The sequence below is a fragment of the Phragmites australis genome, chromosome 3, assembly GCF_958298935.1.
Source record: "Phragmites australis chromosome 3, lpPhrAust1.1, whole genome shotgun sequence".
In the NCBI taxonomy this organism is placed as follows: Eukaryota; Viridiplantae; Streptophyta; class Magnoliopsida; order Poales; family Poaceae; genus Phragmites; species Phragmites australis.
The window spans coordinates 48,521,784-48,582,731 of record NC_084923.1 but is presented as its reverse complement, the minus strand read 5'-3'; the positions used below and the strand labels follow the sequence as shown (position 1 = coordinate 48,582,731).

At 45.8% G+C, this 60,948-nt stretch overlaps 6 protein-coding genes and 1 non-coding gene across 7 annotated transcripts; 5 read left to right on the top strand and 2 right to left on the bottom strand.

Moving 5' to 3' along the window:
* The first annotated feature begins 1,989 nt into the window (after positions 1-1,989).
* On the top strand, positions 1,990-2,587 carry LOC133911290 (zinc finger protein ZAT12-like). Its single transcript, XM_062353488.1, has one exon. The coding sequence runs from the start codon at positions 2,008-2,010 to the stop codon at positions 2,461-2,463; it is 456 nt and encodes a 151-aa protein (XP_062209472.1). The 5' UTR covers positions 1,990-2,007; the 3' UTR covers positions 2,464-2,587.
* A 771-nt stretch (positions 2,588-3,358) lies between these two features.
* LOC133913651 (ras-related protein RABE1c-like) lies at positions 3,359-6,265 on the bottom strand. The gene is made up of 9 exons (XM_062356857.1): positions 6,074-6,265; positions 5,897-5,989; positions 4,574-4,646; positions 4,368-4,468; positions 4,217-4,282; positions 4,038-4,135; positions 3,876-3,938; positions 3,658-3,750; positions 3,359-3,583 (listed from the first exon to the last, which is right to left on the bottom strand). Exons 2-9 carry the CDS (start codon positions 5,967-5,969, stop codon positions 3,506-3,508), a joined length of 645 nt encoding a protein of 214 aa, XP_062212841.1. The 5' UTR covers positions 5,970-5,989; positions 6,074-6,265; the 3' UTR covers positions 3,359-3,505.
* A 4,848-nt stretch (positions 6,266-11,113) lies between these two features.
* On the top strand, positions 11,114-15,068 carry LOC133913650 (uncharacterized). Its single transcript, XM_062356856.1, has 5 exons — positions 11,114-11,572; positions 12,388-12,476; positions 12,636-13,472; positions 13,751-13,901; positions 14,004-15,068. Exons 1-5 carry the CDS (start codon positions 11,428-11,430, stop codon positions 14,657-14,659), a joined length of 1,878 nt encoding a protein of 625 aa, XP_062212840.1. The 5' UTR covers positions 11,114-11,427; the 3' UTR covers positions 14,660-15,068.
* Positions 15,069-15,900: 832 nt separating this feature from the next.
* On the top strand, positions 15,901-17,234 carry LOC133913649 (chalcone--flavanone isomerase-like). Its single transcript, XM_062356855.1, has 4 exons — positions 15,901-16,141; positions 16,230-16,388; positions 16,499-16,722; positions 16,814-17,234. Exons 1-4 carry the CDS (start codon positions 16,048-16,050, stop codon positions 16,997-16,999), a joined length of 663 nt encoding a protein of 220 aa, XP_062212839.1. The 5' UTR covers positions 15,901-16,047; the 3' UTR covers positions 17,000-17,234.
* Positions 17,235-23,075: 5,841 nt separating this feature from the next.
* On the top strand, positions 23,076-24,910 carry LOC133913648 (protein SODIUM POTASSIUM ROOT DEFECTIVE 2-like). Its single transcript, XM_062356854.1, has 3 exons — positions 23,076-23,705; positions 24,209-24,284; positions 24,401-24,910. The coding sequence occupies exons 1-3, from the start codon at positions 23,322-23,324 to the stop codon at positions 24,538-24,540; spliced, it is 600 nt and encodes a 199-aa protein (XP_062212838.1). The 5' UTR covers positions 23,076-23,321; the 3' UTR covers positions 24,541-24,910.
* Positions 24,911-34,684: 9,774 nt separating this feature from the next.
* On the top strand, positions 34,685-34,757 carry TRNAE-CUC (transfer RNA glutamic acid (anticodon CUC)). Its single transcript has one exon. It is a non-coding gene; the product is annotated as a tRNA-Glu (tRNA).
* A 267-nt stretch (positions 34,758-35,024) lies between these two features.
* Positions 35,025-38,938, bottom strand: LOC133913647 (leucine aminopeptidase). The gene is made up of 4 exons (XM_062356853.1): positions 37,867-38,938; positions 37,193-37,426; positions 36,749-37,075; positions 35,025-35,506 (listed from the first exon to the last, which is right to left on the bottom strand). The coding sequence occupies exons 1-4, from the start codon at positions 38,848-38,850 to the stop codon at positions 35,216-35,218; spliced, it is 1,836 nt and encodes a 611-aa protein (XP_062212837.1). The 5' UTR covers positions 38,851-38,938; the 3' UTR covers positions 35,025-35,215.
* Positions 38,939-60,948: the final 22,010 nt, after the last annotated feature.

Below are 60,948 nucleotides of genomic sequence, written 5' to 3'. Positions count from 1 at the left end.
CGATGGGCCGGATTGGAAGGCGGAGCCATGGAGGAGTTGCCTGAGGCGTCGATGACCTTGATTTGGTCGTCGTGGTCGATCTTCGTGGCCGTGGCGACATAATGTGGGGGGACCCCATGGCGTGCAACCATGGTTCCCCCCTGGTTGACTATGTAGCCGGGGTTGGGTGCTGTCGCAGTGGCCGTCGTAGTGCCAGAAGTGGGTGCGCTGCTGTGGAGGCGCACCACCGTGGCGTCAAGGCGGCCTGGGCGGCTTAGGCCAAGCGATGATGGAAGAGCTGGAGTAGGTGTTGGTGAGGGGCACCATTACTCGACGTTAACGGGGACGTCCACCTGCGGAAGCTGTGGTTCGATCGTGCTCACTGTCGGGATAAAGGAGAATGGCACGAGGCCGTGAACTGGGCAAAAATCGACAGCGCGCAGATGCAGCCTCAGGTTGACACCTCCACCAGCGGCAACAGGGGCCGGAGCGGTACTGGGGCCTACACCGAATGTGTTGACACGAGGACAACAAGGTGAGCGGGGACCACGATGGCCGTGTCTATGGGTGAAGTGACAGTCATGACGACCATGACTGTGAAGAAAGTAGTGGCCATGGTGATCGTGGCCCTAGGGAGCATGGTAGTCGTAGCGACCACGAGCCTGGGCAAAGTGCTGTCCACAACGACGGTTGAAGACGTGGTGCGAGCAGCGACGTCGAACTTGATGCAGAGCACGGAGGAGGATGGAGACCAGTGCCATCGCAGGTATGTTGATATACGCCATGACGCTCACCCGATGAAGGCCTTTGTGCCTCTGTGGTGTCTTCTTCGCTGTTGTGTGTCCTATTAGAAGTAGAACAAATTGTTGATAACATGTTTAGAGTAAAGGAAGATGGAGAGACTAAACACAATAGATAGTGTAGAATAGAATTTATTGATTCATTGCATTGTGTCTATATATATAAATATATAATAAAAAGATATTCTTGAGGAGGCACCTCTCCCCTACACACATGAATAGAAGAATGCTTGTTGGGAGACATCTCTTCTTAACATGCATGAATTGATTATTTCTCAGCAGATTACGTGAGAGATTGATGATCATTATCTGCAACTCATTAGAATACTGATTTCCGCTTAGCATTTTCCCTTTTCAAGTCGGACAGTTGAGGTAGTTGCAGATGCCTCGTTGATATTGGATTTCCGGGTTTGTTTATTATGTCCGCCCAAAGTCAGGCGTGGCTGTCAATTCAGAAATTATCGTGTCAAAGGACACAGTCACACAGATAACCTTGCAGATCTCCTGCCGATTCGTTAAAAAAATAAACAACTACCGACCAAGAATGGGTTCAGGGAACACTTTCTTCTCATACAAAAATACTCGTACTTGTTCTGCAGTGACGACATAAAACCAATTATTCCAAGTATTCAAGGAACTATAATGGCGTCTGGATAAGATAACAACGTTATTCTACTGGCTAGTACTATCATTAGCGGCAAAATGAAACAAGAGTGGAACAATATAGTCCTACGCAACTTACCCGGAAAAGATAATAAATTCTCCCAAAAAAGGGGAAGGGGACATAATAAATTCTTTATCCCCCATAACATAAACTAGCAAGTCCACTCTTAAGGATTGGATAAATCGAGTATGACAACTGAAAAGAAATCATATATACTGAACACTGTAATCGCTCTCAAGTACCGATGCACGCTTCAGTTTTGAGTCAGTTTTATCTGGTCAAGCCAGTGATATCGCATTTTGAAATGTCTTCTACTTAATCAAACAAACCCCAGTTACCCAAGTGACAAGTCTACTCCTATCATGTTTACTTATTTAATACCAATAATAAGCAGCAAGTCAACTGCTAGCACTAAGTCGGATGTCTCTTAGGAAGCTCGAACAAGGAGCCGAGTCTCGCAGTCACATCCTCCGGTTTGATAGAGCATCCTATAAATAGCTTAAAAACCTCCCGCTAATTCACACATGAACAGTCGCACAGCACGAGAGCATTTCGATCTGCACGATGAAGAGGCTGACTTTTGAACATGAAGAGCCGGAGGTGAGCATCACCAGCGTGGCTCGACAGGTCATGCCGCTGCTTGCGCGCAGCTTCGGCGGCGAGGCTGGTCACGGTCTCGGCAAGCCATCGGCCTCGCCGCGCGTGTTCGAGTGCAAGACGTGCATGCGCCGGTTCCCGTCGTTCCAGGCGCTGGGCGGGCATCGCGCCAGCCACAAGCGCCCGCGCGCTGCCGCGACGGGGGCGGGGGATCCCGCGAGCGGGAAGGCACGCGCGCACGGGTGCGCGGTGTGCGGCGTCGAGTTCGCGCTCGGGCAGGCGCTGGGGGGCCACATGAGGCGACACCGCGCCGTGGGGGACGAGAGCGCCAGCGCCCGCGGGTTGGGCGAGGCCGTGGCCGAGCTGAAGCCCGACGAAGCAAGAGGCCTGCTGGGCTTGGACCTAAACATTGCCCCCACCTGACTGGGATTTCGTGTTTCTTTCGCTTTTGACCTGGCCACCTGGGTTTGTAATTCGGAGTTGTTCCGATACAACACGTCAACACGATCGATTGGTAATTTGGTATACGGTACTGTCCAACGTTTTCTCCAGGATGATGTATGTAACTGAAAAGAAAGTACCTTATACACTTATAAAGATTTTTTTTTTCTTTTTTAACACAAATTATGCGGGATAAAAGGGCACGCTAGATGCCTGGATCTGGCATATTGCTTGGACGCCTACGGCCATGTACAACGCGTCAACGCGGGTTTTCAAGGCAGCTGTCTGTTTTCTTGCCACGGTGGAACTTAGCTTGGGCGCTCGCAACGACTTTTCTGGCGAAGCGAGCACTTCAGCCGAGCGGTTTCCACCGTCATTGGCATAGCAATTACCGTAATTAGTATGGAAAGTGCATTGGGATAAATGGACGCTTTAAATGGGCTCTTACGTTTCTCAAACAGCTAAGTATGACACATCTTTCCATTGCAGCCATTGCAGCTTAAGGCTCTTGTGCAAATGCTTCGTGATGGAGCATTGTTCTCTCTTTAAGCATTGTACATGCCGTACTAACCAGTTGCAAGTTGCAACCCAGCGCGACGCTGTAAGCATCAACCACGAGGACCTCAACGGTTTGCTGCCGCATGGAAAACAAGCGCACGCGGTTAGCCAGTAGACCAAATCAAGAGGCCTCAGCTTCGATACCAACAGAAATTCTGAAAAATTCACACGTTCCGAAGGTACGTTATCCAGTGTTGCAAGCAAAGGGTACCGTTGAACACTGAATGTTATCTTTCTCGGTTGTAGCCTGCACGACATCAAACCAGCCACCCAGTTGTATATGCGCTCGTCATTATCAGGAGCAGAGCTTCCACCAATATAGCAAGTAATTGTTTTGACTTAACACCCATTTGTCCAAATCCCAACAATTGCGATAACTTAAGTAAAACACAAGGAGAGTTGCTGGCAAAGAATAAAATGATAAAAATTACATGTGCTGTAACACCAATCTTGCAGTGAGAACGGTTCAGGAGCCGCAGCAAGCTGATTTCTGTGCCGCTCCTGCCTCAGCTTCCCCCTCGGCTTTGATCTTGATAGTTCGATCCTGCAAACAAGAAAGAGAGCTAAGATGCTATGCAAAAGAAAGCAAATATGTTGAATCTATGAAAAGGGTTGCACCTCAGGCTTTGAATCAGTCTCTGACAGTCTCTGTTTGATATCTCTTGCTATTGAAAAGAAAACCTGTTCGACGTTCAGGTTTGTCTTTGCACTCTGCAGCAAAAAATAAACAAATTATAAATCACAAAGTGGGCATATATGCTTAGAAAAATGCCACATTCGATTAATGGTTATGTCACAAGAAAGGAATGCCGTAACAGAAGTTGACATCCACTAACCGTTTCAAAGAACTTTATGCCATATTCATCAGCAAGGGCTTGGCCCTTTGAAGTGGGCACAGCCTGCAGGGAAGCAATTGAGCATATAGGAGAGTTAAGAGATATTACAAACATACAGTTTGAGAAATCGATTGTGAGTACAGGTAGAAATAAAGTGCATACCCTTTTGCTTTCATCCATATCAGCTTTGTTCCCCACAAGAATTTTGTTCACGTTATCTGAGGCATGCTGTTCAATGTTTCTTATCCAATTTCTTATGTCTGCAAGTCAGTAACAATGACAGAATCAGAAGTGGAAGCTGAAGTTACATATCAAAGAGCATTTAAATATAAGGGCAGTACTATTGAAAGACGACTCGTCTGTGACATCGTACACAAGTAAAATGCCCATTGCTCCCCTGTAGTAGGCTGCAAAAAAGAATTGCACATTCACAAACTTCATCCATACAATTTCTAGAAACGAACTAGCTTTGCTCAAAGGAAATAATCATACCAGTTGTAATAGTGCGGAAACGTTCTTGGCCTGCAGTATCCCAGATCTGCAACTTAATCCGTTTGCCATCCAACTCGACGGTCCTTATCTTGAAGTCAATACTATTTCAAGAACCCAATGGGCAGGATTAATAAGTTCACCACAAGCTTTCACATGTAAAATAATAATTCCTCAATCAGAGAATTTTGTGATTTTACACTACATACCCAATAGTGGTAATGAAGCTAGTGGTGAATGAGCCATCTGAGAACCGTAAGAGGAGACAACTTTTTCCAACACCTATATAAGTACATAAACTTTGTAAATAGAAAGCCTATGCCAGTAGCAATGTAACAATGTACAATTCTCTAGCCCATGCCTCAACAAACAAAAGCGAAAATCTACAAATATTATACTCAATGAATCTAAAATTGGCAACTGAATAAACAATGCCAATATGAGGTCACGGATTCTCTAGGTACACAGAATCAGATTAATGATATGCAACGCTACACATAACTACATGTCACTGTTTAAATAAGAATGTAGAGAACCAGGCCCACAGATAAAGCAAATTGCTTACCAGGTTCCGGTTCCAAAGAAGGCGAAAGAAAATTAAATTTGTGTTCCTACTTGTAAATTTGTGTCGACGGTGGGATATTTTCTCTGACAAGGATAAGAACAACTTATAAAAAATGCAAAACAAGGCACGATAACACAACCCATTAATTATCTTATATGCAGTACAATTTTAGTTTCCAACTTGAGGAATTGCCGAGTTCATATCTTGGAAAGTGCTTGGTGGCTAAGATTATCTAAATGCATTTGAAACCCAACAACTCCCTAGTCTTAGACAAAAACAGCCCTCGATCATGGATAGCTAGATTGCTCTAGTGTCCTATATTTGATGAGATTACTAAATTGTGGCAGTTAAATTGTCAATTTGACAAAGAAAACAAGTAGAAATGTTAACTATGAAAGCCGCATGGGCTAAAGTAAACCATAGAGATATATATGCTCACAGACCACCGATCGTAACAAGCAGATAAAGTCTGAAAGATGCAAACAGATACTCCACTTGCATATGCCAGCTGAGTGCCAAATTGCTGAGAACAGTAAAAAAAGAAATGTAGCCTTGCCAGCGCTCGTAGAATGAACATCCCAAAACCCCCAGGAGCTTGTTCCTGACTTCTAGATGCGGCCATCAATCTAACTACACCCTCAATTTAATCTTTGCATCCACGTTTATAAGTATACCAATATTACTTGTATATTGCGCATAGCAAGCAGGGAGACAATCACGCTTAGAAAGCAAACACCAATCCAAAAATACGGTTACACAAACGATATTCCCAAGTGCCGTCAAGATGGTAGATTCATTCACTCAAATCACTTTTTAGACAACCATCTGCACGGACTGATCTGGGTACCAGATCCCAATCAACACACCAAATCACACGAAACATGAAGCGCGACCCCGAAGCAATCAGATCTCGCGCAGATCGAGAGACGACAGGAAGGAAGGAGGCTGAGAGGTTCGGGGAACTCACCGCTGTCTCCGATGAGGAGTAACTTAATGAGGTAGTCGTAGTCGGCCCGAGCCCTCGCCGGCGGCGCCGCCATGACAACCTACCTCCCAATCCCTAACACCACCACCAACAGCAACCAGATCAGATCGGAAACGGAAACAACCGAACCGAACGGGGCGGCGGAATGACGAGCCGAACCGAGCCGGGAGGAGTACGTGCGGGGGGCAATCTCCGCTTCGTCTCCCCTCGCAAGCAGCGTAGGCGGTGGAGAGGGAGGGAAGGCCGAGGCGTCGCGGTGGCGGAGAGGAGGCACCGGGTTTGCCTGGCTCGATCGGAGGAAGGGGATGGACGCTCACACGGCGGGTGGTGGTGGAAGCGGTCCGCTGCGCCTTTGGACTTCTGGGGGAATACAGGTGTCCTGCGGGCATGGAACTGATTGCGGGCCGGCCCATAATAGCCAGTAGGACCATTCTTATGGACGCTTACGGGTGTGATGAGCAAAGTTTATTACTCATGTTGGGGGGTAATTCATGGGAAATTAGGCCCATTCTTTGGTTGCTAACTCCCGCCGTTCTGATTTATTTGTTGTTTAGGACCATCATCCGTTACCAATGCACAACTTTTATCGATACTAGCTAAGTCATGTTGGCTTACGGAGAAAATATAAATATTAAATATAAATTTAAGATGTGAATGTATCATAGAAGTATCGTTAAAGAATTCGTGAGAAACGATATCGTAATTTGATTTTAGATGAGATTAAAAAAATATTAGGCTTCAGTTATCATTACATCAAATACTTCAGACTTTTCTCTAAACAGTACTAGCGCTGAAGTGATTTAAGATCAATAGTTGCTTCAAATACAAACCGCTCCTTGAATTACAGGGTAATACATATCCGTAGAATTGAAATCGATCAAGTCTTTTTGTTTGATCGTCTAGCGATTGCATAACACTGCAACAAAAAGCCTCATCAGTGCTGACTAAAAAATCGATTTACTGTCGAGTTTTTTAATTGGCATTCTTTACTTAGTACTAATAGTAAGATACTACCGGTATCGGTTGCTTACCTAATACTATTACTATTTTTTAAAAAATTAAAAAAACGAATGGGAGCAGCATGCGAGCCAGCTAGATTTTGGCTCGGAATCGAGTTGGCTCCCGCCGTAGCTCCCCTTCTTCCCAACCGGCCTCCTCCACGCCTCCTTGTTCCCTTTCTCTGCTAGCATCAACATACATCGAGCTCCACATACACAAATCGAAACCAAAAATCAAAACAAATCAAAGGTATAGGTCACTGATACACGTATTGACGAAGAAAGTACATACACATACACCTAATTCTGCTTGCTACTAAACATGATTCAAATTTGCTAGAAGAAAGTATATACAAATATACCTAGAGCTTGTTCCTTTATTTTTCTTCAGCATCGAATCCGATGACACCCGGTGGGAGGCTAATGGGTAGATGAGTGTGCGTGCATGGGCACCAAACTACACCGCCACTATCCCGTCTTGCCTCCGGGCGGATGGGCATGAGCATGGACGTCGGGCCACATCATCGTCGCCGCATTGCTCCACTCCACGATCTTCGCTCCTCCAATGCTAGCGTCATCTCGTGGCTGATTTCCCAAGCACGTCGCCGCCGAGTCCCAGCCCAGCGGCAGACATGTTGGTCGTCGATGCCGAGCCGCATCTAGGGCGTGTTTGGTGTAGATGGCAGCGTGGAAGGTAGAGGCAGAGGGGGTGGTGTGGAGCAGGGAGGAGGAGGAGAATGGCATCGTTATGGGAGGGCAACAGCGGATGAGACGGTGGGAGTCGAATCTGGGTTGCGTGTATGAAATGAAGAGATAAGAGAGAGAGAGCTGGACAAGAGAGAGATCAAGTCAAAATCCGATTGGATTATAAATTTAGGTCCATACAATATTAGTGTCGGTTCGTGGTTAGAACCAATACTGATGTATTAGTATCGGTTTCAGCCATGAAACGATATTGATAGTCTTCTTTAGTGCTGTTTCTTAACGGTTCAACCATTGTTCATAGTCACGATTTTTATATAAATGATACTAATAGAGTGCTATTTAACATGCTACTTATATAATCTCAAAAGAAAAAAAAAACACTATCTGTGCATGCACACAAATTAAAATACGGTCTACGAAGTCCACTTGTCAAGGCAAAACCTGTTCAAACTCGCGGCGCGCGAGTAGTTGCCAAGTCACCGTCCATGGCCGACCTGCTTATTAGCAAAGTACCCCACCTGTTGCGTAAGCCTCACTGTCTTCACCCACTAAACTAGTTGAGCTGAGACATGTCACGATCTCTCCAAGACTCAAGAAATTTCTCGCGCTCCACCTGCATGATTTCGAATTCGGAATTCAAAATTGGATGCCATGCGTTATCCGTCTATTCGTTGTGCAGGCCACCAACAATTAGCCCAAGTTACTACCTCCGTTTTTTTACTTCTCACAATGTTTTACTGTAGCAATTTTGATTTTATGTTTTTTAAAACATTATAAATATTTAGAGTATATAATACTAATAAAGTATATTTTATGACGAATCTAATAATGAAAGTTTTTGATATCTATAATTTTTTTAAAAAATGTAAGGTTAAAATTGCTACAGTTAAAAAGTTGATTACAAATAAATGAAAACTGAAGTAGTAAAAACAAATCCAGTCTTATGTTGTCCCTATGAATTACTGCAAGTACTATTACTGCAAGTTCGCTATGAAACACAAGCAGCAAACTAGCAAGTAGTACTACACAGCTTTTCCTTACGCATCTACAGTCTATCTCAACAACCCATTATTTTTACTTAATACTCATTAATCTATTAATTTTCATAATCTATTAATTTTCATAATCTATATGATTTTTTATATACTTCTTCAATACATAGTTCAACATAAATGAACAATCTTAATGAGTCATATGTCCCTAGTCTACTGGATTTTTCTGTTCCGGACCGGACGAAACCAGCGTCATTTGTTTATCATCAGAGAGTCGTTCATCTCATGCATGCATCCATGCATGGATGGGCATAATCAATGGCCTGCCCAACAACAACCGACGCTGCCGCCTTGCCGGCCAGCTGAAAGGGGACCTGTCGTCGAGTCCAAGTAATCACTCTTTTTTTTAAAAAAAAAGGAGGAACCGGGATGACTTTTATTGATATAATATAAAACTTACGTACCACCGATTACACAAACTAAATTTTTGATACAGTATCTATCGGAACATCCACACATTACGTTGTCTCGCCAGCGGTGAACGAAACACCTCAAAGACGAAGCCAAGAACTGTACCCTTGACCGACAAAGAAGCATAAAATTTTTTCACCATAGAGGATAGCTCGCCACAGACGAACGCTAAACGCACATGCTTCGCACGATGGCCATGGATCGTCATCTCGGTGGACACGAAGAGAACCAACACTTCCAACTTCAACCTCAGAGTAGACTCCACCGTCAACGAGTAATCAGCCATAACCTCCACGGTCACCGATGACCCGAAAACTCTACCCGCCAACAGCAGAGCTCCGGCAAACGCAACTCCTAGAAACACACACTGCATCCCATAAACCAAAAGCACACATGCTGAGACGACCACCACGGCCTTGTCCTTATCCCCAAACGGGTCGACCACCAACACCGCAGCGCTCGGCTGGCACCAAGTACCGCGCGCCGCAACCTCCCACGGAATAGAAAAAGGTGGTGGCCAAAAGCACGAATATACGCCAACTACTAGCTTAAATACAACTTAGGCTAAAGAGATGGATCCCTCCTCCTAATCATGTTGGATTCGGTTTATTTGACGTAAATGTTAAGTGGCAGTTGTCACTGATACGTGAGCCCTTTGCATCAGCAACAACTGTCATCTACGTTACATTGAATAAATCCGTAAAATCACACTTAGACTCACATGTTAACAACAACTACTCTCTGATATTATCAGACAAGTCCTATAGAAACATATCGTGGATAAAGAGGCAGGATTTGCCTCGTCTCTCAAAGTCGCCGCTGAGTCACCTCTTCGAGTCGCACTGGAAGTTTCTCGAAGTTGCGAAGCGTCCAAGTAATCACTCTCGCCATCAGCCACCAGTAAGTTCACAAGCACTCCATCGTAACCGCGCTTGCTGATGCAGATTATTTGATCCAGCTGATCACTCGTGTCAAACCATGGCTGGCGCGCGAGCGAGGCTCTGGCGTGCAAATAATTTGCGGTTGCGGGAGGAAATCATCGTTGCCACATGCGGAGAACATCCCAACCGTTCACGAAGAACAACAGCCGGAGTTTGAGTAGAGTGAGACGGCTTCCTACCACCTTCCGCGATGACCAGACACGAGTTTCTTATTCGCAGGCTACACGACAAGGCTACATACGCAGACAATGGCTTTCGCTTTCAAACAAATCGAACCGTATCCATCCAACATTTGATTTGGTTTGGTTTGATTACCCCACGTTTGCAAATTGTTCACACTCTAATCCGTGTACGAAATCACGAACCCATGGCACTGCCTCGATTTTAAATATGCTTTGTACATTTTAATTGCCTAAAATTTAGGAGTGTGAATTAGACACGACAAACAGTGAGTTTTAGAGTTTAGTAGGACGTTTTTAGTTCACTATTTCACCGGTGTATTTTTTAGAGTTAGAGGGATACCATAGAAAACCTTCTATCCGGTGAAGTAGATAGGTATGGAAGTGAGGCGGTGGGAGTGCTGCCAGCTACAGGAGACCGATGATGGTTGATGGACCAGCGTCGATAGTGAAGAAAATAAGTATGTCGGGTTAGTGTGGAAGATAGTTGAAGGAGGACAGCAGGAGGCAACCACTTCAGAGCAGGAGGCTGTAGCTTCGGAGCGGTTGCGAGAGTGAGACTATGAGCAGAGATTAAAGACAGTTATGAGCTATGTTATGGTCTGAATTTTTTTTCAAAAACATACATATGTTTTTTTTGGCATCGGCAGATTTTAAAACTTCTCGCCATCGCAGGATCACCACCAGCACAGTGCCGAACCACACGAGTTAGCTAGCCGCCTAACCACGGATCACCACAATAAGCACCGCCGCGTTAGCGAGTTAGACCAGTCAAATCGCGGTAAAACCAACGCAGTGATCGTAGGAGCAGCCAAAGAATCCGCTACGAACAAGCAAGACAAAAAAAAAGGGCGTAAACGAAAAAGAAAAAAGAACACGCTGGAAAGGGGACGGGAACGCGAGTGCAATTCCACGGGGGCAAGCGAGTCCACTGTGTCCGTCCGCGGCCACCTGAAAAGGCGGGTGCGGAGCGCCAGGCAACCGCTGCCGCGCAGCGGATGTGCCGCCACCGAACGCGCCCCGCCTCCCCGCGCGCGCTCCCCGGCTTCCCTTCCGCGTCCGGCCCGCCCGCGAATCCAGCCCTTCCCTTCCTCCTCGCGGGTGCGGCGCTCCCTCCCTCAAATACGTCCCCCGCTGGCCAGGGATCACGATCCTGTCGCTATCGGCCTGGCCGCGCGTGCCCGTGGAGCGTGAAGGGCTGTCGAGTTGACTTGGACGCGGTCGTGGATGGGCGGGCCGAGCGCGGGAGGCCGGCGGGTGTGGGCGCGGCGGTCGTGCCGGACGGGGGGAGGAGGAGGCGGGGTCGTGAGGCGGACGGTCGCTGTGCCGGAATCAGCGATCGGGGCGAGCACGGCCTGGCGGCGAAAGGAAGGTCAGAGCGCTGTTCCCGGAATGGAACTCTGCGGCGTCTGTTTTTTTTTTAATTTTTTTGCGATTGATTTCGGTGGTTGGGGATAACATGTGTGATTGTTTCTGGTCGATTTCGCATGGCGGGTAGTGCTTGCTTCCTTGCTTCCATCTTCCAGGATTGGTACTCCAGGTTGTACTGAGGGCGGAGGCGAGGGGGTTGCTTAATTTTTTTGCACTGTTCGGTTACATGTTTGTGTGTTGCTCCAAGCAACATAACTTGTTTGTCCTGGTAGTAGTACAACGAAGGATCTTTCCATTTTTTTTTTCATTTTTGTATTGTTTCCTTGTTTGTCCGAGGAACACAAACTAGGGGAAAGATCATGGAAAAGTTCATATAGCACTATTTCACCAAAAATAATGCTGTAACGTACAATTTCAGACAAATATAGAAGATCAGTGATGTTAGCCTCTTATGGTGTGAAAATTCAGTCATAATTGTGTTCTACAAAGCTACTTAGAATCTTAGATGCACAATAAATTCTTTTTTTATGGAAAGGGCTGGAGTACTTTTTTCATTAATCACAATAAATTCTTGTAACTGGAAGCAAGAATTGTATGGTTTCAACTAAACTTGGTCAATACCTTATGGTCCATCTATTTCCTTTGGTTCTTTGCTTCAGCGACAAGGAGTTGCAACATGCTTTCTTTTACACTTCGTTTTTTAATTGACGCCACAAGTGGATTACATGTTCGAATGGTTCTTGTTGTGCAACTAAAGAAAAATCTAATTGATTTGGAGTTAACCCGTTCTTAAACTGCTCCGTGACTTGTATTCAGGGTTTGCTCATGTGGACAAACAACGACGTGTTCATGGAGTACTATTGGATTTCAGGTGTTGCACTGGATCCACAAGACAAGAAGATAATGTAAGTTGTTCAAATGCTCACTATTGTTTTATTGTAAGTCTTAATAGTCCCCTGACCTGGATTTTTCTCCCCTGCAAAATACTTCTGCAGCTCAAAAGTTTTGTTGTGCTTTAACTGCCCTTTTTGTTCCACTTTCTTTACATAAATCTGTTGTTGCAGCTTTTGTGGGATGTTGTTGGGGAATTTAAGCATAAGAGCTCCCACAGAAGTTCTATAAGATGTCTCCCAGATGCACAGAGAAATGTAACAGAAATCAGCCATATGCAGTCTTCAGTGATTGTGGAAATAAATGGGTGTGATGCGCCAAGTGGAGTCCTAGCAGATTCTCAGAAAATTTCTATTCCATGGACAAGAGAGAATAAAATCTCCACCAATAATGATTTGTGTCATGCAAGCAGCACTGATTCAGGATTGCCCATTCGGCCTAAATATCATCTCTTCAATTCCAGCAACAACGTGAAGAATCCTCCAGCTGTAAAGAGCTGTAGTAATATGAATCGTTTCAGTTATCAACTGGTCAAAAGAGCTGAAAGATCAGCTTCTACAAAGATGGGTTCAACAAGTCCAAATTGTTCCCTTTCTGAGAAAATGTCCTTGCTACATCAACCACGGAATGGTGGCAATCATCAGAATCAAAACCGCATTAGTGCTTTGAATCGAAGACATAAAATTGTGAATCCTAGAGAAGCAATCAACCTGCTAAGTATAGAGAGGGTTCATGACCAGCCTGATTCCTCACTGGGAAGACATTCACAGGCTATGTTCGATAATGCATTAGTTCGACAAAATCAACTGTGCTGTTCAGAACAACTCAATCAAAAAACACCTGAACAATTATGGAGCTCTGTATCCAGTGAATGTGAGAAGGCCGTATGCTTTTCCTCAGGTGACAGTGTTGATGATTTGCAAGTATCGTCTTCAAGTGACACTAGTGATAATTCTAACTTATCATCTCTGGGATTTGCTAATGATCAATGGAAGATGACTTTCAAGAAGGTACATGCTAGAATCTATGCTTACTAGTTTTACTTATGATACTGCATTTCATAGATGCTTAGATGGTTCCTTGCTTTGTCTTCTTTCAACAAAAAACTGCGCCTAGACTCTTGGTAAAAAGGTTGAGCTCAACCTTTTTGTTGAAAGAAGACAAAGCAAGGACCATCTAAGCATCTATGAAAAAGGTTGAGCTCATGTTATCAACCTTTTTAGCAAGAGCTCAACCTTTCCCTCAACCTGATAAAAAGGTTGAGCTCATGTTATCTTTTGTTTTTCAGATATACTGCCCTCTTGCTGCACGCCTAGATTCTGCGCCTGTCATTTACCACAAAGAGATAGGTCAGCCTAGTCCAGTATCTGTTCTTGAACCTCCATCTGAAGATTGCTCCAATTCTGAAAACATCAAGCGAGAGTCAGCAGATCCGTATGGTTAGTGATTATGCCTTCATACATATCTATGTGCCTATTATGGCTGTATTATGTCTCTATCTTGTGTTAATCGTAGTTAATTTTGTTGTCTCCTTAATTTAGATTTCCAACTGGGACTTGAGCTTGTCAAATTTCCACCCATGGAGACTGCCGCAGAGTTCAGTAGTACTGGTGGAACTTGTGACCACTTATCCTCTGAGATGGAGTCAAGTAACGATGAACCTATACAACTGGTTGACGATATTCTTGAAGAATTTGAAGATGAAGAGGAGAGAGACTTTTCTTACTTGCTGGATATACTAATTGCTTCTGGCATTCACGGCACTGCAGAAGATCAGTTGTACAGGGTGTGTCAGTCTCTCGACCACCCTGCAGGTTATGATGTATTTGAGAAGCTTGAAAAGAAGTATGCCAAAGTTGTTCGATGGTCAAAATCAGATAGGAAGCTTTTATTCGATATCGTGAACACCATATTGTCTCAGATCCTTGCTCCATGCTTAGACATGCAACCTTGGGTAAATATTGCTAGGAACTTGGCTCCCATATGGGGTTCAGAGGGTCTCTTGGAAAAAGTCTTGCAGGTTTTAGGTCAGAGACGGGAAGAACTTGCACTGTGTAAACCTAAGCCTGAGAAGAAATCATTTGATCAGAAGTGGCCAGATTTAGCAGATTGCATTGATAGGGCAGGAAGGGATATTGAGAAAATGATAAAAGATGATCTTTTGGAAGAGCTGTTTCTGGAGCTGCTGTTCAGTTAGGTTTCCACAGCCCTAGTAGGTTTTTTACATTGTTGCGGTTCAGGTCATTTGTTTCTGTGTTGGTTAGTTTTAGTAGTCAGTTGCAATTATTCTTGGTCCTTAAGATCAATGTTCCTTTTTGTCAAAGCAGTGGTTGACAGGTTTTTTGGTCTAGTCGCCGTGCTTCCGGTGGTGATAGGAAAGTTGTGAATTCTATTGGATTAGGTGATATGTGTAGTAAAATTCTTTTTTACCACGAAAAAAGTACATGTCAAAACGGAATCTGTAAGAATGGGAGTCTTTTCCTTTTGTCGAATGTTGTCAGCATTGAGATTTGAGAGTTTAAGTCTGTAAATGAGGGCAAATTGTAGTCCCGGACATATGTATTGTTTTTGAAAGGAAGAATAAGTAGACATGTTCTTTTGGACAACTTTGGGATGAACTGTGCTTTATGAATTTGGTCATTCTAGGACCTTTTTTTGAGGAAAATAGAGCTTTATATTACTCAGAAAGGAAAGTACATTCCTGAGCAATTAACTGCTTGACACACAACGGGGCATCCAATCACCACACAGCAGCATGCTTTGATCGTTTTGCCAATTTAACGAGTCATGTGCTACACTATTTTGCTCTCTTTTCACATGACTGACACAAAGAACCGGAAGTTCACGCGCCATATGTACCGCCTCTTTGATGACAAAGCTAATACTTGATCTTTGGGCATCAGGCTTCTTGAGGAAATTGACGATTGTCACGCAATCAGACTCCAAATCTGCAGGTTTCTTAACCCACTCTGCTGCTAAAAGAAGATCCTCCCTGCATGCTATGCTAGAGCTTCAAACTTCTTCTGCACTTGAGGCTTGGATACGCCAGGCCGTCAACTCCACCTCAAGTTCATTCACAGCGGGTCTTTATCGTGAAAAATCCTTCTACAGTTCACTACATGGTTTTCTGTACTTTTCTCCTCTCCTTCAGCAAAAACGATGTTTTATACCGCTTACCAGCTTCAGTTGAATCGAATCGAATGATAGCTTAATCTCTCAGCAAAACCTGCCATTGATTCGCCACGTCATGTCAATTCGCGCCAACTACCCCTATCTATGCCCTTACAAGCACCCAAATATCACAAAGTAGCCACGATGACGTCACATGCAGGTCATGCGTCAAATGTTGCGTTTGATCCCAAAAATATTGACCTTGTTAGAATACTATGGCATTCCTGCAATTCTGGGCCACAGCTGTTGGCATTCTCTAAAACTGTTGGGATGTCGCGTCCCAGCTATCCATCCCGTGCCCGCGCGTCCCGATGTGGCAACAACCCCCGCCCTGCCCCTTAACATACGCAGCTTGGTCGTCTGTTACGTTGCATCTGCACGCAGACTGCATTCGATTCCCTCATCTGCGCAGCTATGGCCGTGTCGGAGGTGGCGGTGGACGGCTTCGTCTTCCCGCCGGTGGCCCGGCCGCCGGGCTCCGGCCGCTCGCACTTCCTCGCCGGCGCAGGTGTGTTATTCTTGAAGCGAACTGTAGTTAGTGCAGAGTATCACGAGCTCAGAACACGCCCACCATGGCACCATGTGTTGGCGCGCAGGCGTGCGAGGGATGGAGATTGGAGGTAACTTCATCAAGTTCACCGCCATCGGCGTGTACGTGGAGGACGCGGCCGTGCCGGCGCTGGCCAGGCGGTGGGCCGGGAAGACCGCCGACGAGCTTGCCTCCGATGCTGCCTTCTTCCGCAACGTTGTCACGGGTAAGAAGATAGATGACCACGTTCTTGCGTATGATGGTTGGCTGCTTCATTCGCCCTGACTCCGTCGCTTGTACGCTGCATGCAACTGGTGGGCCATTCGCGCAACGCAGGCGAGTTCGAGAAGTTCACGAGGGTGACGATGATCCTGCCGCTCACCGGCGAGCAGTACTCGGAGAAAGTCACGGAGAACTGCGTGGCGTACTGGAAGGCCACTGGCGTGTACACGGACGCCGAGGGCGTGGCGGTGGAGAAGTTCAAGGAGGCCTTCAAGCCCGAGACCTTCCTGCCGGGCGCGTCCATCCTCTTCACCCACTCACCCACCGGAGTCCTCACCGTGAGTATCCACACAAATCTAGTATCCCCTTCCCGTGTGAGAATCGGTACGGTGATGCTGGTGCTTACATGCATCCGCTTGGTTCTTCCAGGTCGCGTTCACCAAAGACTCATCGGTGCCGGAGGCCGGCGGTGTGGCGATAGAGAACAGGGCGCTCTGCGAGGCCGTGCTGGAGTCCATCATCGGGGAGCACGGCGTCTCGCCGGCGGCGAAGCTGAGCATCGCGACGAGGGTGTCGGAGCTCCTCAAGGGGACCACCTCCGACGATGCGCCTTAGGCGGAGCTCGTCCCGGTTTCTGCATGAGCGAGCCGCGAGCAGAATCTGGAGATCGAGAGCAACGGCATCTGCGTGGAGATGCTGCGCTGGCGCGTCTGTCGCCTTGTTTTTCCGGTTTGAGGCGCCGTGTTTTGTTCCATACTTTTCGCTGCTCATGTGAAGCCGCCGTTAACCTGATGAATAAAAACGTGGTTGTTCAAAAAAAAAGATGAATAAAAAACGCAGATATTTTGCATCTCCGATTGCCAGTGCATAGATTAATTCTGAGCACCTGCTGTGACCGGAGATTGTTAATGTGGTGACAGTACTCACAGTTCGCTTACTCTACGGTATAGTGGCAGCAGGTTAGCCATGAAGTCCTAACTACCGGTCAATTCGAGTGGTGCCATTGACTGTTAATCTTTGTGAGACATGGAGCTATTTTAGGCCTTTTGGGCAGGATTCTAATTAGGATATCCGAACTCCTCGGATCCTATGTCATGGGAAAACACTTGAAAAATGCAGGAGTGGCTGTTTGGACTGTACACACTATGCACATACACTACACACTCCATATGGGAGATGATAGTTTTTTTATTTGAAAGAGTATAAAAGACGCACACTATGTATGTACACCACACACTCCATACGCACAGATGAGCGACCAGCGACGCATCGTGCATAAACGAGCCAACTCGGACCACCCAGCCCACCTGCCTCTGACTGAGTACACGGATCCTAAACAGGCCACCAAGAGGGGCATGGAAAAATGGCCCCTTTCCCTGCTAGGACGATAGCGCAACTATTCTCGGGGGCCGACGCCACTGCCGCCATCTGCCGATGGGCTGCCAAGCCGGCCACGTCCTCTGCCACAGGGCGAGACTGACTCGAGCGGGCCTGGGCTGGGTGCTCCACTGCTCTGCTGGGCATGACTCGGCGTCGTGTCGCATCGGAATTCGGAAAGACGTGGCGATGTGCATAGTTTTCAACACTTTGTGCAGTGGGTGCCTTTGGTGTCGCCTATAGTTGTAGGGCGGAGCTAGTATTGGACGATCATAGATTTCAAATCATGGGTAATGCCTCTGCTTGATTGGCGATTCCTGGGTGTGAGTCTCGTGTGAATCGATTGCTAATTCTGCAGTGGTGGATCGAAGCTGCAAAAGGCAAGTAGAAAGAGCTCAACTCGAGGAAGAATAAAGATCATGCCCCGCGCTCGTGCCGGCTGCGCTGGAGAGAAATTTTATGAGATCAGATCTTTCGGTGAGATCTATGTAGCGTGTTGACATATATTCTCACGTGTGTAAGTATGCACGTGTGTATACCGTGTGATCAAACGTATACAGCACAAATAACGATTTTATCATAATCTTATACGTGCAGATCTCACAAAATTTCTCCTGCCGCGCTGCCCACGCCAGACTCGCCGGCCGCTCGCTAGCGCTAGCCGCGTTGCTCCTGCAGGCCCGCACTCACGCCTGCCGCAATGCCCATGCCGGCTCTGCGCTCGCGTCGGGCTCGCCGCACTCGCAGACCCTGCGGTCACGGCCGGCTGAGCTGACCACGCCGGCGTGCGTGTCAGAGGGGAACAATAAACTGCGTCATGTGCCACAGTGAAATGTAGCCACTGTAAGAAATATACTGTTCATATCATGTTTGAACTGTGGCTTTATACTATGACATCATATCTAATCCATCAATTTATGATCCAATAACTCAAATGAAGCATTTATTAGGTCGGCCACAGATTTGATACCGATATAGTACCATGCATTGTGATTGTCGTATGAGTATTGTATCAATCTGACGTGGCATGTTTTTGATATAGCACATGATATCACGTATTGGGAGCAGGGTTCAAAAAACCGTCGGTAACCGCTCAAAAATCGCGGTTACCGACCTTCCCGGTCCGGTCCGATTTCAAAAACCGCTCGGTAACCGAAATTTGAATTCAAAAAATTTGAAAAAATAAAAAAAATTCAAAAAAAATCTTTAAAAAAACTAGACATAATTATAAGAACTTCTGTGAAAAAAAATTTCAAAAATAATGTCGTTTGCATCATATTCTATAGGGACAAAGTTTGAAAAAAATGAAAAAAAATTGAAGCGCGCGGCTCAATTATTAACTCACGTTAAGAAAAAGTGTAACATGCAAACACATATTTTTCTTGTATAAAACGTATTTTAAGAGAATCTTTAAAATTGATTTCACTTTATTTAGAGTTTTATTAAATTCTCTATGATTTTTACAAAGTTCACAAGCATAAAGTGAATATGTTAAGAAACATCACTGTAATTAATTTTTTCATGTCTACTATTATTTTTTCTACATAAATCATAATATAAATAAGCTAATGAAAGTGGTTTCACTAATTTTTAAGGTGTGATGGGTCAGTTATGAATTAATCTAGTCGCAACACATTTACACAATCATGCATGTTACAATAACTAATTCATGAGTTCATATATTTTTAAAAGATATAGGATCATGTAAGAAGACTAACAAAATTAGTTTCATGATTTTTGGATTAGCAAAGAGTAAACTATGCATTTACCTTGGTTTAACAAATAAAATTTCTCACAGAAAATTTTGAACTTTTTTATGAGTATAAATACTTTTATCATGTAGATCATGTTACAAGGAATCCAACAAAATTTGTTTCACTTGATTTGAAGCTCGGATGAATTAGTTATTGATTTTACAAGATTGAACCCTTTTTTAGGTTTTTTGTTGAACTGCGCTGAAATTCGATAAAACCGCTCGATAAATCCAGAAAACCGAGCGGTTACCGACCCAAACCGCTCGGTAACCGACCGAATCAAAAATGCGAGAAAATCGCTCGGTAACCGACCCAAACCGCTCGGTTACCGAGAGGGCAAAAACATGATTTTTTGGCAAAAATTTAAAATTTGCCGAATGAATTTTCTCCGAATTTTTTTGAATTTTTGACCTGTAACCGCGGTTATCGCGCATTTTCGGTTACCGCCGGAGCTCGGTAACCGAGCTCCAGTCGGTAAATGAAACCTTGATTGGGAGTAGTCTAACCGGGTCAGTTTGTAACCACTCACACGCAGCTCACCTGCTAAGCAAGTCGATTTTTTATATATATTTTTTCAAATATTTCAAAATTTATTTGAAAAATAACGAGGTTTAACTATCGTCATCCGTTCAACGGGTGAGAATAAGGTCTCGTCCGTTGTGTGCTCTTGCTTTCAACGAATTTAATAATTGGAGAGATGAAGGTCTTGCTTGTTCAGCGGGCGATACCTTCATCTCGCCCGTTGAACGGATACCTTCATCTCGCCCGTACGACAGATGATATATTTGCATCGCCCACCTACTGGATGACATATTTGATTTAATTCAATTACAAAAATCTATGTATAATTAGTTTTTTAATATAGATTTTGTATTCGGTAAACTAAAAAATATTGCACATTCATTCAGCAAAAAATGGTAGTTGTGCATACAGTTGTCCAAACGGTTCATTCAACTGTTTGGACAACTATATGTACAACCACAATTTTTCGCTGAATGAATGTACAATATTTTTCAATTTATTAAATACAAAATCTATATTATAAAAACTAATTATACATATATTTTTGTAATTGAATTAAATTGAATATTTCACCGGTAGGTGAGCGATACAAATATATCACCTGTTGTACGGGCGAGATGAAGGTATTTCTCATTTAACTGGTGAGACATTTCTCTCTCCAGTTATTAAATTCGTTGGGAGCCAAAGTCTATAAAATCTCGCTTGTTTAATGGGTGAGATTATGTTTTCGCTTGTTGAACGGATAACGGTAGGATAGAACCCATCATTTTAGAAAGGACATATAATATATATATATATATAATATATATATATATATATATATATATATTATATTCGAGCAAGTTTACAATCATAACAGGCCTTTCCATGCTAGGACAGGCTTCCCTACTAGGCCCAACATGTTAGATGGCTGCTGACTAAAATTCGTCGAGGGCTGGTATACCAATTCCGCTAGCTTCTGATGGGCCTCCGCGCCGGCCACAATCCAACACTGACTTGATTGGGCCGGGCTGGGTGCTCCATTTCTCCTCTGGGCAATAAATATCTCGTTCAAACTTTCGGTTTGTGCAGTGGATGTCCCAATCCCGTCTCATCAAACTTCTGGCTTGCAGTGCCATTGCATTGGTCCAGATCGCTTTATGTGAGTAGCGTCTAGCTTCGCATGGCGCTTGCACATACTTCGTTGGAAGGTCACTAGAAAAAACTTCCAGAGAACCTGAAACGTGTGATTCATCAACTGAGCCGTTGGCAAACGACGATCTCGATGAAGCAACGGCCAAAAACTAGGCACAGTGCAGTGACCACCACAGCCGCCGGCATGCCCCCAACCCCCATTCGGAGCCAAACAAGTTGTCAGACCGCCTGCCTGTATATGCACATCTGCGGTCCCGCACTGCATTATTTCCCCCCACAGGATGGCGGTCGCCCATGTACAAACGACGACGCTCGTCACGTGCACGTTGCTCATCTCTGGCAACCTGCCGAGGCAACTACTGCTGTCTGCTGACACACGCAACGGCACCTTACCCGTGCCGGCCAGTGGCTAGCGGTGACTGATCGGTTTACCTGCCATGCCTCGTGCGCACGCCGCGCGGTTCGTTCGCGCTGCCGCCGACGCCGACCGGCAACGGTCGGGCCTGCCATCCAAACACGCCGCGGCGCCGGTGCGGCATCAAATTGTTAGAAAGTTGCTAAGTCTCTTACGATACTAACGGTCAGCTGAACATGATTTTACTGAGTTAGCTCGAGTTCAATGCTCGATATCCTCTTAATAAAATCTCATGGTTACCTCCTCCCGCTCTGTGCTTATTTATCAAATTGTTAGAACGCTCGCTCTCGCTGAATTATGCATGCGCCTTTCAGGTCAAGGAACGTGATCACTGCTGAAACGAGCCCGAGACAGTGACCCCGACGCACGCCTGGCTGCGGAATCTGCGACGCCGACGCGCCAACTGTTGCAAGAAGGATTGATTGAAAGGGAAGAGGGAGGGAAAGAAGATGGAAGAAGCATCCGATTCCGCTCGTACGTGCAGGCGGTCGAGTGGGAGAGACGGCGGCAGAGAAGGCCTGCTTTCGTGCCGCCTTTAACTCGTTTCTCTCGACAACGTTTCCGGACTAAGGTGCGTCTTTTCGCCTCGTTTTTAGCTTGAAGCACTGAACGCATATGAAGCTGAAGATTCTGACTGTTTTGTTTCAACCGGAATCATGCATGATTGCGTACAGCTCTGGTAGAGAGTGGTCGCTCTCTAACCATGGCATGATGCCGCGTGCATTGATTCAAATGAAAACAACACCGGAAAGAACTCATACGTTACAATTTATTCGCATTGCGGTGCTCTCCTGTGTTTCCATCTGAATTATCGTATCAGTAAAACCTTTGGAAGTCATCATCTGGTCGCAGCTGCGGACTCTTCGCCACTAAGAAATGCGTGCTGCGATGCAAGGACATGGATAGAGATAACTAGCGGGCTGCCTTTGTTCTGGCATCAAGACGCCGGGTTCTTGCATGATGTTCATGGAGGCTACCTTGACACATGAACATTATCTGAACTATTCCTTTCCTTTTGCGAGGATTCCCCGGATTATTTTCAGGACTTCATTGTTCTAGCAAACGTAGCACCTTGCGCTACTTTCTTTTCGGGGAGAAAGAGAAGGAATCCTTCCATAGTCTTTATATCAGAAACAGTTCATGAAAGACCTAGGAGGATACATCAAGAAGACCAGAAGAATCCATATCTCCAGGAATTGAACTTGAAGGTGCCAGGCAATAAAAAAATAGTGAACGCTAATGAACCATACAACAACGTGGCTTTAAATCTGAAACACGCCAGGACTTTCACGGTAACCTTGCAGGAGTTGCAGCAATGATAAAGTTAGAAAATCGTGTCGTTTCCTTCAAGTTAACTTACGTGAAAGCTCTTTTTCTGGGTAAAAGATCGTGGATATCCTAACTCTTGTGCCTAACTCCGCCTTCTCTGACTACAAAACAACAACAAAAACTGTAGTTTTCCACAGAATTATAAGTTCGCTGCAGATCACCTTGTTTGATACGTGACATGTGTGGTTTTCTTTAGAAAAAAAAAACCAGCAGCACTTTTGAGAAGAGTTTTTTCTTTTCTTTTTTGGATGAATTTGAGAAGAGTTACCAACTTGCTACCATGTAAAGCAAAGTTGTGCTCCTATTTAAGTATATTTCCTTACTCCATTCCAGTATTCCACCAAACCACCACCATTCCAGCAGCATAACCAGAGCAGCTCAGCTGGTTGCTAGCACTCACTACGCCATGGCTCCTCTGCTCTTCAGGGACATGAAGGGCCTTTCGTGCTCGTCTCCGGCTTCCACCGCGATATGCCCGAGTTTGGAGCGGCAGCCGATGGTCCGGTCACACAAGGCCATTGTTAGTGCTAGCCCTCTGTCTCAGGTTCCCACCGAGCCCAGTACACACAGGCATGACGGCAAGAAAGGGCAGCATCACAAGGCCGTCGCACACGGTGGTGGCCTCGTCAGCCCGGCCGGCTCGTCCAGGTACCTGCTGAGCGGCCGCGCCGCCGCCGCCGCCGCCGCCGCCGAGGAGATCCAGGAGGTGGAGTCTGCACCGGCCGTTGATGCCAGTAGGGAGGAAGCAAGTCAAGTAGCTGATGCGAAGAGCACACAGGCGCAGGAGCAGGTGAGGAAACAGTCCTCCATTTACTTGTGAATCATTACTGAACACTGACTAGCATGTCGTGCTTGTATTTTCGAGATTTGGCCCTACTCTTCTTGATTAGAAAACAATAGAAAATCAGAAGTGAGATTATGTGATCATTAGTAATCATATCCTTGTGGGGCTTGGAGGGTTTTATATAATGATTTCTCATTTGATATCTGGAACTTCCAGTTGAAGTTATCCAAATACACTTTTGTGGAAAGTTGGTTAAAGATTTTGTATTGCAAAGAGATATGCATAGAAAACTGCTGGATGACTGCACTTTGTGCCTTACTGGATTAGTATCAGAAACTCGCAGCATGGCAACTCTTAAGGTTTTTTTTTTCTTTTAAAAAAAGAACAAAGGCACCCCTTAATTAAGTTTGAAGCTTGCATATTTCTCTCGTTTTATCAAAAATCTACGAAATTAGCAATTCAGCATATATGCTTGGTATGAACTGATCTCCCGTGTTGTATCTTCTCAGGTAGTTGTGCTGAAGGTATCCCTGCACTGCAAAGCATGCGCAGGGAAAGTGAAGAAGCACCTCTCCAAGATGGAAGGTGAGCCTGACAGCTATCTTCAAGATCTGAAACTTTTGTTCAGAGTTCACGACAAGATCAAAATTAACCTTTCTGATTCTGATAACCAAACTGCTTGCACTTGTGAATATAAACAGGTGTGACATCGTTCGACATCGACTTCGCGGCCAAGAAGGTGACGGTGGTCGGCGACGTGACGCCGCTGGGCGTGCTCAACAGCGTGTCCAAGGTGAAGAACGCCCAGCTCTGGGTGGCGCCGCCGGCGATCGCCGCCTGAGGAGAAAAAAAAATCTGAAACCAAAGCTAGCTTAGCTTAGGATCCGTTCGCCGTGACTGGTAGGGAGTGCGGAGCTGGAGCCGTGCACGTACGCACGGCACGCATATGGGGCACTGACCACAGACGGACACGGCCAGCACGCTGGGCCAGTGCGTCTGTGATGGTTGTCTCCTCGACTAGCATGCGTCCGTGTCCTGACCCTTGCATGCAGCTTTGGTTCTTCTTGTGGTCGTCTTGTGATCATCTGTTAGTCTGCTGTGGTTGGCGCCACGCGAGTTGAATGCCGTCTTCGTGCTTATTTCGTGTATGAGTGGGTGACTGTGCTCTTTCCTCTTGCTGTAATATAAGCTTGGCACTGCATTGCTGTCCTCGTCTTTATGAAAAAAGTGAGTGACATGAAGTTGGTGTCGAGAAAACTGAAGTAAGATTTGGTGATTTGGTCAAAATGCAGAAAATTCTGAAGTCAGCTGAGCTAACCAAGCCTTACAGCAATTTTACAATCGGAACTGACTGATTGTATTTAGAGTTTCAGAGATCATGGCAACACTTTCTTTTGGCAGACTCTGAGATCCTAAATATTGCATCCGTTTTCTCGTTGTAATTGCTGAATATGTAAAATTCAGACGAAGAGTAGAAAACGCTACAGTTTCGTGATGGACTGACACTGTGATAGGTTCTCCTCACAGTACTGCAGGTGAGCGATTCAGGCAGGACATACAGTACTCAGATCAAACCGGGTTTTTTTAGAGGAACGATAGATCAAACCACTCGATGAACAGCACGCTTCCTGCTGCTCCCTGGTGCGGTCGTCTCGTGCAGCAGCAGTCCGAGTGTTCTGATCAGTTTATTTATTTATTTTTTGTTGAGGGATCTGATCAGATTTTTTATGCCTCTGGGGAAAAATAACTTCCCGTTGGAATCTGATGGGCTCAACGGGCTGAACTTCTCTCCGGAGGCCTGGAATCTCTCCTGACAGGCGACAGATCCAAACAGCTAAGGAGACTAGGCTTATCTTGGGCCATTAGAGTCAGAATCTGATGGGTTCCTGGGCTTCACTTCTAAGAATTTTAGAGTGGGCGGTGGCCGATTACCAGGCCCAACTCAGCCGACGGTTTTTATATTTTCTAAATCCGAAAATTGCAAATATACGTTTTTTTAAAATTTTTACAACTCTACTGGACTTGCCTAACGGGCGATATGTAAAAAAAAAAAAAAACAGCATTCCCATGCTATTAAAATTTAAAATACTATTAAAATAGTCATAAATGTTTAAAAAAAATATGTAGTATAGAAAATACTATTATCTAGTTCACCAATACCAAAGTTCTAATCGTTTGCACCCTGATTCATTGATAATACATGTAGAAATGAGATTAATTCCCAGAGAAGGTGAATATGCGTCTTGACAAATTTTTTACGAAACCGATAGCCTTATTCTATTTAGATCACTCAATGTACCTCAAAATTCAAGCGGAAGCAAAAATAAAGAGAAATTTTAAAAACAAAAAAATCGAGGCAATACAACTTCACGGATGATATATGAACTATAGGTTCTATTTAAGATCAATTCATATGTCTTAGCACCTGAAAGATCACAACTTAAAAAAAACAAGAAAAGATGAACACTTAACAATGAAACTCGTCAAATTGAATATCTAGAGGCAAGGAAATTCAAGATCCCATCACATAAGCGTGTGTATATGAATTTTATGCCTCTAGCAACAAATAAATGACCTCACAAGTTGCTGAAATTTTAGCCAAAAATCAAAACGAAAATCAAATCCGGAAATTGAAAAACTTGCAAGAGAACCAATAAAGAGAAACTAGAAGTGTGTGATCACAATAATATGGAAAAAAAATTAAACTTCATTACAGTAGAGGTTGGCCCTATTTTAGACAGATTACAAAGATTTTTTTCTCACAAACCTCTCGCTTAATACATAGGCTAAACACTTCTTTTCATCTTCTCTAAAACCCTAGCACAAGGCTCTCATATGGATAGCACAATGGGCTCAAAATGGCTGGTTCCTCTCCTCCCATAATCCAATCCCTCTATTTATAAGTCTAGGAAATCTGACCTCTAAGTTTTTTAGTTTTTTTCCCCAAAATACCCCTCTCTTGTAGTATCCTTCTACCTACCATCGAGGATATTTTGGTCCATTTTCTTCTCGATTCATCAGACGGTGGCGGTGCCTTCACGACTTACTTCGCCTCGACGCAAGCTTCACAATGATGACACGTACTCTTCCAGTCCTCCCACGGTTTTGAGGTCAAACCGTGAAATCCTAGCGCGTTTCTCAAAGCGTGACTTCCCATTTGCTTACACCTTAAGCGAGCGCTCCAATGTCGTCGCGTGTACTCGTCTTGCGATCATGACTACCACCAAGTCTCTTCCGATATCTATCCCTTGGGCCACCTTGTCACTTGCACCATGATCTAATTCGCTTGATTTTATCAACACACCGTCTCCTTTCACCTTCCATGCTTTGCTTGATCTTCACGTGTTCAGCCAGAATCACTCTTGACTCCATCCGATCTCCTTAATCGTCCGACACAAAGCACTCCATTTGGCCCTGATCACCCCGCCATCGACCGCTAAGTTGCATCTATCACCTGCATACCATGAGACAAGAAAATACATATCTCCAACTCTAATTCCAGTTAGTCCATAATCGATATGCTCAAATAAAATCCTAAATCATTTCAAATCACATCAAAGCTCATTCAAAACTGAAAATCATCAAGCCAAATAAATACAATGTCAATCACTTATTACAAGTAAACCAAGTTACATTTCAATTTGGTTTCTCAATCTCTCCCTTGATGAGTGTATTAACAATCCTCAAAGCACAAAGATTTTGGTTTGAAAAAATTAGAACAAGAGAAGCTCATCCAAGTAACAAAAAACTCAAGAAAGAGCAAAATATATCACTTGGCATAATAAAGGTTGCAAAAACCCTAATTGAGGTAAAGACGAGCCAAAAACTTCAAAAGAGCAAGAAAAACTCAAAAACTCCAAAACACACTCTCCTCCTTGATGATTTCACATTTTCTATTTTCCTCCTTTTCATTTCTAGATAAATGCAATTTTCTCCCCATTTGGCAATGCAAACATCAAGGATACAATGTCAAAGATGTGCAAATAAAATACAAGCCTACAAAGCTTCACATATAGATCACAAAGCACCTGCAAGGACTAGAGATGTCAAAACACTATGAGTAGTAAATAATATAATTCCAAGGCGCACAAAGTATCGAAGTGAGTTTATGTCACAAGCACCGAGAGTGAAGCAAGTTTTGATCATATTGTACAATTATCCAAAAGATATTACCACAAAAGCATCAACAGTTTCATAATCAGTGCAAATATTAGAAAAACTAGTGCTATGTCAAGTTCAAATTAGGCAACCAAGTTCAACCCAACGGGCTATTCAAGTACCCACATATCAATTCAGGCCTTAGTTTGACAACATGAAAAAGAACATTCTTAGCAGATTAAAAAATACAAGTTAACTTTCTTATTTGATCATTTAACTATCCTCAAGTGAGTTTTAAGCAACAATAGGTTTACTTCTTTGGCAAACCACATGAAGCCTTAAGCCACCGTATTGGATTCAATTTTAGCTCAAAATTTGATCATTCATTTTATTAACTCTATATAGGATTCAAGATATGTAATCTTTCACAAAGCCAAAAAAAGTTGTACCTTTACGACAAAAAGACCACATGCTCTCTAAGGGTTAATTATGGGCTAAATATTTACATAGACAAAAGTCAAAGACCTCCAATCCGCTGAACTGGACAAAACGGCTTACCACAAGCTTTTCACAGAACTAGTCCTAATTTAAATACTAATTAAGCTAAAACAAATACTCAATGTGTTCATATTTCAAGTTCATTTTTAGAAAAGATAAGCTTGCTCAACAGATTTTATGTTATATTTCAATAAGAGTCTAAGCTTACACAAATTGTTATACATCTACTACGTTTAGCATAAATTCACAACTATTATAAGAAAGTGCAAAGAATATATAAGTGAAGCTTGCTAACATGATTATCTTATAAAATTCTATGAGATGCAAATGTAATAAAAGTAAAATGGAGTATGTATAAAAGCAACTCTCCCTCACATAATGCCATAGGGATGGTACACACTAAGCTCTCCTCTCAGAAAGGTAAACCTTATTGTATCTAGAGACTTGGTAAAGATGTCGGCTAGTTGGTGTTGGGTATCTATGTAGCTTAACTCAATATCTTTCTTCTCATTGTGGTCTCCCAGGAGGTAGAATCTCACATTTATGTGTTTGATTCTAGAATGTTAAATTTGGTTATTGGCTAAGCTTGTGGTACTGGTGTTGTCACACAAAAGTGACACACTCCAGAAATCTAACACAAAATCTCTCAAAGTAGCAACTATCCACAAAATATGTGAGTAATAGCTAGCAGCAGCTACATATTCAGCTTCAGTAGTAGATTGCATAACGCTAGACTGCTTGCGAGAACACAAACACGCAAGAGAAGTACCTAAGAAATAAAAAGTATCAGATGTACTCTTCCTGTCAATTCTTCAACCAGCAAAATCCGCATCCGAAAAGTCACGGAGAGGATGCAGAAAACCAAAGGCTATACTCGAGAGTGTGCTTGAGATAACTCAGAATGTGTTTCACCGCTTGGCGGTGAGACGTCCTCGGTGAAGCCTGAAAGCGAGTATATAAGTATACGATGAAGTGGATATCGGGTCTTGTTGCTATTAGGTATAAGAGGCAGCCAATCATTCTCCTGTACTCCTGTTGGTCCACCTCCTCTCCATCTTCATCTGAATCAATCATGATCGAGGTAGCCATAAGTGTCGCTAATGGCTTTGTATCACTCATGTCGAACTTGGTGTACTTCGCCTGGTGGACAAAGGTGTCTTGCTTGCACTGCTTGATTTGAAGTCTAAGGAAAAAGTTGAGCTCACCCATCATTGACATCTCGAACTCTCTGCTCATAGTTTCTGCAAACTTAACAACAAGTGCATGAGAAGAGCCAAAAAAATTATATCATCCACATAAATCTGAACAAGTAAGAAATCATCGCCATACCTGAGAGTGAACAATTTTTTTCAGGTGACCCATCACATACCTATGCCATAGCAAGAAAGATCTAAACCTATCATACCAAACTCTAGATGTTTGCTTAAGCCCATACAAAACTTTCTGAAGCTTATATACTCTATGAAGTTATTTAGGATGCTCAAAGCCTGAGGGTTGCTTAACATAGACCTCTTCCTCTATGAAACCATTTAGAAAAGTACTCTTGACAGTCATTTGATACAACTTGAAACTTAGGGATACCGCAAATACAAGGAGGATCCTAATGGCTTCTAACCTAGCTACTAGTGCAAATGTCTCTCCAAAATCTATCCCCTCTACCTGAGTGAAACCCAGAGCTACCAGCTTAGCCTTGTTTCTTACTACAGACCCATCATCCCCCTGTTTATTTTTGAAAACCCATTTGGTGCATATGGTGTAAACATTTAGGGACGGCTCTACAAGCACCTAAACTTGGTTTCTTTCAAAGTTTTCTAGCTCTTCATGCATGATATTGATGCAACTCGAATCAGATAAAGCATGCCCAACATTATGAGGCTCAAAGGAAGCAATGAATGCAGAATCAATGAAACAAACATAATAAGTAGATTTGGACCTCGTTATCCTTTCATTGATGTCGCTGATCATCATCTGTGGAGGGTGTCACCGCTAAATATGTTGAGGAGCTTCATGCTACGAGATGATCTCCCTCTCAAACACTGCTGGTGCAGGCTCGAAAGCAACTGAAGTGGAAGTAAAGGCTGCAGGACCCTTTACCGATGTAGAGACAGGAACCAGCTCAGGAGCAAGTGTGGTAGTAGGAAGTAGTGGATCATCATCGTCATCCTCGAAAGATGAAAGGTTACCATCTACAAAGATGCTTTCGCTAATCTCCTGGTCACCTGTACTGCTGTACACTCAAAGATAAGGCTAACACAAGGGGTTGATTAATCAAAGATCACATCATAGAACCCCATGATGGTGTTAGTGTCAAGATGAAAGAACATGTAAGAATGACAATGAAGAGAATACCCCAAGAAAATACCATCAGAAGAACACGACTCAAACTTGTCAAGATTACCACGTTTTTAAGATGAAGCACTGATACCCAAAAACTCTCAAATGCGAAACATTTGGCTTCCTCCCAAAACGCAACTCATAAGAAGTAAAATTCAAAATCGAGCACAAAAAAATTCAATTGGAGATGTAGCACGAAGTGCTAATGACCTCAGCCCAAAACTTCCTAAGAGTCCTATGCTCATCGAGCATTATCCTGGCCATCTCCACCAAAGTGTGATTTTTTCTCTCAACCACGCCATTCTGCTGAGGAACGCGTTCGGCAAAAAATTAATGCTCAATGTCATGCTCAAGACAGAAAATCTTAAAGAGATAGTTCTTAATCTTGGTGTCATTATAACTGCGAATTGCTTTCAATGTACCAGAGAGTTCTTTGAACAATCTCAAAGTCAAGCTCCGAAAGTGTGAAAATATTTCATCCTTACTCACAAGAAATAAGACCCAAGAGTAGCGAGAGAAATCATTAACAATGACAAGAACATACCACTTCTCGTCCGCCGAATGAACACAGGAAGGACCAATAGTGTCTATATGAAGAAGTTCTTCCGGTCATTCAGTCATCACCAGATTGACTGGTGGGTGAGGAGCGGCAACCATCTTGCTATAACAGCAAGGAGCACAAATAAAGTTCTTCTCAAATTTGAGCTTAGGCAATCCTCAAATCAAACTTAGGGTAGTCAAACGTGTAAGCAAATCAAAACTCATGTGCCCTAGTCTCCTATGCCACATCCAAAGCTCAAAAGAGGGCTGTGCAATAAAAAAAATAGAAGAACCACAAGCCTAAGAAAAATCAACTCTAAAAACTCTTCCAACTCTGGAAATTCGGTAAATCAAAGCGCTAGAAGAATCAAGAACTCGAGAAGTATTGCTTTTGAAACACACTTCTAAGTCCTCATCTAGCAACTGAGATACAGAGAGAATATTGTACCCCAGATGCTCTGCCAAAATCATATCTTTGAGAGTGAAACTCTCATTCACCCTTATGATACCTTTGGCCTTCACTCTTCCTTTCCGATCATCCCCAAAAGTGATGTACTCGTTCCACTTCATCAGGGTAAGGCTGGAGATCCATGATACATCTCCGGTTATATGACGCAAACAACTGAAGTCGATGAGACACTTGTTCTCTAGGCGTTGACCTGCCACCTACATATGAGGAAGAATAGTAGGTGGATGACTCAGTACTTGGGTTAGACAGAAATCCCTTGGGAATCCAGTACTGGGTTATCCGCTCTGAAGCAGTGAAAGCAGGTTAATGTAGATCAACACTAGCACACTAGGGGTGAGAACCACGACAAGAACAATGTGGTCCGCCAAAGCGCTAGGACTCAAAGCCTCTTACTCGTGGGCCAAAACTATATGAGTCATGGTAAAATTCACGCCGGACAAAGCCTCTGGAAGAAAACACGACGAGCGTCTAAGACTCATGGGCAAGAGCGAGGAAAAGACTCATGTACATCAACAGAGGGGTGGTACATGTCCCGGGTACTCCACTCTCACTTACGCCACTCATCTCTCCTACGACGAAGCAAAACCCAACAAGGCGACCCTCTCTCTGGCAGTAGGTGCAGTGGTAGCATCTCTCAGAAACTTGACTGCCGGTCACTCTTGGCTCTCTCACTGGGGCTCTCACCTTAGGTTATGGAGTTTTCTTGGGTTGTGGTGCTGGATTATTCTTGGTAGGCTGTGGTATGAATTTTTTCTTGATGGGTTGTGGTATGATATCGATTTTAGACTTCTCAGCTTATAGGTTAGTAGGTGTGGTGAAAACAGTCTTACTATCCCTATTATAAGCAACTCTCTCAAATCCAAACCAAGAGCTAAACCCGCCTTGTCAGCACACATCTTGGTCTTAGCCAAAATTAAATTCATTTTTCCCTTACCCTTTGAGTACTTCTCCACTAGAGAAATAAGATACTCATTCTCATCTAAGAGTTTTCGAACTTGCCCTCTAACCCAGCTGAGCTTGTCCTAAAAGACAATACAAATAGAACAGTTTGGCTGCACATCCTTCGAATACTCAGCACTCGCCAATCTAGATTCTAGCTCTTTAAGACACTTGTCTTTCAGTTCAATATCATTTGCAAGCAAAGGGAAAATTTTGTAAGCACTTAAGAGAGTAGACCTAAACTCCTCCTCAAGAAGCTTCTTCTCGGTATTCTCAAGCCGACTGGTGACTTGAGCATGCACATTCTAAAACTCAACAAGTTCAGTCATAACCAACAAATAACTCTCACACTCCTCATCAGACCTAGACATAAGTAATGAAGATCAGAAGAAACAGACTCATACTTAGGCCTAAACTCCTTCGAGTCACACACAACTTTCTTAAGTAACATATCCTGAGTAATGAGAGCATCATTCAATATATCAACTTGGATAGAAAGCTGGTCGTAGGAAGTTAATACCTTGGAGGGATCAAGCTTTGGGTCGCTGTTGTTATTGTCATCCGGCATGAAGCAGAGGCCGGTGAAATCCTTGTTCTTCTTCTTCTTCTTGTCCTTCACCGGTAGCTCATCCTCCTTCGAGCTCTCCTCCTCGCTAGAAGAGGTGTCGATATCGCTGAGAGCAGCCATGAACGCCGTAGAAGCTGTCTTCTTGGCTATCTTGTCGCGATTCTTCTTGAAGAATAGCTTCTTGTTCCTTATATTGTGCTTGTTGTGGTCATGATCGTGGTCTTCTCTCTTCTTGATCTTAGGGCAGTCCGCCTTGAAGTGGATGGTATCACTATACTCAAAGCAGCCACAAGAACCGCCTCTCCTCCTGTCTCAGTGATTGTTGTAGAAGCGGATGAACTTTTTCACAATGAGAGCAATATCCTCATCATTCAAAATGTCTACCTGCTCCTCTGTGATAGAAACCAAAGAAGATAAAGCAAAACCACTCGATGAAGACACCTACAATGTTCGACGTCAAAGACGCTATTCATCCTCTCACAAAATACTGTTCATCTCTGACTTCACTGAGTCAGAGGAACCGGATCTAGCAAGATACCCGCCCGTGACCGGGAGGATTTGCACCCGGTGAAGCAGGTACCTGGCAGGGTATTGGCCGTATCGATCTGGGTACCCTCCTTGGAGTCCCTTGTTCGCGTACGAGGAATCATGTTTGTCCTTTCCACCTCCCATGCCTCCTCCCCTTGACACCTAGGTGCGCGTGGAGAACCAATTACAACATGAGTTAAGAATTCACAATGTCATGGCATATCATGGAGACATGGAACATTGTACAGGAGGAGACAGGAGGATTGCAAAGTTACATGGACCTTGGTGAACAGGCAGAGCTTTCTTCAACAGAATGGCGTCAACAATGGCGTACGGCATGGAAGAGATATACTCCAGATGGCCAGTGGCTTCTTTTGTTCATGACATGGGCGTGTACGTACATAAAGGGGTTGAAGAAGCGTGCCTCAGCGCAAAATCTGGGGCCACTGGCTGTAATCTGCTATCTTTAGGCCACTGCCCTTCTGGCCGAACCTTTCTCTGTCGAAGCAGAAGTCGCCCGAGGAGTCGGCAAAAACCGCGGGATTGATGTGCGCGTCACAGCATTCCTTGCCGCGGAGCCAGCGACCTCGATCACCCGCCTCTACCGTTTGCCAGCTCTTACCGGATGAGCTCTCGATAGCTCGAGCATAACGTAGTGCGTAACTAGAACGCCGCCGCGTGCGCGATCACGGCATGGACGCCATCCGGACGTGTAAAATTGGCGCTGCTGCGGCAGGGGGGAGTGAGAAAGGCCGTGCTATTGGTGTCGGTGGTTAGGCCATTCGGCTCGGCCTGTGCTGTACTTGGAACGCTGAAACTTTGGGTCACATAGGCACAGGTCAGTCACCACAATCCAGTCCAACCAAGAAAGAAAAGCTGCGCTTGTCCCAGAGGATACAATGGGACCGAGCTGGGAATACTAAGCTGCCCAGATGAAAAATCAAATCGAATCGGACTTTTGCAGATATTGTTTAGATATCTCATATATATATAGATTTCTCTTCATCAGCATCCGTTGTAGTCTAGCTGGTTAGGATACTCGGCTCTCACCCGAGAGACCCGGGTTCGAGTCCCGGCAACGGAATATTTTATTTTCCAATTTCCGGTAATTCCTTCGTCCTTTGCTTCTCTTTTCTTTTCTGTATGAACGAAGATAACACGCTACTTTTACAGGTTCAAATACCTTTTCGCATACAACAGTTAGTTTCTGAAGAAAATGATAGCTTTTGCAGGCAAAAATAGAGTATGAAATAAAGATCAGTCGTGACAAAAACAATATCACATCGTCATGAGTCTGCTTGCCATCATTCCCATATTAAATGAACGGAATAGACTTGCACTATCAGAAAAATTAGGCATGAGCAATCTCAAAAGATATATTGTCGGGGTAATACGGCTCTGATACAGTTTTGAGTCTCCAGTTTTCCATAAGTTAGCTCCAGGACGGGCGATAATATTATGCAAAATAAGCAACCGAGCAAACAGCGGATATTCTGTTGCTCCCAACCATGAAACGGGCCATGGATTCACTAAACAACAGTCTCAGCTATGCTTCGACAAAATGCTCTCCGCAACACTGCGAGCTATTGGGTGGTAAAACTCTTGAGCCTCCGAGAAGATCCTCTGCGCCAGCATCTTCTCCTCGCCGGAGCACTTGGCCAGTGAGCTGTAGAGCGGGCGGAGGTACTTCATCCTTCCCACTTGCTTCAAGCATTTCTCAACCTCGTTGAAGTAGCACTTGCACCCAGTGGGGATCGCCAGCTGGAGGAACCCAACTTTGATCTCGTAGTCAAGGCTTTCCGATAGCTTGTACCGTTCATCAAGAGCAGTAACCTGCATCCAGATAACAAATGGGCATGTGTGCAGGTGAATCTTTAAATTACTCGAGAGTTGTCTGTAGATGTGTTACAAAGCAAAGCTCTGGTCCACAACATTCTATGTAACAGCATGCCTGAACCTTTCATGTGTGGTGATTGCAGGTCACAAATGTAAGCTAACTACCCTGGAAGATAGTAGGGAACTCCTAAACCTGAACTGCTGAACGTTTCCTTTATTCTTTACTTGTATGTCTTATTAGTGAAGGGCAAGCTCATTTCAACCATTTAGAATCAGCTACAGCTGCACCTTAGTACCTTACTAAATGCTCAGATGTGAAAAGGCAGGGAACTGAGCCTAGCTTAGTCGGTTGAAGGTGTAGATGTGCCTAGACCACCCAGGATCGAGTCCTCTTCGACGCGAATTTGGGTGTCTATTTCTTCTTATTAACAATGCCACCTAGTTCCTCCTAGGTTGGTTGAGTTTTTTTTTAGGTGTGAAAAGGCAGCTATGTGTTACTTGCCAGTGAATATTGAACAGAAAGATTATATTTTTTACATATATGACCATGTTCAGTTTGCTAAATGAAATGTTCTAGCAGTCTAGCTACAGAGGGGGCACCTTCACCGTCTTTTCATGACTAAACAGTACTCTGCCACGCGGTGTGCAAAAAAGTTAGCTTTTTTTTAACACACTACCCCACCATTGATAAGCGGAGACTGGAGAGGACAATGTAATTTTCAGAGTTGACCCACACAGATTCTACAACAGAAGCCCAGAGCTCATTACGTTCATGTTATATATGGTTGTACACAAAAGAAGAGACTAAAGTAGAATCCCCTCCACATAATTGATGTTTATCTTTCAGCTATTCCCTCCACAAACTCATTTAGGGCTTTATGCTTCTGCCACTCATTTCTATATATCTATAACCCAATTCTAGTTCAACTTCCACTTTATACCGATTTACCAGTAAAACATGGATGCTATTTTGCAAATTGTTTTGCTTAACTCTATTGGAATCTGACCAATTGATGTGTAACTCACGATGCAAAGGTACTGCTTACAGACTACAGAGGAAACAGAAACTCATGGATTTCGATCTGCAGTGCTCAAAATTTGATGATAGGGCCGAAATGCCAAATCCATAGCAGTTCATACTATGTTAATCACCATATGTTGCATTGGATCTGGATCATCACAAGCAGCAGGCCCAGAGGTACTACTAAATGAGAGATGACAGTCGACAAGAATCCATACCTGTGAGGCTTCAACATCTATAGGAAGATTTTCCAAGTAAAGCTCCCATTCCTGCCCACTCCAGTCTGCCACCTCATCTTCACTTGGAAGTTTCCCAGACTTGAACTCTGCAGCTAAGGAGCAGATTTTTCTGTAAATAGCGGAATCTGGTTCCATGGCATCAGGGGGGATACCGGTCCCTTCAACCCACAGGCGAAGGTCAATTTTGTTTTCTATCTCAGGTATGTTGGTTTTCAGGAATTCAAGAAATGTCTCTGTGTCAATCGATTGGAACTTGAACGTGGCAATGTACTTCTTTATGAACTCGTCAAATGCAGGTCGACCAACCTAACACAACCAACAAGCAGAAGACAGTACACAATAGCAATTAGTCATAAACATTCCAACGACTTTAATGAAAGAGTGCTGCAAAGCAGAGTAAAATAGTTGCAATGTTCCACCAACCTCACGCTCGATGCGCCAAAGAAACTGGAACCCTTTCTCGTAGGGCACTTGAGAATACACATCATCAGGGTCAATCCCTACCATATTCGGCTTCAACTTGGTGAACTCCATGTTATCCTTAAACCTCTCCATCATTCTGTTCAACCCCCTCCATCCAATTCCCATGTTCAAGGCCGCCCGCTCCTCCCCTTGGACAACCTCAACAATCCTCCTCTCAGCATATGTTGTGAATCCCTGTATGGATAGCGACAACAATATCAGATTGTGGCGAGTCAAAACATAACTACACAATATCAACATGGAGTAAGCTACGACCAACCCCATCCTAGAAGATCCAACCCATCTAGCAGAAGATGTATACGCTAATATAAGGATGCGTATCTTCTCCATTGTATAGTGTATAGAAACTTAATTCTTCTAGAGCAGCTCCTGATCTAAACCAGGATATTAGTATACTAGTATTTTAATTTCAGATCCATTGTCAAAACCATAAATAAGCACTGGTTATATTTGGTTCACAAAGATACTCTATACCAGGGGAGATTTAGCTACTAGCAAGGTCAGATGTTCCACCTTAGAGATTACTAAATCATAGAGATTACTAAATTGAATTTAGGGGGAAAACACTAATTGTAAAGGATGACAATGATAACATCAATAACAACAAAGATCACCTCATTTAGCCAGAAATCTTCATTGGTTTTGTTGGTAATCAGATTGCCGGTCCAGCTATGCGCGAGTTCATGCGCCACAACCTGCGCACCTGCAGCGTCCCCCTTGATCACTGTCGGAGTGAGGAACACCATCCTGGGGTTCTCCATGCCTCCGTAGGGAAAACTCGGTGGCAGCACAAGCAGATCAAACCTCTCCCATTCATATGGCCCAAACAGCGCCTCCCCGACCTTGACCATCTCCTCCACCCCGGCGAACTCCCTCGCCGCCTCGTCCAGAACCTTGTCCCCTCCCTCGGCGTACACCCTCGTCCTCGGCCCGAGGTCCCTGAACCCGATCCCACCGGCGGCGAACGCGAAGAGGTAGGGCGGCACGGACTGCTCCATCTGGAACTCCTCGACGATGCGGCCCGGCGCGCACCACAGCGCGTCGTCGCACGCGCCGCGGTGGTCGGAGGGAAGCGCATCCCGGCGGGTGACGTGGCGCGCGGCGGCGACGGCGGAGAGCTGGGCGGGAACGTTGAGGAGGAGGGAGAAGGTGATGCGCGCGGCGGGGGTGTCGTGGCAGGGGAAGATGGAGCGGGCGTGGATGGATTGGCACTGCGAGAAGACGAAGGGCTGGGCGGAGACGGTCTGCGGCGGGGCCAGCCACTGCAGCGCGGAGGCGGCGGGGGAGGTGGAGAAGGTGAGCCGGAAGGAGGAGGTGTCCGGGGGCAGGGTGAGCGTGAGGGCGGAGCCGAGGACGGGGTCCGGGGCGGTGGCGAGGGAGAAGAGGATGGGATCTGGCGGGTCAGAGGCGGTGGAGGCGGAGTGGACGGCGAGGGCGCGGGTGTCGAGGAGGAGATCGCCGGAATGCGGCGCGGAGAGGGTCAGCAGCGCGGAGGCGTGGATGGTGGAGGCGGTGAAGTCGAGGTAGAAGGCGAGCGCGGCGTGCGAGACCACCGGATGCGCGCCGTCGGTGTAGGAGTGGGGATCCACCGGCGCCATGGCTGCTGCTGCCTTCTGCGGCGGTGGAGAAGGGCGAGATGGGAGGGTTTCGTTTTGAGAAAATTGTATGTTTGACACTTAAAAGTGTGGGCATCTCACATTTGACTCTCAAAACATATTTTTTATTAAGTAACATCTAAAACGTTGCTACGTTGCAAATTGAAATTGTATCTTTGACATCTAAAAGAGTACGCTTCTCACATTGACACTCAAAACATGTTTCTTATTTAAGTAACACCCAAATGTTGCTACCTTAGCAAATTTGCCACTCTTTTTGCTCATGGTCCAACGTGTCGTAGCCTTTTCTCCACTCTCATCTCTCTCTTTCGCAACGTTGCCGAGAAGAAGACTATGGCATGGCCACCACAGGAGGTGACACCATACGCTGCCGCGGACTCCCTCCTTGCCAACCTGTTCACGGGGTCTCGGCAGTGAAGGCGGCGTATCCTCCACGTCGATAAGGAGCTAAAAGATCAACCACGGTAGCTTCCACGCCCTTCCTGCCTGCCCTACGACGCGGAGGTGATTTAGTCCATAGACGCCGCCGTGGTCTCCGAGCTCACCAAGCTGTCTGACACCAAGCAGAGGTACCTCAGGGATCCTGTCGGCGCGGCCAGGGGGCGCAACGACAATGGATCATGTGAGAAACCGTTCAAATAGTATTCTAATTAATCATCAAGTCGATCATTTACATAATCACGGTCACAATGATTAATCAGAATATCGTCCCGATAGTCTCGTATATATTTTATGCGTAAGATCAGAACACACACCTTTATAACATATGTCATCACAAAAACGCTTAATAAAGAGCAGGTAAAGAAATATATTACAAGTCTTAAAGTTATTAAGATTTTTCATCCATTACACGAATGTACGCTAGAAGGATAAAGCAAAACCTCCTCCTAGCAGTTTAAAAAAATGCAACAAAGATTAAAGTATATTAACAACAAAAGATATGTAGAGCTGTTTACCCTAAGGCACCACCCTAAAAGACGACACACGAGTAGATAACACTATTATTGCCTGTCACCGACATCGGCATGAGTGAAATAGCCAAACACTAATTCTTTCTCACCTGAAAACAAAACAAAGCTCGTGAGTACAAAGGTACTTGTAAGACTAAATCTATAATAGGTACATATAAATAACCCGGGTTCAAGGAGAATACCTTTAATAAGAATTAGCAAGAAACAGCCACAAGGTTAAGTGATTTCATAATCAAAGCAGTATTTGACCCAAATGTGTGAGCATCTAATGCGCGTTTGCTCGATTTTCCGAAGGTAATATGATAAATCGATTGGTAGAGTTTCGACGTTGATAATTCAAATAGGTACATATAAATAACTCGGGTCCAAGGAGAATACCTTTGATAAGAATTAGCAAGAAAAAGCCACAAGGTTAAGTGATTCCATAATCAAAGCAGTATTTGACCCAAATGTGTGAGCATCTAATGCGCGTTTGCTCGATCTTCCGAAGGTAATATGATAAATTGATTGGTGGAGTTTCGACGTTGATAATTTAAAGGCTCCGACCAGAACAGATTGAGAACCCTCGCAACCACTACACTACTACTCCGTGGTTATCAACCGTACCAAGACGCGGTTGACCTCGTTAAGAAGTCTTTTCTTGCAAGCGAATCGAGAACACAAGCAAGAACAGATAGATGCAATCTGAGTATTACTAATTAACAATGAAGTACTCAAGTTGGGGTTCAGCAAACTGATAAACGGTGAAACTGTCTAAAATAGAATAATCTAAGTTAAACCCAAACCTAAACTATGACGGCTAATGTGTATATATAGGGGGGACATGAGGAGGTTAACCTAGGGTTGTGCAGCCGTGGAAAGAGACGTGCATAACCTGGACTCTGACCCCGACACGGTTACAAGACCCAACATGGTCCAAAACGGTGATGCAGCACATTATTCCTTCGACTCTGACTAATCTATAAGGAATCTAAGGGTGAGAACAGATTTATTGAAAATGTCTCGTCAATAGATTTCCAACGAATCCAAGAACGCCTCAATTGGACTCCGTATGCGAGAGTTATGAACGTTTTATTAACGTATTATCCTAGGACTCGACCATGACCACGACCACGACTTCGACCACGACCACAACCACGACTAGAGATTAGCTTCGTGTCCGAGTAGACTTGTCTTTTGAGGGATGACGTCCAGATAAGGTTGTGGAAGGTTATGGTTCTTTTGCCATGTTTCTATGCAATAAAACATCACAAAGATTCAGTAGCAATCCATCCAAGAAAGTATGAACAACAAGGAACGAGTTCACATGCTGGTTTAATTGTCGTGCACGTGCTCTTGTAATTGGACTTTGTATGTGTCGGTGTATCAGGAACCGGGGGTCCCCGAATCCCGAGGCCAGGCCAGCAATCCGCCACATGACGCCATCCCGCGGAATCTCCCCTGCAAGGTAAAAAAGATCAAGTCCCGGGAGAGGGCGCTCGGGGCCACAGTCGGTGGTCCCCGAGTATCCCAGTTCCCCGATGATCCACGAAGTCTAAGTGCCGGGAAGAAAGTGCTCGGGAAGGTGTGCGGTGACCTCCGAGCACCCAAGTCCCCCGACGACCAGGAAAGCTAAGTACCGGGAGAAACGTGCCCGGGGCCGCTAGCGGTGGCCCCCTGGGCACCCAAGTATCCCGAGGACCCACAGAAGGAAGTTCCGAGAGAGAGTGCTCGGGGTTGCGTGCAGCAGCCCCCGAGCACTCGGTCCCCCGAGGAGCCGTACAAGTGTGCCCGGGAGAGAGCGCTCGGGGAGGTGAACAGTACCCCCGAGCACTCGGTTCCCCGACGACCCAGGGAGCCCCTTGACAGTGGCCCCCGGGGGGCCCACTGATGAGGTGTCAGCCAGTCAAAGGCCCAAGGCCGCATTTAAAGAGCGTGCGTGGCCTGTCACCTCTAACTGCTCCCGCCGCGCTCGATGTCAGTTCCTGCCACATTCTGGCAGAAGGGCGTGGGGTCATTAAATGCACGGGTCCCATCCCGTGCCATCCGGCCCGTCTCGGGATAACGTCGTAAGGGACGAGGCGTTCCGTCTGCCGCGCTGCTGTGACAGGGGAACAAGACAGGGCGGGCACGCCGGGCCGCTATGCGGCTGCCCGGTGGGCCCTCTTCACGGCGCCCGTTGCCAGTGCATTTATGGTGACGGACGACCGGGCGTGGGACGCATTTTCCACCTCCGGTCACTTCGCCCAGAGGAAATGATGACGCCCTTTCCATTTATGGTGTCTCGAAACTCGTGCTCCCCCTCCCGTTCGGGGCACGCTGCTGCCGGCGGGTATTTAAAGCAGCCGGCAACGCGAAGAAAAGAGAGAAAAAAGACAAGCTTCAAAAGAGGAAACATTTGCTCATAAGCAGAGAAGAGAAGATCACAGGCCGAAGAACAAAGAGCCCCAGGCTCTAAGATAGATAAACATTCTTGTAACCAGCAACATCCTTGAGGGACTTTCTCATGGCATTTATAGTATCCATACAGGAGTAGGGTGTTACACCCCCGTGCGGCCCGAACCTGTCTAAACACCAGCGCATTTACTCCTTTCCGCATTAGATCACTCCACACCACCGGCCATCGCATTCATACCCATTTATTTCTTCGACGAACATATTCAGGATCACCCCCCGGCTGAATCTCTAAAAAGGGGTCCCCCAGGATCCCTGCGACAGGAGTTCACCCTCCGACAGTATGATTTGAGGAATATTAGTAGTATTGATCGTATCTGAAGGAGCCATGGGCTCATCATCCCCCCCCTCTTGAATTGAGTCGTCCTCGACTCAAGCCCATCTTCTTCTCCCAAGTATGGCTTCAAATCTGAAATGTTAAACGTGGGACTAATCTCAAAATCTGCGGGTAGGTCTAGTTTGTATGTATTATCATTTATTTTCTCAATTATCTTAAATGGTCCATCAGCTCTAGACATCAACTTTAATTTTTTGAATTATAGAAACCTATATTTTCTCAAATGCAACCAAACTAAATCACTCGGTTCAAATTTTATTTCTTTCCTACCTTTACTTCCGGCAATCCTATACTTTTCAGTCATGCTCTATATATTCTTTTTATTTGTCTCATGCAGATTAAGAATAAATTCAGCACGTTTCTTGACATCCAAATTAAATCTTTCAGAAGTAGGTAAATGTAGTAAATCAATAGGAGCACGGGGATTAAAATCATACACTACATGAAACAGACTTACCTTGGTGGTACGGTGTACCGACCTGTTGTAAGCAAACTCAATGTGCTGTTGACCACCTAGCCTTGCAGAACTGTCCTCAGTTGACTCTATCTCCTCCACCTTTGCCACTCGTGAAGCATCATAACAACATGGGAGACATGGCCATGCATGTGATTCTCACCATAACAGGAGGAGGCAGCTCCGCTACTCATCAAAACAGTAGCGGCGAGACTACGCATGTGGGGTCAACCACGTTAGGGCAACCAGCATCCATTGTCAGGCCCTTGGGTGGGCCGATGCCCTAGTAACATTCACCTCCGATGACTCCAAGGGAGTGAAGTTCCCCCACTCTGACACCTTAGTCATCTTGGCCAACATCGTTGAGGTTGAGGTTCGGAGGGTGCTCGTCGACGAAGGTAGTTCAGTAGACCTTCTCTTCATACACGTCTTCAACCTGCTTTGCATTCCTCGGACCCGGCCCTCTTCGGCCCATATGCCCCTCCAGGGGTTCGACGAGGCCCCACTTGATGCCCTAGACAAAATAGAACTTCTATTCATCTTCGGTGAGGGCTCCACAGCACGGACTGAAGTGATCACTTCCGACATTGTGGACGTACCCTAAGCCTACAATGTCATCCTAGGCCGAGGGACTCTAAAAAAGTTCGGAGCCGTCCCTCATTACAACTACCTCTGACTAAAGATGTACGGACCCCAGGGAATGATCTCCATATATGGTGACCAAGATTTGGCAAGACACATCGAGTACAGGCATCCCGCTCCTCTCAACGGCCGCCACATCAATAATGTGGCCAAAGAAAGCTTTGAAGCCCCCCCCCCTTCGGTGTACCTCGAACACCACGGCCCTCCAAAGCCACGACTGGAGGGGGTACATGAAACATGTTCCATCATGTTCGAGTTAGCCCGATCGAATTTTCCTAATCGAGGCAGACCTCACTCCGGAGCAGGAAGCCCAGCTCCTGACCATCCTGCGGGGCAACCTCTATGCCTTCGCATGGTCCTCGCATGACCTCCCTGGGGTTGACCGCTGCATCATCGAGCATGCCTTCCGGGTTGATCCAAGGGCCAGGCCAGTGCGCCAGGGGCTCCGCAAGCTCTCCTCTGAGCGGGCGGGGGCCGCAAAAGAGGAGGTCCAGAAGCTGCTAGAGACTGGCGTTACCCAGGAGTTTATACACTCTGAGTCGCTCTCCAACCCCATCCTAGTCAAGAAACACAATGGGAAATGGCACATGTGCATCGACTTCACATCACTCAACAAAGTGCCCTCGAGATCTGTACCCTCTCCCTCGCATTGACTAACTGTTAGACTCTACCGGTGACTGTGAATTACTGAGCTTCCTAGACGTGTACTCCAAGTACCACCAGGTGTGGATGGCTACGGAAGATGAGAGTAAGATTAGCTTCATCACTCATTTCGGGGTATACTGTTATATTCGGATGCCTTTTGGCATCCAAAATGCTGGAGCCACCTTCTCTCGTTTGGTACACAAAATCCTAGAGCAAAAATTGGGTAGCAACATTGAGACCTACATCGATGATATCATTGTGAAGAGCAAACTCGAAGCCAACCACATTACGAACCTTCAAGAAAACATTTGGCAGCCTCCGGGCTACAGGTGTGCGGCTTAATCCTGAGAAGTATGTGTTTGGCGCCAAGGCCGGTAGACTGCTAGGATACCTTGTCTCCCGGAGGGGCATCGAGGCTAACCCCGACAAGATCCGTGCCAACATGGAAATGTCACTCCCCACTAGTGCAAAGAGGTTCTAGTGCCTGGCCGACCGCGTTGTAGCCCACAGCCGTTTCCTCGCCAAATCCGCTGAGCATAACCTTCCATTTTTCAAAACGCTGAGGGGCTTCGAACCTTTCAGATTGACTCCGGAGTGCAAGGGTGCCTTCGAGGCCCTCAATACCAACCTTTTTGACCTCAAGACGCTCGCAATACCCTTTCATGGTAAAGAGCTCCTCATGTACTTATCCACCTCTACCTCTGCTATAAGTGTTGCACTAATAAGGGAGGAGGAGAGTGAAGACCGTTCTACAAAAAGGGTCATATACCGAGCTGGAGAAAATGGCATATGCCATCCTGATGGCCTCACGTAAGCTCCGACACTACTTCCTCGTTCATGATATTACAGTACTAACCTCATACCCGCTCAATGACATGTTCCGCAATCAGGAGGCGACCGAACGCATCGAAAAGTGGGCTTTGGAGCTAGTGTCACGTCCCAAATTCTGTAATCGCGTGATTAAGCTTAATCATGTGTCATTAGAATCCTAATTAAATTCAAGGGGAATTATTTGGCACATTAGAGCAATTCGTTTAAAATCATTTGGATAAGAGAAAGAAAATTAGGGGAGAAAAGAATAGAAATTGCATTGAAAATACCCATTTTCTCTAACATGTGGGCCCCGCAAGTGGCCCACCATCCCAATCACCAAATGGGGTAGCCCCACCTACTCCCTCTCTCTCCTCCCTCACTCCCCACACCCTCACTCAACAGCTGCAGCTGCAGCAGCCCCTCTCACTCTCCCACTCAAGCTCCCTCTCCCCTTCTCCCAAAATCCGAGCTCAAGTGGAGGATTCAACGTATGCATGTAGTACCATTACATTCTCTAGCTCATGAGCTACTCATCTATCCAATCCATTTTCATTTTCGTGGAAGAATTGAGTAGTTCTTGAAGTTCTTGGCATTCTTGAGCTTTTTGGAGCAAAAATTGAGTTTTGGTCAAAAATGAGTTGTAGAGTCGTGTTGCTAGTTGATGAGTAAGTTTCAGCACCCTTGGACTACCCCTACCCTTAGGCTTGGAAAAGATCGCAACTCGAATCGACCAAAAATTCACTCGAGAACAGCTTTTCTGGACTGACCCGGATATTCCGAACTCACCCGAATACTCCGGGTTCAACAGAAATTGTCCGTTGAATTGTGTTCAAAATTGGTTAGGGTTTAGAGTGCGAGATTGGTTTAGAATCCTTTGGATGGGGCTTATGCACGTTTGTGTAGCACATATTTGTAAAGTGAGTTGAATCACCCAAGGGAAGAGTTGTGAGGAACCTAAGTCTGTATCACCCAGATAATCCGATTAAATCCAGAGACTCCAGGTGGTTGCATTATCGAGTAACCGAGAGCTTCTTTCGGAGCCTCACTCGGAGTGTCCAGCACATCCCGGATAGTCCGGATCAACCCGGAGGTTTCGAGTTAAGTTAGAATAGTGGCTAACCGAGAGCCTTCCCCGGAGGATGGCCCGGATACTCCAGAACCCGGATATTTCGGATTCACCCGGATACTCCCGGTCAGTCAAATAAAAAGGCAATAATCGAGCGCCTCTTTCGGAGGTCACCCGGAGGGTCCGAACCCGGATATTCCGAACCAATCCGGATACTCCGGATGGCTATTATTTTTTAGATTTCATTTAGATTATTTAGAATTGCTTTGATTCGCATGTCTTATACTTTCAGCATGTTTTTTTTAGCATTGTGGCATACCTTGTTGCATTCATTCATGCTCATCATTGCACGCGTTCTTGTTTAGTGAACAAGGAGCCAGAGCGTGGCGCGGTTGCAGTTGAAGATGATCCAATCTTCCAGATTTTTGTGAGTGTTGCGTGGGTAATTATAGGTAGCCACCTGAGCATCAAGGCAAGCAACTAAGCATATTGCACATTTGTTCAATTTAATGAAGTTTAAAATTGATAAATTATGCTTATGTATATTGCATGATTAACGAGTTAGTGTCGGGTATAAATGGGTAGCTCCTATGTTGGTTGCATTCGCTCTACCTTGAGATATTGTTTACCTGCACCCTTGTAGCCTTGAGAGCTTGTTGTCATCTAAGTACATTTTCGATTTAAATGCTTAGCAATGCATAGGTCACCGATAGAAGTCGAGCGGTAGAATGTTCCATCGTTCGCGAGCGATAGGTTTAATTGCTGATCACAATGTTGGATATGGGTTGATGATGGTTGTATGAGTGGTGAGTATGAGATAAGACGTGAGCGGTGCTAGGAGGTGTTTATCCTGCCCGGATGTGGAGAAAACTGGACACCGTAGACCGTTTACATCGTTTAAGCACCGATCGTCGGTGTAGTCGGCTTTAGAACTTACCGTACTCAACCACATGCCGATCTAATGGTAAGGTAAGCCGAATACCTATGTAGCTGTGGTCATTTGGGGCCTGACCATCGACGGTGTGAGCGGACGGGCTTGTAGTGGTACTAGTTTGCTCCGAGAGTAGTTCTAGTACCGCCGCGCCGAGCGATGCATGTTTCAAATGATTGGGGCTTATTGGGAAAGGTTGACATGAGTACCCCCTTGTGTGGATCTATGTGGTCATACAAGTTGTATGGTCCTCAAGTCGTGTGGGTCCAGAAGTATCCCCTGCAGGGTGTAAAAATATTTTGAAATATCGCGCTCTCGGTCGTGAGCATGCTTCTGTCCATCTGCATCGGTCGTAGAGTTTTCGCTTGTGGTTGATGGTTGGATATGTGGGATATGGTTGAGTTGGTCCTTGTTACATGTATATTCTTAATGGTTCCTTTTAGTTATGTTCAGTTGGTTATGGCATGTTAAAGTTTTGTTGTCGTTGGTTAAGTTAGTTGCTCACATATATTTGTCTAGTTTGCTTATCGCTTATGTTTAACTTGACCTTGTGGCTTTTCCTTGCTAATGGCTTAATGCATAATCCTTGGAGTCAAGTTATGTATATGTGCTCTATATGGTTTAAGTCTTGCGAATACCTTCGTACTCATGCCTGCGTTTTCAGGTGCTGCTGGTGAGGAAGAGCTGGTGTTTGGCTACTTCATACCTACCAATCAGGATGGCGTGTAAGAGTAGTGCATAATAATCTCGGAGGTCGTGCTTTTGGGGTGGAGCCTAAGGGCATATGGCTCCACTCTCTTTTGTTGTGTAGTTTAACTTTTCGCTGCGTAGTTGTTGTTACCTTTTGTTGTAAATTGTTGGAAATGGATGCATGCTTAAGAACTTGTAATATAAATATTAATTACTTGCTCTTTCTTAAACTATGTTGTGATGCTAATTGTTGGAAGGTATGTGTTCCGATCTTGGGCACAAACACGTGTCGGGACTATCGGGATGATATTCTGTTTAATCATCAAGGTTGTGATTATGAATAATGATCATCCTGGTGATTAATTAGAATATTATTTGGACAGTTCCCCACAGCTAGCCCCTTTCGCGGTAAAGTATGTAGCCCGTACCTCCATCAAGTCGTAGGTCTTGGCCAACTTCATTATCGAATGGAGCCCGTGGCACCCGCCAGACCCCCACAACTCCTCCTCAAGATGTATGGACAATATACACCGATGGAGTGTATGGTTCCTCGGTGCGGGGGCCAGTGCGGTCCTCATCTTCCCTACAGACCAGCAGGTTGAGTTCATCGTCAGCTTGGAATTCAAGACAACCAACAACATCGCTGAATACAAAGATATCCTCTTGGACTCCGAAAGGCCTGGGCCTTACCAGCCACCAGACTCATCATCCAAACCGACTCTTAGGTCGTTACTGGGCACACAGACAAAGGTTTCCAAGTTCGGCATTTAGATCTGACAAGATACCTTGAAGCCATTTGTAAGGTCGAAGGGTCTTCCCACGGCATATCGGGACGAGCATACCGCGGATGGACAACAGACAGGCAAACACCATGGCGAAAGCTGGGAGCAGAGACATACCAGATGGGACCTTCTTCAAGGTCCTCCACAGGCCGATGACCGGTACCCTAGACGAGACGACCGCCATCGTCCTCCCTATTGGACCCTCGGAATGGAGCCCCCCCCCCTCTTTTCCTTCCTAAGCGGAACGGAGGAGCCAGATGATCATGTCCTGCTCTGTCGCATCGAACACCACGCCAGGGGATACCTCTTAATTGACATTGCCCTTTATAAAATGGGGGTCTGCGGTTCCCTCTTCCGTTGCATCACCAAGCAAGAGGGAGTCGACCTCCTTCGAGAAATTCTCGAAGGACTCTGTGGCAATCATCTAGCGCCCTGACCGTTAAAGCACTACACCAGAGGCTCTACTAGCCCATGGTTATGTACGATGCAGAGGAACTCATCCGCACCTGCCAAGGATGCCAATGGATGGGGCGCCAGAGTCATAGGCCTTCGGCACCCCTACAGTCGATCACTCCCGTCTGACCCTAGGCACGGTGGGGAATGGACCTCATTGGACCATTCCCTCGCGCCAAGGGCAACCTTCAATTCGCAGTGGTGGCATTGGAGTACTTCTCCAAATGGGTAGAAGAAGAGCCCCTCATGGTAATCACATCTAGAAATGTCTAGAAACTCTTCTGGAAAAATATAATTTGCCACTTCAGTGTCCCACGACAACCCACTGTCAACAACATAACACAATTCCACTCCGGACTGTTTAGAGAATTCTGCGCCGAACTCGGCATTGAGCTGTGTTTCTCCATCGTCCGTCACCCACAGTCCAATGGGGCCATCGAGCGTGCCAATGACAACATTCTATCAGGTCTAAATCAGCGCCTCGTAGGTCTGGCTAAAGGCATGTGGGTTGAAGAGCACCTAAAAGTCTTGTGGTCCCTTCATATCACGGTCACACAACCCACATGATTCACCCCCCTTACACCTCCTATATGGTGACGAAACTATGACTCCGACTGAAATTAAAAGATGCTCACTTCGGGTTCAACTGTCACAGGCTGCCAGAGAAAGAGAGCTATTCCTAGACCTTTCTAAAGGCACGTGGCTCCATACCATCCAGAATCTCGACCACTAAATCGCCGAAACAAAGGTCTGGTACAATCCCAACATTATGCCATGAAGCTTCGAATCCAGAGACCTAGTACTTCGATGCGCCCTGGCTCTGGGAAAACTGCGCAACAAATGGGAATGTTCGTACCTAGTACTCGAGTCCAACATGCCTAGCTCCTACCGCTTGGTAGACACAGAAGGGACCCCCTTGACCACAACTGAAATGTGGAGACCCTCTGTAAGTACTATATGTCAGAGTCCTCCGTACTATCCCCCCCCCCTCGGCAACTAGCCACAAGCTAGTCTGGGGTCCCCAGGCTCAGGCCTCCCACAAGGGTCAAATCCATTTAAGGTACACCCCATTGTTCACCTCTCCAATTTAGCATTTCAGTTTACTTCTGACCTTTACATGGCTTCCAAATAGCCTTAAGTTAACGCATGCTGAGAATAGCCATCTAAAGCTAGGGATAGTATCTACTGCAAATAGCTATTTGGTCATAACAATACATACGAAACATAGCTAGAGTTATATCCTTCCTCAAAGAATTCTCTGACATCTTTAAGGCTCAGCCTATGTGCTGGAGAGGTGTGAACCCTCCGCCATCTTTAAGGCATAGCCTCCATGGCGAAGAGGTCAAACCCTCTGGCATCTTTAAGGATCAGCCTATGTGCCAGAGAGGTGTGAACCCTCCACCATCTTAAAGGCATAGCCTATGTGACAGAGAGCAAGAGCCCTCCGACATCTTTAAGGCTCAGCTGTGCCAAAGAGGTGTGAACCCTCCACCATCTTGAAGGTATAGCCTTCGTGGCAGAGAGGTCGAACTCTTAGACATCTTTAAGGCTTAGCCTACGTGCCAAAGAGATGTGAAACCTCCGCCACCTTGAAGTCATAGCCTCTACGACGGAGAGCAAGAACCCTCTGGTATCTTTAAGGCTCGGCCTACGTGCCAGAGAGGCGTAGACCCTCCACCATCTTGAAGGCATAGCCTCCATGACGGAGAGGTCGAACCCTCCGGCATCCTTAAGGCTCAGTCTACGTGCCAGAAAGGTGTGAACCCTCTGCCATCTTGAAGGCATGGCCTTAGTGGCGGAGAGGTTGAACCCTCTGGCATCTTTAAGGCTTAGACTACGTGCTGGAGAGGTGTGAACCCTCTGCCATCTTTAAGCATAGCCCTCCGTGGCAGAGAGCAAGAGCCCTCCAGCATCTTTAAGGCTCAGTCTACGTGCCAGAGAGACATGGACCTTGTGCCATCTTGAAGGAATAGCCTTCATGGTGAAGAGGTTGAACGCTCCGGCATCTTTAAGGCTCAGCCTACATGCTAGAGAGATGTGAAAACTTCGCCACTTTGAAATCATAGCCTCTATGGTCGAGAGTAAGGACCCTCCGGTATCTTTATGACTCGGTCTACGTGCCAGAGAGGTGTGAACCCTCCTCCATCTTGAAGGTATAGCCTCCGTGGAGAAGAGGTTGAACCCTCCGGTATCTTTAAGGCCTACCCTACGTGTCGGAGAGGTGTGGACCCTCTGCCATCTTGAAGGCATAGCCTCCATGGCGGAGAGGTCAAACCATCCGGTGTCTTTAAGGCCTAGCCTACCTGCTGGAGAGGTGTGGACTCTCCGCCATCTTAAAGGCCTAGCCTACGTGCTGGAGAAATGTGGACTCTAACCAATGGAGAGTTTGGCTCTGCTCACACCCAACACAGCTAAGCACCCCTAAAAGAATCTCACCCCCTTGCTGCTAGCAGCCGCATAATGTGAGAGGGCTAAGATAAGGGAGACAAATGAAGTGTCAGTATGACCAAAATTAAAAGGCAAAGTCAACAATATACGACTTTATTCATACATGACATATACATAAATTGTGCTCAACTAGCTCTCATTCATTGAATCTAGGCCTAACAAATGTGCTAGCCTTTTACCCCCCCCCCCTCCCCCGCATGCGCGCAACATACTACAGGATGTGGAGGATTGACTCATATACGAAGTACTACAGGATGTGGAGGGTTGATTCCTATAACGACACACGGAGTGACGACGTGAGTACCCATGACATGAAAACTTCCTGTGCAAAATAGAATTCCCCAGAACTTACGCAGATGAAGGTTCCATTGGGAAGGGGTACCTATCAAAGGTAGAATAGTCTAGCTTCTCCTCCTGCAAAGCCTCTACTACCTCCACATCCTCTGCCTTGATTTTGCCCATGATGTCCTCGAGGATCTCCGATGGCACCCTTCCGTTAGGACCCCACAGAAGAGTGAGGTGCCAAGAGATGTGCGGGCATGCAGCCTCCCAAGCTCTCCACCAATCGTCCTTCTCAGCAAAGATTGTCTTCGAGGCATAAGCAGAAGTGGTGGTATCCCCGACTCCTCCTTAATCAAGACATCGGCGGTTACCTTCGAGTCAACATGCCCCTAGGAATCACGGGGTAAAAATGAAACGGTCCTGCTACCGCTGCTGAGCAGGCAAGGTGGCCCCGAATGATCAGGGCACGTTGGACCCTTCCCCGGAGGCAGCACCCTGAGCACGGATTAGACCCCATCTGGCCTCGGGTCACCACACCTATAGGCGCAAATCCTATGTAAGTTAGCCATATGGCACAAGCATTCCAGAACAACACAAAATAGGCAGGAGGTAGACATCGCTTTATTTGACGAACAAAAGTCAAAATACATGAAGCGAGAGAAGGTGGTCAACATCATAAGACTCCAACCCCCCGCACAAAGAGAAGAGAAACAAAAATAGCCTACTCAGAGCTACACCTCTGGTGTCAAAGCTTGTGAACAATAGTCCACTTGTGGAGATTGTTCCTATGGAGCGACGATCGAACGAGAAGGATGTGCGAATGGCGACGATACGTCTGAGAGACCCTGGCGAGGAGCCTGAACTACCATGAAGGAGCCCAAGAGGGGATCCCCTTCGGTGCTCGGCTTCACCCAAGCTGCCATGAACCATAGCATCACAACTCGACCATGCCTTGCCCATACACCACGGCAAAATCTATCCGAGGGTGCATAAATCCCAGTCGGATGCGCCTCAGGTTGGAAGTCCCCAACCATGGAGTCTGGAACCAGCTATGCCAGCGCTTCAAGCTAACGTACACCCGCTCGATGCATCAACTCTAGTTGGAGCATCGAGGCCACACGTGCACTAGACCTCGAGTAGACCTCGGCAGCAGTGGACATCACCTCTATGACAGACTGAAGCCAGCGGAGCGTCCGTTCCAGTACATTCAGACTGGAGGGTATTGGCGGAGCCTCAGCTCTGAGTCTGTTCAGTGCACCATGAGTTATTCATGGCAGCCTCTAATGCGCACTCAGTGAGCCCTTGTTGCTTCACACCAGTACCTCCTCTGTTATCTGGGTCTCCTTCAGCTTTTGCTGACCTAGACCACCGTAATCATGAGGTCCATGGTGTTACCTTCTGCAGCCAGGCGACCGTCGATGGCCCAGGCGATGGACTCTTCTGTGGCCTAGCTAGATTTGGTGGCTTCCCAGGTTGTTGCCTCTGCAAGCTCCAGCCGCGCTATCTCTTCCTGTTAGAGGCCCTCCTCATGCTCCCGTCATGCCACCTCTTCCTGCAGATGACCCTCCGCGGACTACACTCGCTTTTTGGCCTCCTCCCAGGTGCGATGAAGCCTTGCCACTTTGTCTCAGGTCACGTCGCGGGCCGCAGCAAGAGCCTAGCGCCACGCACATCCTAGCGCCCTCGTCAAAAGCAATTTCTGCAGAGCGTAACATAGGAGAGGTAGGGTGAAGTGCCCAAAAACAAAGTCCTAGAATCTTCAATTAAAGTACCTACCTGCAAGGTTGTTGCCTCCAGATGCACCTCCATGTCCTTCGGAGGACTCCGAGCCATCGACAACTCGATATCAACACTCCTAAGGAGAGACAAGGCTGAGGCAAAAGCCTTCAGCACCTCCGAGCGAAGCGCGAAGTCTTCCGAGGTCAAGGCCTCGAAGCCAAGGCTTCCCTTAGCAAGTGTTGAGGCCATCGTTATGGAGGTCTGGCTCCCACAATACCTATCGCCACAACCAAGTCTAGAACCGGTGTGACGTCCCATGGTGGCGACATTGCCACGTCCAAAATGGCTGTCAACGTCACGTCCGGGGGGGCGACGTCATTCCCCTTAAAGGCTATGTGGCTTCAGAGGAAAGGATTGAGGACGCATCCACTTCCATGCCTCCTAAGAAACAACGGGGAAATCATGGAGGTCATGATTCCTTGTGCATCACCACGAGAGGATAAAAACCTATAGGGTGTGATTTGCCTTACCAATGCCCGTAACATCCTTGTCATCGGAGAGGTTGGCAAAACCCCATGTTGCGTGGAAGTCCAGGGAGGCTCCACCCCCTCCCCCGTCGGTTTGGTCATGGCTGAAAGGGTTCGGAGGAGTCAGACCCTTTCCACGATCATCCCCTCCAGGCTAGGTTTCGACCTCGATTGGGCCACTTATGTTTTCAACACTGTTGGCCCATCTTCGATGCTTTGTTCCTTCCAAAGACGCCTCAAACGACTCAGCTACCAAGTTAGCCTGCAAACCTTTAGAGGCAGGTGGGGCCTGAGCTTGGACTGACCTCGCAGGTATTACGTAGGCTGCGGTGCCAGGAAACCCACGCCCTCGCTTCCCAACGACCTTGAGCTCCACCGGATCCAGCCATGCCAGAGTCGTCACCCCGAGGTGGAGGAAGATACAATTGTACCACTCCCAACTCCATACGCCAGTCCCGCTCTGCAACCTTTGGCGTGCCCAAGAACTCCACAATTTTAGTTACTCACTCTAGTTGGAGGAAACTCTCTAAAGAGCGCATTTTTACATCTACGGATTCCAAACTAGACAACGAAGAGGACTCATCAGAACTAATGGTGGGCCTAGAGTATACGTTCAGCTCATCCTCCCTACCTTGTTCGAAGATGCGATTCTAACCCACCTGAAGGGGCCGGATGCACAGTATCGTGAAATCCTTCGTAAGATCGCGCATACTTATCCTCCAGGCCACCTTCTGAAGAAGCACTCACCTCGAAGCAAACTGTGCGTTGGAGATATCCACCACTGGGTCTGAACGTACTCAATTGCCCGGTTCGTAGAGCAGAGAGGAGATTCAAACCTAACATTGTAGTAAAACAACTGCTCTGACCATCCGGTGTACCACCGATTGTTGATGGCCTTTGCTCAAAACGCATCATTGTACTCTGATCCTGTCTGAAAGTTCACACTGCCGAAGCCGAGGGCCCTTTTCTCCTTGTCCTCTATCCGTATCTTCAGTTGGCAACTTGCTTCATGGATGAGAGCGAAAAGTTTTGCTCTCCCTTCGCACCCCTCCGCCCGCATAGCCCACTCGAAGATGGCCACGCGGGCAATGGCGTTGGCCGACAACTGTGGGAGTTCCACGTAAAAGTAGCAAAGCACCCCCTTCAAGGAGTGGCATGGCTGGAAGGTCAATGATCGCGTTGAAAAAGACCTTAAACACCACGGTCTCGTGGCCCGGAGGCTCTCGAACCACTTCACCGCGTGGGGCCCGGGCGACAGATCTAGAGTGGACCTTTTCCTCCATGACCATCCGGTCAAGCTCGATCTCAGTGACGGCGGATTCCCCCAACACTATGGTCTACCTAGGATGCTTCCGACTGGTGTGGTGGGGCACTCGGCACCACCTGAGTGTCCGCCGATGTACCTTGTATAATCCATTCAACCAACTCACACACATCGATGGCCCCACCTGTCAATGATATGCCGGCTCTGCCTTGAGCACTAGAACTAGCCATGAAGGTCCCTATGAGTCATCGAGAAGCGTTGGATGATGGTGAAAGATGGGAATGCTAAGGTTGGCAGCGCGCGTGCTAAAGCAAGAGCAACCAAGAGCAGAGATGCAAAACAATGTTGCCGCTTGGCCTGGACCCTCTCCTTATAAAGCTAAGGGAGGAATTGTTGCCTCTAGGGGCGTGTATGCACACCCCACCCCTTCACCTTCAGTCATGAGGGAGCGGACCACTCCCCACAACCCTCCAACGACAAGGCATCATGTGTTCCACTACCGTCTGGCAGGGCATGACTGTCCCACTAACCACATGTCACATTAATTGCCCTCTCTCACAGGTCTAGTCAAGCATCTAGCTCAACCATCGGAATGGACCTAGGGAACAACTCGAACAAAGACGAAGGATCGTAGGATCTCCGGCTACAGAGCCAGCACCGCCGGAGGCCCCTACTCTGAAGACAGCAAGATCGGCCGCTCCGTTGGCCGTTCTCACGAGGGGCTACAGTTTGAAGATATCTTTGATGAGCACGAGGCTTATCGTCCTGTCACATCAGACCGCGTCAGACCTACTCTGCCCAAACAGGCATGAGAGAGTACTCAGAAGCTGGCCGATAGGCGCCCCTGTGCCTGTTAAAGCTGGAACGCGAAGACCAATAGAACCGTCCGAGGGATGTATTTTCAATCCTCTGTAACATCAACTACAGACCAATGATAATCACTTTCCATTTATTGTTTACGAAAACTTGTGCCCTCGTTCTGGTCACTTCCTGAAGGGCCTCCCCCTCGATGGATAAAAGGGAGACACCTTGTAAAGAGGGAGCACTTTGTAGAAGAAAAAAGAAAGGAGCATTGATAATATACTGGACATAAAGGAGTAGGGTATTACGCCTCTGTGCGGTCTGAATCTATCTAAATTCTTGGTGCATTCATTTCTACTAGCTGACGACGATACATCCTGTTTAAGTCCCACACGTATTAACCCCACGTACGAGGTAGTTCCAGGACCAACCCCAACTAATCTCAAAGGAGGTCCCTCAGGATCCCTGCTCGCGGTATTCATCCATCGACACGCAGGTATGGTGACCTCCCGGATGCGTTTATGTAGGCTCTGGTGATTAGGGATGGTCTTGAAATGGCGAGAAGACTGGGGGCTCATAACCTAGTTCTGGAGTCAGATAATCCATCCGTTGTCAAGACGATGGCTACACCAGATGGCGCTTGATCTGTTACCTCGAGTAGCGCTTGATGTCCAAGAGCTACGTAGGAGTGAATCGGGAAGCAAACCTAGCAGCCCATGTATGCGCCAAGCTTGCCGCTCCCGATAACACTTGCGCTGTATGGATGAGCTACGTCCCTGCTCGCTTGGCGGATGTAATCATCAATGATTGTACTCTTACTTCTGCGTAATATAAGCTCTTGTAATTTGTTATTTTTTTTAAAACTTTTTCTTTTTTTTTTTTTGCGTGCGCGCTTTATTCGTGGGCCATTCTTTCATCCAGCCCGGAGTTTTACCTTACATGGGCTGGGCCACAAGTTCAAAGCAAGCTGCTGAGACGATCTGGTCAATAGGCCCAACTCAACCATTGAGATGTTTGTTGTTCCCCGGAGCTGTTTGGTTGCAGATTCAGGAGTGACAAGCCAAATATTGGTTATAACTAAAGTCAGGATAATAACAAAATTTGGTTAAAAAATGGTCGTTTGCTTCGTGACAAGCCAAAATTTAGCAGCCCGATCAAAACACCGGCCGTCCAAAACTCATCCAGATACTAGTTGACTGTAGACGAGCGTAGCCAAAAAATATCGAGCATGACCAAATTTTAACTTCGAACCAAACACTAGCCAAATCATCAAAACATGATCAAAATTTGGTCTGGCTTCCTCATATCATGAGCCAAACAGGCCCTTATTCATATGCCTCGCCGTCAAGGTCCTCCATCTGTCGTGAACCATTTTCCGTCCAACGTGTTAGCGAACGTGTGCGTGAGTCCTATTCCTCTGCCATGATCCTAGTTTTGAGCCGACTTAGTGTTAGTTTGTTAGTGAGTTTGGTACGGCCAACGGCTTCCTGTACTTGTACAAATAGATCTCACCGATGAGCAATACAATGCAAGTTGCATCAACTCTCTCTAAACTCTTTCATGGTATCAGCTTTTATCTAGATCCTAGACCCCTCTCCCTTTCGCTGCTCACCGCTCCACCATGAGCTCCGGATTCGCATCCAGAGGTGCTACAGTAACGTGCAGTTGGTATTTTCTTGCCCGTCCGATCGTGAATGAACAGTTCGGATTTTAGTGCTACATTATCACTCCTCCTCTGATGCCAGCTCCGCTCCTGACTCACCCCAGCATGCATGTTGCCACCAATCCACTCAATCCTCCCAAATCCAACTGATCGATATCAAAACTCACATCCCTATCGTGCTTGACCTCCACGACTCCAACTATGGCCAATGGAGCCAATTCTTTCATGTTGTCTCTGAGTGGTCACATTGGCCAATGGAGCCAATTCTTCAAATGCTGCCTTTTAGTGATATTGAAATCACGCAGCATGGCAGTATTGAATTTTGCCTGACTCATAGCCAAACTTAAGATTCTGTTTTCACCTATGATTTGGAGCCATTTTCAAGTGTAGACCTCGTAAACTTTGTCGGAATTTAACACGCATGAGAACATCCATTCGCACAGAGCGTGAAGCTTCCCTAAGAAGTATCATATACTAGTAATTCAAAAACAGGCATAGTACTCGCACTCTCGTCGTTTAGAAATAGTAGACGTATTTTATTTTAAAAAATCAAATTTTATATACTTTAACTAATTGTGATCAAATTATAAGAATTTTCAGTGTATAAAAATTATACAACTATGTATGTAGTACGAATAATAAGTTGTAACTCACAGTGTTAGCTTCTCGTGTTGCAATTATGTATTTATGGGCGTGAAGTTGTAACTGATCTACCTAACAAGTTGTAACTCACAGTGTTTCGAGTTGTAACTGAAGGATATGCGCAGTGCGAATAACAAGTTGTAACTCACAACGTTAGTTTTTTATGTTACAATTATGCATTTCTGGATGTGAAGTTGTAATTGGTCTACCTAGCAAGTTATAACTTATAGTGTTTCATATTGTAACTGGGGATGTGCGCAGTGCGAATAACAAGTTGTAACTCACAATGTTAGCTTCTCGTGTTGCAATTATGTATTTCTGGACGTAAAGTTGTAACTGGTCTACCTAACAAGTTGTAACTCACAGTGTTTCGAATTGTAACTAGGGGATGTCCGCAGTGCGAATAGCAACTGCGTATAGGCGCAGAATAGCCTCACCGTATAAAAGATGGCTTATATATATAGGAAAACTAATGTGTACTCTCAGGAGTGTATACTCCCTACTATGATATACTACATAAATAAATTGGATATACTTTTTTTAACTATGAGTATACTTATGCTACATAAATAAATTAGATATACTTTTTTTTAACTATGAGTATACTTATATGCTCATTATAAGATACTCTAATGTGAACTATATGATAAAATAAAGTCCATCAATTTTATTAGATTTTGATAATATTTTATATTTGTACATAAAATATAATACACTAAAAAAATATGTGCAAACCAACTTAAAAAAACTATACATATAATTTGGATGATCTGATATACTTACCTGTTTCATGTATATACCATTTATCATATGAGATACTCCCTATATAATGAAATACATATGTAGAAATATATACTTCGGAAATACCAAATATGTTTATATATATATTAAGATGAGGAGCCACACCCGCACGGACGAATACTATGACGAGTGGCCACTGACCACATCCGTCGGTTTTATTTGGTTGGGTTGGAATGGCTCCCACATGCACCACTTCGGCTTTATAAAGCCTCCATATCGCTCACGGCCGGCGATCATAACGCCTCACCAAACGGCTGTCTCTACTCTCCACTATAATTTGTTGGGCTAGCTGGGGCCATGCACGGGCACGGCATCATCCATTCCTCTCGTCGCCGAGCAAAAATGGCGATGCATCCTCCCCTCCTTTCTCACGTCTGTGCTTGTAGTGTTGTACAAGTAGAACGATACCGTTGTGCAGTATTGTACTGCGTGTGTTGCAGTGTAACATTAGCTGAAAGGGAGCAGCAGAGCAAGTGATCGAGTAGCATAGCTGGGTTGGGTACCTGCTGCTCTAGTGCTCTCAGGATGCTACAATATAATGGGCGATAGGGCTTTGCAGCCTTGCAGGTACGTGTCATGGGCCTTTAAAGTACGCGCTCGCGACGCACTTGATGTGAAGTACACAGGACGGCCGGACAGAGATGGATTATAAAATTTAATTATATAGAAAGATATTTTTTATGTAATAATATATGTTTACTCTTTTTCTTTTTTCAGCCTATTAGATCACGAAATAAATAGTATAGATAAGATATCACGGGAATTTTTTTAAATATAATTCTATAAAATTTGTTTCTACATAGGCGGAGGGGCTTGAGGTTAGGAGCCTAAGCTACCTTTCAATTTTTTGAAATAGAAAAAGGAAAAAAAAAAGAAAGAGATGAGAGAGAACCTTAGACCTGAATCAGCGACTACGGTAAGGTGCCCCGCACACGCAGGCAAAAGCGACTGGCGCACTAACGAACTCGTCGCGGCCGTAGGCATACACATCAAGCACGACCTCATGTTTGCATGTCCTTTTCGGAATGAATTAGGTGGCTCCACGCCAATTATCTCGGAATGGACTCCGAATGGAGAGGGCAGCAACGTTGCCAGCATTATGTGAGAAGAAATCAGGGGCTGCAATGCAGCTGCAGAGTGATTGGAAGTAGGAGGATGTAGCTATAGATGCCGGAGGAACTATAGAAAAAGATGGAGAAAGCATGGGTTGATATGTACATGGTAATGAAAACGAGAAAGTAGTTGGAAAAACTTAAATTGTTCTCGTAAAATAACAATGTTTTATTTCAAAAAATGTTTTCTACTTTGAACTGTTATTTATTTCCTCTTTCTCAGTGAAATAGAAGCAACTCCTGTCTATGCACCGGATGTCCAGGACAAGTCCTCGGTGGTGGCCTTGTAAATGGCGCGTGCGCAAGGTGTCGGCGATTCTCGGTTGCATGGACGGCAATCTCGGTGACTCTCAGTTGCTTGGGCGGTTTGAGGATGCGTGGTGGGTGGTATCAGTGATACGGGAACTAGGGTTCTCGAGTCTCGAGATCAGGTCAGTACAGTAACACGTGACACTATTCCTCGAGGATTATCTCTCCGAGGGCTCAACAAAAGTCAGACTCAGGAAGAGGTGCTCGGGGTCAAGAACAGTTGGTCCCTGAGTACCCAGAGTTCCTCGAGGACCCGAGTGAAAGGATCGAATGGTCTAAGAGGGGAGTGAATTGG

Excerpts from the sequence above, each read along its gene's own strand:
- LOC133911290 (XM_062353488.1), top strand. The coding sequence starts at position 2,008 with ATGAAGAGGCTGACTTTTGAACATGAAGAGCCGGAGGTGAGCATCACC.
- LOC133913651 (XM_062356857.1), bottom strand. The coding sequence starts at position 5,969 with ATGGCGGCGCCGCCGGCGAGGGCTCGGGCCGACTACGACTACCTCATT. Across the intron at positions 4,283-4,367 it reads TTTCCGCACTATTACAACTG|CCTACTACAGGGGAGCAATG; the intron begins GTATGATTATTT and ends TCTTTTTTGCAG. Across the intron at positions 3,751-3,875 it reads GCATAAAGTTCTTTGAAACG|AGTGCAAAGACAAACCTGAA; the intron begins GTTAGTGGATGT and ends TTTTTGCTGCAG.
- LOC133913650 (XM_062356856.1), top strand. The coding sequence starts at position 11,428 with ATGGGCGGGCCGAGCGCGGGAGGCCGGCGGGTGTGGGCGCGGCGGTCG. Across the intron at positions 11,573-12,387 it reads GGCCTGGCGGCGAAAGGAAG|GGTTTGCTCATGTGGACAAA; the intron begins GTCAGAGCGCTG and ends ACTTGTATTCAG. Across the intron at positions 13,473-13,750 it reads GGAAGATGACTTTCAAGAAG|ATATACTGCCCTCTTGCTGC; the intron begins GTACATGCTAGA and ends TTTGTTTTTCAG.
- LOC133913647 (XM_062356853.1), bottom strand. The coding sequence starts at position 38,850 with ATGGCGCCGGTGGATCCCCACTCCTACACCGACGGCGCGCATCCGGTG. Across the intron at positions 37,427-37,866 it reads AAGATTTCTGGCTAAATGAG|GGATTCACAACATATGCTGA; the intron begins GTGATCTTTGTT and ends CTATCCATACAG. Across the intron at positions 35,507-36,748 it reads TAGATGTTGAAGCCTCACAG|GTTACTGCTCTTGATGAACG; the intron begins GTATGGATTCTT and ends ATCTGGATGCAG.
- LOC133913648 (XM_062356854.1), top strand. The coding sequence starts at position 23,322 with ATGGCTCCTCTGCTCTTCAGGGACATGAAGGGCCTTTCGTGCTCGTCT. Across the intron at positions 23,706-24,208 it reads GCACACAGGCGCAGGAGCAG|GTAGTTGTGCTGAAGGTATC; the intron begins GTGAGGAAACAG and ends GTATCTTCTCAG. Across the intron at positions 24,285-24,400 it reads GCACCTCTCCAAGATGGAAG|GTGTGACATCGTTCGACATC; the intron begins GTGAGCCTGACA and ends GAATATAAACAG.
- LOC133913649 (XM_062356855.1), top strand. The coding sequence starts at position 16,048 with ATGGCCGTGTCGGAGGTGGCGGTGGACGGCTTCGTCTTCCCGCCGGTG. Across the intron at positions 16,142-16,229 it reads GCACTTCCTCGCCGGCGCAG|GCGTGCGAGGGATGGAGATT; the intron begins GTGTGTTATTCT and ends GTTGGCGCGCAG. Across the intron at positions 16,389-16,498 it reads CTTCCGCAACGTTGTCACGG|GCGAGTTCGAGAAGTTCACG; the intron begins GTAAGAAGATAG and ends CGCGCAACGCAG.